Source organism: Triticum aestivum, chromosome 4B (assembly GCF_018294505.1).
Source record: "Triticum aestivum cultivar Chinese Spring chromosome 4B, IWGSC CS RefSeq v2.1, whole genome shotgun sequence".
In the NCBI taxonomy this organism is placed as follows: domain Eukaryota; kingdom Viridiplantae; phylum Streptophyta; class Magnoliopsida; order Poales; family Poaceae; genus Triticum; species Triticum aestivum.
This window is the reverse complement of record NC_057804.1, coordinates 376650474-376722562: the sequence shown is the minus strand read 5'-3', so window position 1 is coordinate 376722562 and position 72089 is coordinate 376650474. Positions and strand designations below refer to the sequence as shown.

The 72089-nt window shown below is 45.7% G+C and overlaps 2 protein-coding genes across 3 annotated transcripts; one reads left to right on the top strand and one right to left on the bottom strand.

Annotated features, from left to right (window-relative positions):
* The first annotated feature begins 49668 nt into the window (after positions 1-49668).
* On the top strand, positions 49669-53265 carry LOC123092236 (uncharacterized). 2 transcript variants are annotated; one of them, XM_044513938.1, is made up of 3 exons: positions 49669-50000; positions 50105-50343; positions 52895-53265. In XM_044513938.1, the coding sequence occupies exons 1-3, from the start codon at positions 49785-49787 to the stop codon at positions 53085-53087; spliced, it is 648 nt and encodes a 215-aa protein (XP_044369873.1). In that variant the 5' UTR covers positions 49669-49784; the 3' UTR covers positions 53088-53265. The 2 variants fall into 2 exon arrangements, with proteins under 2 accessions (XP_044369873.1, XP_044369874.1); XM_044513939.1 differs by having other exon boundaries at positions 49672-50000; positions 50108-50343.
* A 766-nt stretch (positions 53266-54031) lies between these two features.
* On the bottom strand, positions 54032-56027 carry LOC123092237 (probable calcium-binding protein CML27). The gene is made up of 2 exons (XM_044513941.1): positions 55333-56027; positions 54032-54365 (listed from the first exon to the last, which is right to left on the bottom strand). The coding sequence occupies exon 1, from the start codon at positions 55951-55953 to the stop codon at positions 55384-55386; it is 570 nt and encodes a 189-aa protein (XP_044369876.1). The 5' UTR covers positions 55954-56027; the 3' UTR covers positions 54032-54365; positions 55333-55383.
* Between the last annotated feature and the right edge of the window lie 16062 nt (positions 56028-72089).

The window sequence follows — 72089 nt, the reverse complement described above, 5'->3', positions numbered from 1 at the left end:
TCTTTCCAATAAGTCCCATTTGAAATCAATAGTCTTCGGGATATAGGAACCAGCACAGGATGTATCGAGCAGGTTGCGATTATCAAGAGAAAGTCGAGCATAAAAGTTCTGAATAATCATTTCCTGAGAGAGCTCATGATTGAGGCATGAATACAACATTGACTTAAGCCTCCCCCAAGGTTGAGCCATGCTTTCTCCTTAGCGAGGCCAGAAATTATATATGTAATTACGATCACGATGAACAAGATGCATAGGATAGAACTTCTGGTGAAATTCCAACTTCAATCGCTTATAATTCCAAGATCTCGTATCATCACATAGCCTATACCATGTCATTGCATCTCCCTTCAAAGATAAAGGGAAGACCTTCCTTTTGACAACATCATCGGGAATACCTGCAAGCTTAAATAATCCACAAACTTCATCCACAAAGATAAGGTGTAAGTCGGGATGCAATGTTCCGTCTCCTGCAAAAGAATTAGCTAGCAGTTTTTCTATCATACCCGAAGGAATCTCAAAGTGAATATTTTCATAAAGTTCAGTAGGTTGAGGAGCATCTCTTTGATCTTCTGGTTGGGGTGAAGATACCCCAAACAAGCCCCTCAAAGGATTAGTTTCCATAGTGACAAGTAACAGAAAATTTCAGCACACTATATAAATGTTTCCTTACCAAGTTCCACTCACCAAGAGCGCTACGCTCCCCAGCAACGGCGCCAGAAAAGAGTCTTGATGACCCACAAGTATAGGGAATCTATCGTAGTCCTATCGATAAGTAAGAGTGTCGAACCCAACGAGGAGCAGAAGGAAATGATAAGCGGTTTTCAGTAAGGTTTTCTCTGCAAGCACTGAAATAGTAGGTGATAGATAGTTTTGTGATAAGATAAATAGTAACGAGCAAAAAGTAAATAGAGTAAATAAAGTGCAGCAAGGTGGACCAATCCTTTATGTAGCAAAGGATAAGCCTGGACAAATTCTAATAATGAAGAAGGAGCTCCCGAGGACACATTGGGAATTATCGTCAAGCTAGTTTTCATCACGTTCAGAAGATTCTCGTTCGGTACTTTGATAATTTGATATGTGGGTGGACCGGTACTTGGGTACTGTCCTAACTTGGAAAAGCATCCCACTTATGATTAAACCCTATTGCAAGCATCCGCAACTACAAAAGAAGGTATTAAGGTAAACCTAACCACAACATTAAGCATATGGATCCATATCAACCCCTAACGAAGCAACGCATAAACTAGGGTTTAAGCTTCTGTCACTCTAGCAACCCATCATCTACTTATTACTTCCCTATGCCTTCCTCTAGGCCCAAATAATGGTGAAGTGTCATGTATTCGACGTTCACATAACACCACTAGAGGAAAGACAACATACATCTCATCAAAATATCGAACGAATACCAAATTCACATGACTACTAATAGCAAGACTTCACCCATGTCCTCAGGAACAAACGTAACTACTCACAAAGCATATTCATATTCATAATCAGAGGAGTAATAATATGCATAAAGGATCTGAACATATGATCTTCCACCAAGTAAGCCAAATAGCATCAACTACAAGGAGTAATCAACACTACTAGCAACCCACAGGTACCAATTTGTGGTTTTGATACAAGATTGGATACAAGAGATGAACTAGGGTTTTGAGAGGAGATGGTGTTGGTGAATATGTTGATGGAGATTGACCCCCTCCCAATGAGAGGATCATTGGTGATGACGTTGGCGATGATTTCCCCCTCCCGGAGGGAAGTGTCCCCGGTAGAACAGCTCCGCCAGAGCCCTAGATTGATTCCTCCATGGTTCCGCCTCGTGGCGGCGGAGTTTCATCCCGTAAGCTTGCCCACGATTTTTTCCCTGTCTCCTAGACAGGGTGTGGGCCCCCTGGCCTATTTCTTTTTCTCATAAATTCTTATTAATTCCAAAAAGTTGTTTCGTGGAGTCTGAGGACTTTTGGAGTTGTGCAGAATAGGTTTCCAACGTTTGCTCCTTTTCCAGCCAGAATTCCAGCTGCTCGCATTCCCCCTCCTCATGATAAACCTTGTAAAATAAGAGAGAATAGCCATAAGTATTGAGATATAATGTGTAATAACAGCCCATAATGCAATAAATATTGATATAAAAGCATGATGCAAAATGGACGTATCATCCCTCCCCGCCAGATCCACATCCCCTGCTCCAGAATGTCACAGCCAAAGCTCCACCATGTATCCTGAAAGCACAAGTGCTCCCTGGGTGATTTTGGTAATTAATGTCAACATATCTCTTGTTGGACTAATACTTTTATCTAGTATATTTCAGATAAGTCCAACAGTGGAGTGGCATGGACAAGAGGATGTGGAACCCCTTCAAGAAGCAAAGGACAAAGGATTGGCTCAAGCTCAAAGCTCAGGACTCTACATTTTCTGTTTTAGTGATCCAAGATCACATTGAGTCCATAGGAAAGCCAATACTATTAAAAGGGGAAGAGGTGTTTCTTAATGGCTTGCTTGCTCAAAGTGCTTAGTGATATGCTCCAAAAACCCTCAACCACTCTCTCATATCCACATATGTCCCAAACAAAAAGTCAAACTCGGCCCCATCGAAACTTTCTATCCGGCGCCACCGAGTTCACTTGACATAGCCACTGCTAGAAACCCTAATCAATTCGGTCTCACCGAGATGGGCTTGCAAACTCTCTATTGCCTATTGCAATAATCTTGATCTCACCGAGATATGCAATTGGTCCCACCGAGTTTTCTTGACCAACTCTCTGTTTTGCTTATTACCCAAATCGGTCCCACCGAGTTTGTGTAATCGGTCAAACTGAGATGAGGTTTTACCCTAACCCTAGCACATCGTTCTCACCGAGTTGATCATGTTGGTCCCACCGAAATGCCTAACGGTCACATTATGAACTGAATCGGTCTGACCGAGTTTTCTGATTCGGTCCCACTGAGTTTGGTAAATTGTGTGTAACAGTTAGATTTTGTGTGGAGGCTATATATACCCCTCCACCCACACTTCATTCGTGGAGAAAGCCATCAGAACATGCCTACACTTTTAGCATTCATTTTGTGAGAGAGAACCACATACTCATGTGTTGAGACCAAGATAGTCCAGTCCAAACACATAAATCTTGATATCTAGCCTTCCCCAAGTTGCTTTCCACTCAAACCATCTTTCCACCAAATCCAAATCTGTGAGAGAGAGTTGAGTGTTGGGGAGACTATCATTTGAAGCACAAGAGCAAGGAGTTCATCATCAACACACCATCTATTACCTTTTGGAGAGTGGTGTCTCCTAGATTGGTTAGGTGTCACATGGGAGCCTCCGTCAAGATTGTGGAGTTGAACCAAGGAGTTTGTAGGGGAAAGGAGATCGCCTACTTCATGAAGATCTACCCTAGTGAGGCAAGTCCTTCGTGGGCGATAGCCATGGTGGGATAGATGCTACGTCTTGAGCTTCCGTTGGTTTTCCTCGAAGAGGAGAGGGTGATGCAGCAATAGTAGCGTAAGTATTTCCCTAAGTTTTTGAGAACCAAGGTATCAATCCAGTAGGAGGCTCCTCAAAAGTCCCACGCACCTACACAAATAAACTGAGAACTCGCAACCAACGCAATAAAGGGGTTGTCAATCCCTTCACGGCCACTTGCGAAAGTGAGATCTAAAAAAGATAGAAAGATAAGGTAAATATATTTTTGGTATTTTATAATATAGATGCAAAAAGTAAAGATGCAAATAAAAGTTGATTGGAAGCAAATATGATAAGAGATAGACCCGGGGGCCATAGGTTTCACTAGTGACTTCTCTCAAGATAGCATAAGTATTACGGTGGGTGAACAAATTACTGTCGAGCAATTGATAGAAAAGCAAATAATTATGAGATTATCTAGGCATGATCATGTATATAGGCATCACGTCCGCAACAAGTAGACCGACTCCTGCCTACATCTACTACTATTACTCCACACATCGACCGACTCCTGCCTGCATCTAGAGTATTAAGTTCATAAGAATAGAATAACGCATTAAGCAAGATGACATGATGTAGAGGGATAAACTCAAGCAATATGATATAAACCCCATCTTGTTATCCTCGATGGCAATAATACAATATGTGCCTTGCAACCCTTTCTGTCACTGGGTAAGGACACCGCAAGATTGAACCCAAAGCTAAGCACTTCTCCCATGGCAAGAAAGATCAATCTAGTAGGCCAAACCAAACTGATAATTCGAAGAGACTTGCAAAGATAACTTCATCATACATAAAAGAATTCAGAGAAGATTCAAATATTATTCATAGATAAACTTGGTCATAAACCCACAATTCATCGGATCTCGACAAACACACCGCAAAAAGAGATTACACCGAATAGATCTCCACAAGAGAGGGGGAGAACATTGTATTGAGATCCAAAAAGAGAGAAGAAGCCATCTAGCTAATAACTATGGACCCATAGGTCTGTGATAAACTACTCACAACTCATCGGAGGGGCAAGGATGTTGATGTAGAAGCCCTTCGTGGTCGATCCCCCCTCCGGCAGAGTGCCGACGAAGGCTCCAAGATGAGATCTCACGGATACAGAAGGTTACGGTGGTGGAAATTGTGTTTCGTCTCCTCCCTGGATGTTTTCGAGGTACATAGGCTTATATAGAAGGAAGAAGTACGCCGGTGGACGCCCGAGGGGCCCACGAGACAGGGGGCGCGCCCTATGGGGGGGCGTGCCCTCCAATCTCGTGGGAGCCTCGGCTGCTTCTTGACTTGCACTCCAAGTTCTCTGGATCACGTTCGTTCCAAAAATCATGCTCCTGAAGGTTTCATTCCGTTTGGACTCTGTTTGATATTCCTTTTCTTCGAAATACTGAAATAGGCAAAAAAAACAGCAATATGGGCTGGGCCTCCGGTTAGTAGGTTAGTCCCAAAAATGATATAAATGTGTCAAATAAAGCCCATAAACATCCAAAAGGGGTTATATAATAGCATGGAACAATCAAAAATTATAGATACGTTGGAGACGTATCAATAGACAAGGTTGCTTCTTCGTGGACCCTTCGTGGGTGGAGCCCTCCATGGACTCGCGCAGCCATTACCCTTCGTGGGTTGAAGTCTCCATCAATGTGGATGTACGATGGCACCACCTATCAGAACCACGGACAAAAAATCTCCGTGTCTCCAATTGCGTTTGCACACTCCAATTCCTTCCCTTTACATTCTTGCAATTTGCATGCTTTACTTCCCGCTGCTCATATACTCTTGTCATGCTTGCTTGATATGTATTGTGAATGTTTAAACATGTGCTAAAACCCTAACTCAACTTGAAGAAATTAAAAACTGCTACTTTTCTTGCTAAGAGTCTATTCACCCCCCTCTAGACACCTCTTCTCGATCCTTTCAATTGGTATCAGAGCTTTGGTCTCCATTGCTTTGGGTTAATGACCATTGGAGGAAGATGGATGAGTCTATGTTGGGGAGTCTTAGACATAGATAGGGACAGAGCCAGGATTCGGACATGAGGGGGGCGAACGCGATAACAATCATTCAAGACACACAGTGCAAGAATATAGTCACAAAAGTTGCGTTGATAAAAATCTTAGCAATTCCTGTGGTTATGTTCATATGATGTACATCCATTTGTATCAACTTCTTATACTTCTAGTGGTGTCACAATATACTGATCATCAGTTTGCACAGTAACTAGATTGGAGTTGAGTTATCATCTGCAACCGGTTAACTTCTGATGGAATTTCAGATCCAACAATAGGAGCATCCCAAGTTGGAAACATCAGATTTGTAAAATGAATATATTTCTGTTGCCTTTATCGATCTTACCTTGATTTAAAGAGAGTTATTTTTATCTCTAATGTCATTGCTAATCTAAATAATAAATTTGACCACCAGTAAATTGCATTATGCAATTGTTCTAATTTTCCAATTCACGGGCATCTAGTACTGATATATTGTACTTTGTAGCCTGCATTAGTATATTGATGTGTGTACCTTAAACATTGAGTTAGAGTGCCAAGGTCATGCGATGAAGCACGCAAGCAGCCGTGATCGCTGCTTCGATGGAGTGAACTAGTCGTGCACATCATTAGTATTTACCGTGCCATCATGTTCATCACATGGTGCGAACTTAAATCAATTGGCCTTAAAAAGGTCCCAATTAATTTCTTCCTCTTCATCTATAAAGACATGAGTAAACAGTCAAATATTTTCTGATCAATTTCTATCAGTTTTAGGGTACAAATTAAAACAGATCATAAACTATAAATCTAGAAGTTAACAGTTAAGACTAACCGCAGATCCGTGAATCGTGGTCGTGCTTGCGCTGAACTGGAGGTTGAGGAAATCGCTTGTTTCAGCCGTAGCTGGTTGACGCCATCATGGCGGTGAGTAGCTGAGCAACGTCTCTAGATCGATCTACAGCGCGCCGGCCCCTAGCGAAGACGACCGAGCAATGAAGATGAACAGAATAGCGAGCAGGCTGCTAGGCTTGATCGGATCGTATATCAAAGACTAGGCCTGTAGCACTTTTTCAGGGAAGACTAGGCTTGATTTTGTTTGTTTGGGGCTGTTGTGACTAGCAAGTAATGCCTACTGTATAATGGGCTTGAGTTAGCCACGAAGGCCTGCCTAGTCAGGGGGGCAAAAACGTTACCACGCTTTGTTTTAAAGTGATTCGTTCCTAAAAATAATATCGCTATTAGGGAGTTAGCAATTTGTTAGGGGGGGTCTAGCCCCCCCTCGTCCCCCCTTGAATCCGTCCCTGGACATAGAGTGCCTATACTTGATGGGGAGTTTTCTCATGAGTGGAAAAGTGAGATGCTTGAGATTTTCAATGAATATCATTTGAGCAAGTACATTACTACTCATTGTGCTCGCCTTGTTGATCCTTTGCATCCCACACCCGATGAGGATCTTGACATGATTCGCAATCTTAGAACTATCAATCTTATCATTAGAGGATTGCCTAAAAAAATTATTGCTAGCTTACCTGCTCTAGATTGTGCTTACACCATATGGAGATTTCTTGAGGAACGATTTCCAAATTATTCCTTGAAAAATCTAGATGAAATTCTCCATAAGTCCATTACCTTGAATAGGATGAATATTAGTGATCCTAAGTTTGATGATTGCCTGTTTGAGCTTCGTGATATTATGCGTGCCAAAGGAGATGTTGGAATTGTTAGCAATATCCTTTCCGAAGTCATTAGAATTCATAGAGATGAACATTGTTACGATCATACTTCTAATGAATCACCTTCTCTAGGAATTGATCCATCACATGATGATGTTGAACATGGATACTATGATGAGGACGATGATAGTGACTTTGGTCTTGATGAGTCTATGAGACACTTTGGTCTTATGGCTAATCTTCACGGCTACATGGCTGGAGGAATGGAATGGGTCCTTGATAGTGGATGTACCGATCACATCACTGGAGACAAGGATATGTTTCGTGAGCTTGCTGAAAATGACGACCCTCGAAAGTATGTCACTTTTGGTGATAACTCAAAGGGTAAGGTGGTTGGCCTCGGTAAGGTGGCCATCTCACATGATAGCTCCATACAAAATGTCATGCTCGTTGAATCTCTTGGATATAATTTACTTTCAGTATCTAGACTTGCTGATTTCAGTTTCAATGTCCTATTTACTGAAGTAGATTGCCAAGTGTTTCGAAGAGACAATCATAAAATGGTCTTTACCGATATTCGTAGAGGTGATCTTTACATTGTCGATTTCACTAAAAAGGCTCAACCTAGAACTTGCTTAATTGCTAAATCTTCTAAAGGCTGGTTGTGGCATATAAGGTTAGGTCATGTGGGCATGCGAAATCTTGATAAGCTTATTAAAGGTGATCATATCCTTGGAGTAAAAGATGTTATATTTGACAAGGATAGACTTTGTAGTGCTTGTCAAGCAGGAAAATAGGTTGGAGGAAGCCACCCCGTGAAGAACATCATGACCACGACAAGACCGCTCGAGCTACTTCATATGGATCTCTTTGGTCCCAACACTTACAAGAGTCTCGGTGGTAACTCGTTCGGTTTAGTCATAGTCGATGATTTTTCAAGATTTACGTGGGTGTTCTTTCTTGATGATAAATTGCAGGTCCAAAAGATCTTCAAGAACTTCGCTAGGAAGGCCCAAAATCAATTTGAAGTGAAGATCAAGAAGGTTTGCAGCGACAACGGAACGGAGTTCAAAACGCAAATGTGGATACCTTTCTTGACGAAAAAGGGATTTCACATGAGTTCTCGGCTATGTACACGCCTCAACAAAATGAGAGGAAGAACCGGACTCTTATTGAGATGGAAAGAACGATGCTTGATGAGTACAAGACACCAAAACACTTTTGGGCGGAAGCGGTTGAGACAGCTTGTCATGCAACACATTGCTTGTATCTTCACAAGCTACTCAGCAAGATGGCATACGAGCTCCTCACAGGTAACAAACCCCAAGTTGGATACTTTCAAGTATTCGGCTCAAAGTGCTACATTCTTGATAAGCATCGTCGCTCTAAATTTTCTCCCAAATCTCATGAAGGTTTCCTACTTGGTTATGGCTCAAACTCTCATACTTACCGTGTCTACAACAATTTCACCTGAAAGGTTGAAGAGATGGTAGATGTGAAGTTCGATGAATCTAACGGCTCACAAGTAGAGCAATTGCCAATTGATGTAGGAGACAAAGACCCCTTAGAAGCAATCCAAGACTTGCCTATTGGTAGGATACATCCAATAGAGGTGAAGGAGAGTACCTCGTACGTCCAAGTGGAAGCTTCTACCTCATGACAAGGTGAACCAGGAGTTGACACGGAAGCATCCACAAGTGGGACACACTAAGATGAAGAAAACGAGGAAGTACATCAAGATGAACCTCAACAACCTCCTTCTCCACCACGACAAGGGAACGACAACGTCAACAATGAAGAATGCCAAGAAGAAGAGCAAGATGATGAAGAAGATGTTCCACCCTGAACAAAACAAAATCTCTCACGAGTTAGAGCAAGAGTCTCAAGAGATCATCCCGTCGAGAAAATCTACAATGATATACAAACCGGGAGAATCACTCGCTCTAAAACTCGTTTGGCTAATTTTTGTGAACATTATTCATTCATCTCTTGCATTGAACCCATGAAGGTTGAAGAAGCATTGGAAGATCCGGATTGGATAAATGCCATGCATGAAGAGCTACACAACTTTGAGAGAAACCAAGTATGGACATTGGTCGAGAAGCCCGACAACAACCACAACATCATCGATACCAAATGGGTGTTTCGCAACAAGCAAGATGAAGATGGACAAGTAGTTCGCAACAAAGCACGTCTCGTCGCCCAAGGCTACACTCAAGTCGAAGGTATGGACTATGGTAAGACATATGCCCCCGTTGCTTGACTTGAGTCCATACGCATCTTACTTGCCTATGATAATCACCATGATATCACCTTGTACCAAATGGACATTAAAAGTGCTTTTCTAAATGGTGAAATTGAGGAGGAAGTTTATGTTAAGCAACCTCACGGCTTTGTTAACAAGAAACCCGATCATGTTTACAAACTTCACAAAGCTCTTTATGGTCTTAAACAAGCTCCTAGAGCATGGTATAAATGCTTGACCAAGTTCCTTGTTGAAAAAGGCTTTGAGATTGGAAAAATTGATTCTACTCTTTTCACTAAAAGGGTTAATGGAGAATTATGTGACAAATTTATGTTGATGATATTATATTTGGTTCAACTAACCCTCATTTTAGTGAGAAGTTTGGAAAGCTAATGACGGAGAAGTTTGAGATGCCTATGATGAGTGAACTCAAATTCTTTCTTGGTTTGCAAATCAAGCAAACTAAGGAAGGTACCTTTGTCTCTCAAACAAAGTACACCAAGGACTTATTCAAGAAGTTCAATATGCAAGAATGCAACGGTATGAATACACCCATGCCTACTAGTGGACATCTTGATTTGACTAAAGATGGTGAATCCATTGATCAAAAAGTTTACCGCTCTATGATTGGTTCATTGTTATATCTATGTGCCTCTCATCCCGATATTATGCTTAGTGTGTGCATGCACGATATCAAGTGGCCCCCAAAGAATGTCATCTTAAGGCTGTGAAAAGGATAGTGAGATACTTAATACATACACCAAATTTTGGCATTTGGTATCCTAAGAGGTCTCCTTTTGATCTTGTTGGCTACTCTGACTCGGACTATGCCGGAGACAAGGTTGATAGAAAGTCCACTTCAGGTACTTGTCAATCTCTTGGTAGATCTCTTGTGTCTTGGTCCTCCAAGATACAAAACTTGGTATCCTTATCCACCGCCGAAGCGGAATACATTGTCGCCGGTTCATGTTGTGCTCAATTACTTTGGATGACCCAAACTCTTAAAGATTATGGAATATATGTGAAACATGTTCCATTGCTTTGTGACAATGAGAGTGCTATTAAGATTGCTCACAATCCCATGCAACACTCTCTAACTAAGCATATTGAAGTTCGTCATCATTTCATTCGAGATCACGTTGCTAAAGGTGATATTGATCTTAAACATGTTTGTACTGATAAGCAATTGGCGGATATATTCACCAAACCGCTTGATGAGAAAGTATTTGGCCAGTTGAGAGGATAATTGAACATCATTGATGCTTCAAACTTGGAGTAGGAACTCCTTTTTAATACATGCAAGGCATGAGCCTTTTACTAATCCTTGATATTTCTCTTATGATGATAATCATATGTCTTGGATATATTTGCACCCTTGCATGCTATCTAACCCTTGTAGGTACTTGGATGAATCCAACTCTACGAGATTGCAACTCACTCACATCTGGAGAAATATCTACATCACCAAGTCTCTACAATATGGTGGTTGAAGACAAGGAAGCATGAAACCTTTCAACATATCCTTTGACAATTTCTATATATCAAATTTCATTTGGTATCAAACTTCATGATTGTAATTTTGGAAACACAAGTGATATTCCTTGCAAAACTAACCCATGTAGGTAGATGAACTCAAATTCCAAGTGGTGCTCCCAACTCTTGATGAGCTACATCAACCTTGAGCCTCCTACACAAGTTCAACTACATGATCAAGATCAACACCATCACCCAAGGTATGTTATTCCATCTTAGAGAAGCTTTACTCCAAGTCATGGGTTAAAGCAGCTCAACAAGATGTGAATACTTCAAGATGCTTTAAACGAAAAATGGTAACCCCATTTTGAGATTAAACGATGAGTATGACCTTGATCAAGTGATCTCACTTGACTCCTAAGTCAATATACTCTAACATAGGTGACTTTGTCACCGACCAATTCTAGATGAAGTTCTCTAGTGTTTCTCTCTGCTCTTGCATTTGTCCCATGCATATTTGTTTCCCCTTTCAAAAAAACTTCATCTAGACTTCTTTTCATTTCTTTCCTTTTTGTTCTGCATTCCCTACATCCAATTCATTGCAAATCCTTTAGTTAATTCCTTGCAAATCTTTGTGAGATCTTATTTGCCTAGCGAGCTGAGGTGACTATTGCTCTTTCTCTGTGTTGAACTCCTTCACACCGGTTAGTCACTTTCGGTCAAACCGAACCCTTTCGGAGCAATCGAAGAACACAACTCGGTGTCACCGTTTTCACTGCAGAGAAGACAATTTGCAACTTGCACTCTGCACTTTTGTCCTAGCTCCACTCAATGATTCCTGTCCTCTACCAGTATCATATTCTATATGCTGCTTTGCTCTGTGACTCAAGGACCAAACCTATTTGAATCACAATCCAGAAGAACCCTTCTTGGAAACTGATGTCAAAGGGGGAGAGAGAGATCACATCAAAGCTTAATCACTTCAACAGGGGGAGAGAGATATTCACTTCAAAGAAAGAGAGAGCCCCAAATGCTTGGTATTCAAAGAGGAGAGAAGTCACATGTCTTTAGAGGGGAAAGACATGTTTGTGTTTGTTTGCTTGTTTGCATTTCCCCTAATTTTCTGTTCCCTATCTTCTCCCAGTATCCCATATAAGATTCAGGGGGAGCAAGACATCTAAGGAAGGAAATCTTCGAATTCATTGCATATCTTTACCTATTGGGGACATGTCTACACTCAAATGGAGTACCTAGTACTCACTCACTACATGTCATCCCAATCTTGGTACTCTTGTGGTTTGTTGTTCTTGCTCTGCTTAGTAGATGTTTCTGTGTTATCTAACCTTTTTTACTCAGGTTCATCTCTTCCAAAGCCAGATCTAGACCACAAGGTAAGTATATGCATCACACTCATGTGCATGAGGATCTCTTGCTGATGTACATATTGTTTGCAAGAAGGTCTCATGAGCATGAAGGTACATTTCCTATATTCACATCATTTGCTCTGATGCATATAGCCAAGATACATGTAACTCATTGCTTGCTCTATCATGATCATGCATTCACATGCTCTTATATTCATATTTACATGAATAAATACTTGTAGGGGGAGCCTATGCATGGTACATGTCCTTCCAAAGCTTTACCTGCCTTTCTCTATATCTTTTATCCAAATCTTTGATGTATGTTTTCATCAATTACCAAAAAGGGGGAGATTGAAAGCACAAGTGCTCCCTGGGTGATTTTGGTAATTAATGTCAACATATCTCTTGTTGGACTAATACTTTTATCTAGTATATTTCAGATAAGTCCAACAGTGGAGTGGCATGGATAAGAGGATGTGGAACCCCTTCAAGAAGCAAAGGACAAAGGATTGGCTCAAGCTCAAAGCTCAGGACTCTACATTTTCTATTTTAGTGATGCAAGATCACATTGAGTCCATAGGAAAGCCAATACTATTAAAAGGGGATGAGGTGTTGCTTAATGGCTTGCTTGCTCAAAGTGCTTAGTGATATGCTCCAAATACCCTCAACCACTTTCTCATATCCACATATGTCCCAAACCAAAAGTCAAACTCAGCCCCATCGAAACTTTCTATCTGGCGCCACGGAGTTCACTTGACATAGCCACTGCCAGAAACCCTAATCAATTCGTCTCGCCGATGGGATCTCGGTCTCACCGAGATGGGCTTGCAAACTCTCTGTTGCCTGTTGCAATAATCTCGGTCTCACCGAAATATGAAATCTGTCCCACTGAGTTTGCTTGACCAACTCTCTGTTTCTCTTATTACCCAAATCGGTCCCACCGAGTTTGTGTAATCGGTCAAACCGAGATGAGGTTTTACCCTAACCCTAGCACATCGGTCCCACCGAGTTGATCATGTCGGTCCCACCGAAATGCCTAACAGTCATATTATGAACTGAATCGGTCTGACCGAGTTTTCTGATTCGATCCCACCGAGTTTGGTAAATTGTGTGTAATGGTTAGATTTTGTGTGGAGGCTATATATACCCCTCCACCCACTCTTCATTCGTGGAGAAAGCCATCAGAATATGCCTACACTTCTAGCATTCATTTTGTGAGAGAGAACCACCTACTCATGTGTTGAGACCAAGATATTCCATTCCAGCCACATAAATCTTGATCTCTAGCCTTCCCCAAGTTGCTTTCCACTCAAATCATCTTTCCACAAAATCCAAATCTGTGAGAGAGATTTGAGTGTTGGGGAGACTATCATTTGAAGCACAAGAGCAAGGAGTTCATCATCAACACACCGTCCATTACCTTTTGGAGAGTGGTGTCTCCTAGATTGGTTAGGTGTCACTTGGGAGCCTTCGTCAAGATTGTGGAGTTGAACCAAGGAGTTTGTACGGGCAAGGAGATCGCCTACTTCGTGAAGATCTACCCTAGTGAGGCAAGTCCTTCGTGGGCGATGGCCATGGTGGGATAGACAAGGTTGATTCTTCATGGACCCTTCGTGGTTGGAGCCCTCCGTGGACTCGCGCAGCCGTTACCCTTCGTGGGTTGAAGTCTCCATCAACGTGGATGTATGATAGAACCACCTATCGGAACCACGGATAAAAAATCTCCGTGTCTCCAATTGCGTTTGCAGACTCCAATCCCTTCCCTTTACATTCTTGCAATTTGCATGCTTTACTTTCCGCTACTCATATACTCTTGTCATGCTTGCTTGATATGTATTGTGAATGTTTAAACATGTGCTAAAAGTCCACCTCAACTTGAAGAAATTAAAAACTGCTACTTTTCTTGCTAAGAGTCTATTCACCCCCCTCTAGACACCTCTTCTCGATCCTTTCATATCCCGGGGAGACCGACGAGTGTTCAGCCAAGAAGAGGTTTATCATGGCCTCTAGGCGGACGTTGGCGAGGTGGTCGCCGTTCGCCCTGACCTGTCAATCCCGGAGCAACACGTTGCCGCGGAAGCCGCCGAAGACGTTGACTACGTTGCAATGCCGAAGGCTTCATGTCAGTGGGCTAGCGTATTACTGTATCTCGAGAAAGCTAGCTACGACATCCAGCTCGTCCACACCGACGGCTTCACACGGGCCATGTCATAGGTTAAGTGGTCCATCCCCAACCCCTCTGGTTCAACCACCGTCGATCTCTTGGACGGTCGTGCTGCTGATCTCCTCTGCCAAGCGGTCAAGTATTTGCGAGCTTTATACGCCATCGAGCCCATTTTGTCATTTCTGAAGGATACGTTCTACGGCGGCGGCTTGGGATCCTCAATTGCCAAGTCAAATCTCATCGACCACGACCACGACCATGAGGAGGGCACCCATGAAGGTTCTTCCAAGGTGAAACATCCCATCTGTGACATCAGAGAGCGCACCATGGGTTTGTGCTCTTCTAATTGGAAGGATCCCGTCCATGAAATGTGAGGCAACATTCTATCAGCAAATCTTACTTTTTCTAGCTTGCCAACCTGTACACTTTGTTGTAGTAGCATTTTCCGTGCGGTGCTTTAACTGTGCCATGTTTAATTATTTCAGTTATGCAAAAATGTATTGTTCAATAAGTCTATGTGATGTTTAAGTATGAATTGTCCACTTTAGTTTCACGAATGGCTATATTTGGTTGTTTATAGTGAGTAGATGCCTTGTTTATCTGTATTTGGTTGTTAGGTTGGTTGGAGTGAGCATTTTTCTAGTTATCAAGAAGATGCCTTGTTTATCTGTATTTGGTTCTTAGTTTGGTTGCAGTGAGCATTTTTCCAGTTATCAAGCAGATGCCTTGTTTGTCTGTATTTGGTTGTTAGGTTGCTTTTTTGAGCATTTGTCCAGCTATCAAGCAGATGCCTTGTTTATCTGTATTTGGTTCTTAGATTGCTTTTTTTAGCATTTGTCCAGTTGTCAAGCAGATGCCTTGTTTATCTTTATCTGCTTGTTAGGTTGGTTGCAGTGAGCATTTGTCCAGTTTTCAAGCATATGCCATGTTTATCTGTATTTAGTTGTTAGGTTGGTTGCAGTGAGACTCTGTCCAGTTTTCAATGGCTATATTTGGTTGTTATACTAGTCATTTATGCCTTGTTTATTTCAGTCATTCACAATGTGTTGTTCATTATGTGCAAGTCGGAACTGTGCCGCTCGACTACATCAATACCAGTTTGAACAGCTATATTTGGTTCCAGTTATTCCTGGTGTAGTTAACACATGCCCTTTATTTTAGTTTTACACATTTATCCAGTGTGATGTTTAAACATTACCTACGTTCTATTCATTTTCAACAATACCAATTTGAATTGCAATATTTGATGGTTGTTAAGTCTGCTGTCGGTAACATTGCCTTCCATTTTATATCTGCTTTAACAGCATGCTGAAACCAACACATTCAAGCTATCATTTGGAGATGATATTGTTTACCTTTGCTATATTTGTTTGATGTTAAGATTGTTGTACTTATCATGCCTTTCCACTACTTATGCAGGACAACAACGGGGGTGGCCACCATTTTCCGCCGAGGTTAGCTTCATCCTTCGGCTTGTACTCCCCCCGTCGTTCCATAATGTAGTGCATATAGATCCAGGCCTGGACACTAGTTAGCTTCTAATATTGACTTGTTGCTTGTAGGTACATATGCCCTTGGCAAGGATCCACACATCGACCCTTTTTGCGTATGGGCAATGAGATATTGATGAACAAGCATCAAGTGAGGAAACTGATAAGGATTATTAGCAAAAAGATATGAATGGTGGCAAGCAAATTATTTGTTTATCCTCTATCCAACAGAACAGTGAGCTGTAGGATGGTAACTACAAACTCTGCAGCCTTCTCTTTTTACTGCCAGTAATGAGTTGTTAGACAACAATGTCTGAATCTTTTTTGTTCCCAGTGGTTCCCGAAGCAGTTCACTCAAGATTACCTCGCAAAGTACATGATTGGTGGACACACAATGAAGGTTAAAGTATTTCATCCAGACTACAATGAGCATCGAGAAGTCCTAATGAAGACAGTGAAGGATGGATGGGCAGCCATCACAAGGGGTTGGCCTAGAGTCGTGCACGCATTACGCATGGAGGAGGGCACAATATGGGCATTCTGCTTCACCTTCTCCAGCAACCAGAATGTCTTTCGCCTCTCTCTTTACAGTCTTTAGTACAACTGTGATTCATCATTCTTTACTTGGTGCTTCTGTAGTTCTTCAGTATATGTACCTGTGCATCGAATTATGGATTCGTGGTTGAACCTATATTTGTAATAAACATGGTTGGATATGAAATAAATGATTGCCTACTTTCAAATTCAAAACATGTGATTTTTAAATTAGGGATTAATTAGGGATTAGTTAGGGATTACACTGCACACGGTTTGCGAAAGCGAAACGTCTGCGATATACGTGGAGATCACAAACGTTTCTAGGATCCACTATGTGTACGATCAATCTCCACTGCACACATGACTTTCTCTTGAAAACTGATTGTGTTAGGCCACCTTGCACAAACGTTTACCACATAAAAACTATGTGTGATGGACAGCCTTTGCCACACAGTTTCTTCTACGCACCGTGTGTGATGCATTCAATAATGCAAGCGATAAATTATTAATATCGTGTGCAATGGCAACGCTATCACAAACGATTTAACGGGAAAAATTGTTTGTTATGTACATGTGAACAAAAACATTTTCCTTGGAGCGACTGTGTGGGATGTACATACGAACGGAAACATTTAGCGGGGACTGACTGTGTGGGATGTACTTGCGACTGAAACAATTTTGCCTGTATAATTGTATTTTTCTAGCTCTACTGTACGTATTTCCGTATTTGAGCGCTCGTCGGTCGCACACGACCTCATTTTGCCGAGTGTGTGTGCCCGGAGGGCATATCCCCGACGGATTCTGGGTCGTGTGGGAAGGACTCCCCCTATCGCCCACACTCACTTGGCGACGGTACCAAATGCCATCGCGGAAAGGGGTTGAAACCGTCTGTTTAGGACCGACGCGTACCAGTGTATGAATATGAATTTGTTTTGGTGTTATTCTAGTACGAACTCTAGGATAGATCGAACGGAAAAAATAGCTTTGTGTTATTTTAGCATGAACTCTTGAATAGATCGAACGAAAAGAATAGCTTTGAGATGGTTTCGTGCCCTGCAAACAATTCCTATCTTTTGTTCACCGCTAATAGGAACTCGGGAGTGATTCTTTAGCGCACTTTGAGGGATAATCATATGATCCAACTATGTTAGCATTATTGAGAGGTTGCACTAGCGAAAGTACGGACCCTAGGCCTCATTTTTAAGCATTGCAAAACCGTTTTTGTGCCCGTTTACTATTTGCTACCTTTCTATTTTTATATATACAGATTATAAAAATATATTTCTACCATCAATATTACACTTGTATCACCATCTCTTCGCCGAACTAATGCACCTATACAATTTGTCATTGTATTGGGTGTGTTGGGGACACAAGAGATTTCTTGCATTTGGTTGCAGGGTTGTTTGAGAGAGACCATCTTCATCCTACACCTCCCACGGATTGATAAACCTTAGGTTATCCACTTGAGGGAAAATTGCTACTGTCCTATAAAACTCTGCGCTTGGAGGCCCAACACGAGTCTACAAGAATAAAGTTGCATAGTAGACATCAACGGAGGACGAACGGTCAATCATCCACAGTGTTGGGGAACGTAGTAATTTCAAAAAAAAATCCTACGCACATGCAAGATCATGGTGATGCATAGCAATAAGAGGGGAGAGTGTGTCCACGTACCCTCGTAGATCAAAAGCGGAAGCGTTATGACAACGCGGTTGATGTAGTCGTACGTCTTCACGATCGACTGATCCTCAGTACCGAACGTACGGCACCTCCGTGTTCAGCACACGTTCAGCTCGGCGACGTCCCACGAACTCACGATCCAGTAGAGCTTCGAGGGAGAGCTTCGTCAGCACGACGGCGTGATGACGGTGTTGATGAAGTTACCGACGCAGGGCTTCGCCTAAGCACCGCTATGATATGACCGAGGTGGATCATGGTGGAGGGGGGCACCGCACACGGCTAAGAGAGATCAATGATCAACTTGTGTGTCTATGGGGTGCCCCCCTCCCCCGTATATAAAGGAGTTGAGGAGGGGGGAGGGCCGACCCTCCTAGGTGCGCCCCAAGGGGAGTCCTACTCCCACCAAGACTAGGATCCCCCCTTCCAAGTTGGAGTAGGAGAGGGAAGGAAAGGGAAGGAGGGAGGAAGGAAAGGGGGGCGCCCCCTTCCCAATTCGGGTGGGTTGGGCTTGGGGGGGACGCCCCCTCCTTTTCTCCTTTCCCCTCTTTTCCACTAAGGCCCAATAAGGCCCATATACCTCCCGGGGGGGTCCGGTAACCTCCTGGTGCTCCGGCATATTCCCGATCTCACCCGAAACCATTCCGATGTCCAAATATAGTCGTCCAATATATCGATCTTTATGTCTCGACCATTTCGAGACTCCTCATGATGTCCATGATCATATCCGGGACTCCAAACTACCTTCGATACATCAAAACACATAAAGTCATAATACCGATCATCACCGAACGTTAAGCGTGCGGACCCTACGGGTTCGAGAACTATGCAGACATGACCGAGACACGTCTCTGGTCAATAACCAATAGCGGAACCTGGATGCTCATATTGGTTCCTACATATTCTACGAAGATCTTTATCGGTCAAATCGCATAACAACATACGTTGTTCCCTTTGTCATCGGTATGTTACTTGCCCAAGATTCGATCGTCGGTATCTCAATACCTAGCTCAATCTCGTTACCGGCAAGTCACTTTACTTGTTCTGTAGTGCATCATCTTGTAACTAACTCATTAGTCACATTGCTTGCAAGGCTTATAGTGATGTGCATTACCGAGAGGTCCCAGAGATACCTCTCCGGCAATCGGAGTGACAAATCCTAATCTCGATCTATGCCAACTCAACAAACACCATCGGAGACACCTGTAGAGCACCTTTATAATCACCCAGTTACATTGTGACGTTTGGTAGCACACAAAGTGTTCCTCCGATATTCGGGAGTTGCATAATCTCATAGTCATAGGAACATGTATAAGTCATGGAGAAAGCAATAGCAGTAAACTAAACGATCAAGTGCTAAGCTAACGAAATGGGTCAAGTCAATCACATCATTCTCCTAATGATGTGAACCCGTTAATCAAATGACAACTCATGTCTGTGGCTAGGAAACTCAACCATCTTCGATCAACGAGCTAGTCAAGTAGAGGCATACTAGTGACACTATGTTTGTCTATGTATTCACACATGTATTATGTTTCAGGTTAATACAATTCTAGCATGAATAATAAAAATTTATCATGATATGAGGAAATAAATAATAGCTTTATTATTGCCTCTAGGGCATATTTCCTTTAGTCTCCCACTTGCACTAGAGTCAATAATCTAGATTGCATAGTGATGATTCTAACACCCATGGAGTCTTGGTGCTGATCATGTTTTGCTCGTGGAAGAGGCTTAGTCAATGGGTCTGCAACATTCAGACCCATATGTATCTTGCAAATCTCTATGTCTCCCACCTGGACTTGATCTGGGATGGAATTGAAGCGTCTCTTGGTGTGCTTGGTTCTCTTGTGAAATCTGGATTTCCTTTGCCAAGGCAATTGCACCAGTATTGTCACAAAATATTTTCAATGGACCCGATGCACTAGGTATGACACCTAGATCGGATATGAACTCCTTCATCCAGACTCCTTCATTTGCTGCTTCCGAAGCAGCTATGTACTCCGCTTCACATGTAGATCCCGCCACGACGCTTTGTTTAGAACTGCACCAACTGATAGCTCCACCGTTCAATATGAACACGTATCCGGTTTGCGATTTAGAATCGTCCGGATCAGTGTGAAAGCTAGCATCGGCGTAACCATTTACGACGAGCTCTTTGTCACCTCCATAAACAAGAAACATATCCTTGGTCCTTTTTAGGTATTTCAAGATGTTCTTGACCGCTGTCCAGTGCTTCACTCCTCGATTACTTTGGTACCTCCCTGCTAAACTAATAGCAAGGCACACATCAGGTCTGGTACACAACATTGCATACATGATAGAGCCTATGGCTGAAGCATAGGGAACACTTTTCATTTTCTCTCTATCTTCTGAAGTGGTCGGGCATTGAGTCCGACTCAACTTCACACCTTGTAACACAGGCAAGAACCCTTTCTTTGCATGATCCATTTTGAACTTTTTCAAAACTTTATCAAGGTATGTGCTTTGTGAAAGTCCAATTAAGCATCTTGATCTATCTCTATAGATCTTGACGCCCAATATATAAGCAGCTTCACCGAGGTCTTTCATTGAAAAACTCTTATTCAAGTATCCTTTTATTCTATCCAGAAATTCTATATCATTTCCAATCAACAATATGTCATCCACATATAATATTAGAAATGCTACAGAGCTCCCACTCACTTTCTTGTAAATACAGGCTTCTCCAAAAGTCTGTATAAAACCATATTCTTTGATCACACTATCAAAACGTTTATTCTAACTTTGAGAGGCTTGCACCAGTCCATAAATGGATCGCTGGAGGTTGCACACTTTGTTAGCACCCTTTGGGTCGACAAAACCTTCTGGTTGCATCATATACAACTCTTCTTCTAGAAATCCATTCAGGAATGCAGTTTTGACATCCATTTGCCAAATTTCATAATCATAAAATGCGGTAATTGCTAACATGATTCGCACAGACTTAAGCATCGCTACGGGTGAGAAAGTCTCATCGTAGCCAACCCCTTGAACTTGTCGAAAACCTTTCGCAGCAAGTCGAGCTTCGTAGACAGTAATATTACCGTTAGCGTCAGTCTTCTTCTTGAAGATCCATTTATTCTCTATGGCTTGCCGATCATCGGGCAAGTCAACCAAAGTCCACACTTTGTTCTCATACATGGATTCCATCTCAGATTTCATGGCTCTAGCCATTCTGCGGAATCTGGGCTCACCATCGCTTCTTCATAGTTCATAGGTTCGCCATGGTCAAGTAACATGACCTCTAGAACAGGATTACCATATCACTCTGGTGCGGATCTTACTCTGGTTGACTTATGAGGTTGGGCAGTAACTTGATCTGAAGTTTCATGATTAATATCATTAGCTTCCTCACTAATTGGTGTAGGTGTCACAGGAACCGGTTTCTGTGATGAACTACTTTCCAATAAGGGAGCAGGTACATTTACCTCATCAAGTTCTACTTTCCTCCCACTCACTTCTTTCGAGAGAAACTCCTTATCTAGAAAGGATCCATTCTTAGCAACAAATGTCTTGCCTTCGGATCTGTGATAGAAGGTGTACCCAATAGTTTCCTTTGGGTATCCTATGAAGACACATTTCTCCGATTTGGGTTCGAGCTTATTAGGTTGAAGCTTTTTCACATAAGCATCGCAGCCCCAAACTTTAAGAAACGACAACTTTGGTTTCTTGCCAAACCACAGTTCATAAGGCGTCGTCTCAATGGATTTCGATGGTGCCCTATTTAACGTGAATGCAGCTGTCTCTAAAGCATAACCCCAAAACGATAGCGGTAAATCAGTAAGAGACATCATAGATTGCACCATATCTAGTAAAGCACGATTACGATGTTCGGACACACCATTATGCTGTGGTGTTCTGGATGGCGTGAGTTGCGAGACTATTCCGTATTGTTTCAAATGTAGACCAAACTCGTAACTCAAATATTCTCCTCCATGATCAAATCATAGAAACTTTATTTTCTTGTTACGATGATTTTCTACTTCACTCTGAAATTCTTTGAACTTTTCAAATGGTTTAGACTTATGTTTCATTAAGTAGATATACCCATATCTGCTCAAATCATCTGTGAAGGTAAGAAAATTACGATACCCGCCGTGAGCCTCAATATTCATTGGACCACATACATCAGCATGTATGATTTCCAGCAAATCTGTTGCTCGCTCCATTGTTCCGGAGAATGGTGTTTTAGTCATCTTGCCCATGAGGCATGGTTCGCAAGTACCAAGTGATTCCAGAAGTCCATCAGTATGGAGTTTCTTCATGCGCTTTACACCAATATGACCCAAACGGCAGTGCCACAAATAAGTTGCACTATCATTATCAACTCTGCATCTTTTGGCTTCAACATTATGAATATGTGTATTACTACTATCGAGATTCAACAGAAATAGACCACTCTTCAAGGGTGCATGACCATAAAAGATATTACTCATATAAATAGAACAACCATTATTCTCAGATTTAAATGAATAACCATCTCGCATCAAACAAGATCCAGATATAATGTTCATGCTTAACTCTGGCACCAAATAACAATTATTCAGGTCTAAAACTAATCCCGAAGGTAGATGTAGAGGTAGCGTGCCAACGGCGATCACATTGACTTTGGAACCATTTCCCACGCACATCGTCACCTCGTCCTTAGCCAATCTTTGCTCAATCCCTAGTCCCTGTTTCGAGTTGCAAATATTAGCAACACAACCAGTATCAAATACTCAGGTGCTACTATGAGCTTTAGTAAGGTACACATCAATAACATGTATATCACATATACCTTTGTTCACCTTGCCATCCTTCTTATCCGCCAAATACTTGGGGCAGTTCCGCTTCCAGTGACCAGTCTATTTGCAATAGAAGCACTCAGTCTCAGGCTTAGGTTCAGACTTGGGTTTCTTCTCCTGAGCAACAACTTGTTTGCCGTTCTTCTTGAAGTTCCCCTTCTTCTTCCCTTTACCCTTTTTCTTGAAACTGGTGGTCTTGTTGACCATCAACACTTGATGCTCCTTCTTGATTTCTACCTCAACAGCCTTTAACATCGCGAAGATCTCGGGAATTGTCTTATCCATCCTTGCATGTTATAGTTCATCACAAAGATCTTGTAGCTTGGTGGTAGTGATTGAAGAATTTTGTCAATGACACTATCATCCGGAAGATTAACTCCCAGTTGAATCAAGTGGTTCTTATACCCAGACATTTTGAGTATATTTTCACTGACAGAACTATTCTCCTCCATCTTGTAGCTATAGAACTTATTGGAGACTTCATATCTCTCAATCCGGGCATTTGCTTGAAATATTAACTTCAAGTCCCGGAACATCTCATATGCTCCATGACGTTCAAAATGTTGTTAAAGTCCCAGTTCTAAGCCGTAAAGCATGGCGCACTGAACTATCGAGTAGTCATCAACTTTGCTCTGCCAGACATTCTTAACGTCATCAGTAGCATCTGTAGTAGGCCTGACACCCAACTGTGCTTCCAGGACATAATTCTTCTATTCAGCAATGAGGATAATCCTCAAGTTACGGACCCATTCTGTGTAATTGCTACCATCATCTTTCAACTTTGCTTTCTCAAGGAACGCATTAAAATTTAACGGAACAATAGCACGGGCCATCTATCTACAACAACATAGACAAGCAAAATACTATCAGGTACTAAGTTCATGATAAATTTAAGTTCAGTTAATCATATTACTTAAGAACTCCCACTTAGATAGACATCTCTCCAATCATCTAAGTGATCACGTGATCCAAATCAACTAAACCATAACCGATCATCACGTGAAATGGAGTAGTTTTCAATGGTGAACATCACTATGTTGATCATATCTACTATATGATTCACGTTCGACCTTTTGGTCTCAGTGTTCCGAGGCCATATTTGCATATGCTAGGCTCGTCAAGTTTAACCCGAGTATTCTGCGTGTGCAAAACTGTCTTGTACCCGTTGTATAAGAATGTTGAGCTTATCACACCCGATCATCATGTGGTGTCTCGGCACGACGAACTTTGGCAACGATGCATACTCAGGGAGAACACTTGTACCTCGAAATTTTTGTGGGAGATCATCTTATAATGCTACCGTCAATCAAAGTAGAATAAGATGTATAAAGGATAAACATCACATGCAATCAATATAAGTGATATGATATGGCCATCATCATCTTGTGCCTTTGATCTCCATCTTCAAAGCATCGTCATGATCACCATCATCACCGACGTGACACCTTGATCTCCATCGTAGCATTGTTGTCGTCTCGCCAACTATTGTTTCTACGACTATCGCTACCGCTTAGTGACAAAGTAAAAACAATTACAGGGCGATTGCATTGCATACAATAAAGCGACAACCATATGGCTCCTGCCGGTTGCCGATAACTCCGTTACAAAACATGATCATCTCATACAATAAATTTTTTCATCATGTCTTGACCATATCACATCACAACATGCCCTGCAAAAACAAGTTAGACGTCCTCTACTTTGTTGTTGCAAGTTTTACGTGGTTGCTACGGGCTGAGCAAGAACCGTTCTTACCTACGCATCAAAACCACAACGATATTTCGTCAAGTATGTGTTGTTTTAACCTTCAACAAGGACCGGGCGTAGCCACACTCGACTCAACTAAAGTTGGAGAAACTGACACCCGCCAGCCACCTGTGTGCGAAGAACGTCGGAAGAACCAGTCTCGCGTAAGCGTACGCATAATGTCGGTCCGGGCCGCTTCATCCAACAATACCGCCGAATCAAAGTATGACATGCTGGTAAGCAGTATGACTAGTATCGCCCACAACTCATTTGTGTTCTACTCGTGCATATAACATCTACGCATAAACCTGGCTCGGATGCCACTGTTGGGGAACATAGTAATTTCAAAAAAAAATCGTACGCACACGCAAGATCAGGGTGATGCATAGCAATGAGAGGGGGAGTGTGTCCACGTACCCTCATAGACCGAAAGCGGAAGCGTTATGACAACGCGGTTGATGTAGTCGTATGTCTTCATGATCGACCGATCCTCAGTACCGAACGTACGGCACCTCCGTTTTCAGCACACGTTCAGCTCGGCGATGTCCCGCGAACTCACGATCTAGTAGAGCTTCGAGGGAGAGCTTCGTCAGCATGACAGTGTGATGACGGTGTTGATGAAGTTACCGACGCAGGGCTTCGCCTAAGCACCGCTACGATATGACCGAGGTGGATTATGGTGGAGGGGGGCACCGGACACGACTAAGAGAGATCAATGATCAACTTGTCTATCTATGGGGTGCCCCCTCCCCCGTATATAAAGGAGTGGAGGAGGGGGAGGGCCGGCCCTCCTAGGCGCACCCCAAGGGGAGTCCTACTCCCACTGGGAGTAGGATTCCCCCCTTCCAAGTTGGAGTAGGAGAGGGAAGGAAAGGGAAGGAGGAAGGAAGGAAAGGGGGGCCGACCCCCTTCCCAATTCGGATTGTGCTTGGGGGGCGCTCCCTCCTTTGCTCCTTTCCCCTCTTTTCCACTGAGGCCCAATAAGGCCCATATACCTCCCGGGGGGTTCCGGTAACTTCCCGGTGCTCCGGTATATTCCCGATCTCAGCCGGAACCATTCCGATGTCCCAATATAGTCGTCCAATATATCGATCTTTATGTCTCGACCATTTTGAGGCTCCTCGTCATGTCAGTGATCATATCCGGGACTCCGAACTACCTTCGGTACATCAAAACACATAAACTCATAATATCGATTGTCACCGAACGTTAAGCGTGCGGACCCTACGGGTTTGAGAACTATGTAGACAAGACCGAGACACATCTCCGGTCAATAACCAATAGCGGAACCTGGATGCTCATATTGGTTCCTACATATTCTACGAATATCTTTATTGGTCAAACTGCATAACAACATACGTTGTTCCCTTTGTCATTGGTATGTTACTTGCCCGAGATTTGATCGTCGGTATCTCAATACCTAGCTCAATATCGTTACCGGCAAGTCTCTTTACTCGTTCCATAGTGCATCATCCCGTAACTAACTCATTAGTCACATTGCTTGCAAGGCTTATAGTGATGTGCATTACCGAGAGGTCCCAGAGATACCTCTCTGACAATCGGAGTGACAAATCCTAATCTCGATCTATGCCAACTCAACAAACACCATCGGAGACACCTGTAGAGCACCTTTATAATCACCCTGTTACGTTGTGACGTTTAGTAGCACACAAAGTGTTCCTCCGATATTCAGGAGTTGCATAATCTCATAGTCATAGGAACTTGTATAAGTCATGGAGAAAGCAATAGCAGTAAGCTAAACGATCAAGTGCTAAGCTAACGAAATGGGTCAAGTCAATGACATCATTCTCCTAATGATGTGACCCTGTTAATCAAATGACAACTCATGTCTATGGCTAGGAAACTCAACCATCTTCGATCAACAAGCTAGTCAAGTAGAGGCATACTAGTGACACTATGTTTGTCTATGTATTCACACATGTATTATGTTTCCGGTTAATACAATTCTAGCATGAATAATAAACATTTATCATGATATGAGGAAATAAATAATAACTTTATTATTACTTCTAGGGCATATTTCCTTCACACAGGCACTGGCCTAAAGTTGCAAAGACCTTCAACATGAATGAAGGATCAATATTCGCCTTCCGCTTCAGCAGTTTTCCAGATGAGATGCATCTGTCTATATACCGTCTATGATGCTAATTTCGAAAGGTTCTACATGTTGCATGTGAAACTTGGTGCTGGTGTAGTTGTGTAATGGGGTAGCTGAGTGCTAAAGCTATATCATGTTGTACTCTGATGTATTTCAATTATGAAATTCTGCTTCCTTAATACGGAAATGAAATATATCATGTGCTTAATATGAATGTCATGGATTATTAATAATAGGGCAATTACCCTGCTAATTGGGTTTTGCTATTGCAAACGATTATTGAAAAATACTGTGGGCGGTGACCTCAGGCAACGCACACAGTTTCTAGGAATAGACCGTGTTGGATCAATGAACAATCACACACGACATTCTCTTGAAAACTGTTTGCGTTAGTGTGATGCCCCCGATTCAACCGTACACTAATCATACACGCAAACGTGTACGATCAAGATCAGGGACTCACGGGAAGATACCACAACACAACTCTAAAATAAAATAAGTCATACAAGCATCATAATACAAGCCAGGGGCCTCGAGGGCTCGAATACAAATGCTCGATCATAAACGAGTCAGCGGAAGCAACAATATCTGAGTACAGACATAAGTTAAACAAGTTGCCATAAGATGGCTAGCACAAACTGGGATACAGATCGAAAGAGGCGTAGGCCTCCTGCCTGGGATCCTCCTAAACTACTCCTGGTCGTCGTCAGCAGCCTGCACGTAGTAGTAGGCACCTCTAGTGTAGTAGGAATCGTCATCGACGGTGGCGTCTGGCTCCAGGGCTCCAGCATCTGGTTGCAACAACCAGGTAGAAGGGAAAGGGGGAAAGAGGGAGAAAAGCAACCGTGAGTACTCATCCAAAGTACTCGCAAGCAAGGAGCTACACTACATATGCATGGATATATGTGTAAAGGCCATATCAGTGGACTGAACTACAGAATGCCAGAATAAGAGGGGGATAGCTAATCCTGTCGAAGACTATGCTTCGGGCAGCCTCCATCTTGCAGCATGTAGAAGAGAGTAGACTGAAGTCCTCCAAGTAGCATCTCCAAGTAGCATCGCATAGCATAATCCTACCCGGCGATCCTCCCCTCATTGCCCTGTGGAAAAGCGATCACCAGGTTGTCTGTGGAACTTGTCTGGGTGTGTTTTATTAAGTATCCGGTTCTAGTTGTCATAAGGTCAAGGTACAACTCCAAGTCATCCTGTTACCGAAGATCACGGCTATTCGAATAGATTAACTTCCCTGCAGGGGTGCACAACATAACCCAACACGCTCGATCCCATTTGGCCGGACACACTTTCCTGGGTCATGCCCGGCCTCGAAAGATCAACACGTCGCAGCCCCACCTAGGCACAACAGAGAGGTCAGCACGCCGGTCTAAATCCTATGCGCGCAGGGGTCTGGGCCCATCGCCCATTGCACACCTGCACGTTGCATACGTGGCCGGTGAGCAGACCTAGCAACCTCCATTACAAAGGAAGTTGCGTTAACGCAGTCCAACCCGGCGCGCGCCGCTTAGTCGCTGACGTCGAGAAGGCTTCGGCTGATACCACGATGTCGAGTGCCCATAACTTTCCCGCGTAGTTGGTTAGTGCGTATAGGCCAGTGGCCAGACTCAGATCAAATACCAAGATCTCGTTAAGCGTGTTAAGTATTCGCGAACGTCGAACAGGGCCAGGCCCACCTCTCTCCTAGGCGGTCTCAACCTGCCCTGCCGCTCCGCCTCAAAGTAACAGTTGGGAGTCGTCGGGAACCCAGGCCCACCTCTACCGGGATGGAGCCACCTGTCCTTCCAGCCCCCACATCGGAATCACTTGCGGGTACTCAATGAGCTGACCCGACTTTAGTCACCATCTATATAGTATGTATATATGTATAGTATATACCCGTGATCACCTCCCAAGTGATCATGGCCCGATAGTGTAGCAAGGCAGACCGACAAGAATGTAGGGCCACAGATGATAAACTAGCATCCTATACTAAGCATTTAGGATTGCGGGTAAGGTATCAATGACTGTAGCAACAATGACAGGCTATGCAACAGAATAGGATTAATCGAAACAGTAACATGCTACACTACTCTAATGCAAGCAGTATAGAGAAGAATAGGCGATATCTGGTGATCAAGGAGGGGGGCTTGCCTGATTGCTTTGGCAAGGAGGGGTCGTCAACTCCGTAGTCGAACTGGGGGGTCGTCGGCAGTCTCGGGGTCTACCGGAAAGAAGTAACGGAGGGGGAACACAATAAATAACTGAGCAGTGAAAGTATCACAAAGCGTAGCATGGTAATACGCGGTGCTAGAGGTGACCTAACGCAGTAGGAGGTGATACCGGTGAAGGGGGGAAACATCCGGGAAAGTATCCCCGGTGTTTCACGTTTTCAGACAGATGAACCGGAGGGGAAAAGTTGCGAGTTCGATAGGTTAGGGGGGTGTGGCGGACGAACAGGTTGCTTATCCGAAATCTTCTCGTCGTGCTGAGCAACTTTCATGTTGAAAATAATTTAATCCGAGTTACGGATTAAAAGATATGATTTTCTAAAGATTTTAATAATTTCTGGAATTTAATTAATTATTTAATTTAATTCGAAAATGTATTTATGACATCAGCATGATGTCATGCTGACGTCAGCAGTCAACAGGGTTGACTGGTCAACCTGACCAGTGGGTCCCACTGGTCAGTGACACATTTTAATTAGACATATTAATTAACCTAATTAGTACTAATTAGGGGGGCACTGTCATTGAATAATTAATTAGCTAATTGACTAACCAGGTTAATTAGATAACTAATGTTTAATTAGTTTAAATAGTTGTTTAGTTTAGTTAACCAAAATTAATTAAGTTAATTAGTTCTTTAATTAATTAATTAATTAATTAATTTTATTTTTATTTTTATCGCTTTTTTTAATACGTTCTGGGGTTGGGACCCCACATGTCATAGGCCCTAGGGGCCTTAGCGGGCACGGGCGTTGGCAGCCCGAACGGGCGCTGGCCCTCGTGGGGGTCACTCGACTGGTTGCGGGGCTGCGGGCGGGTGGCTCACCGGAGCACAGCCACGAGCGGCACCGGCGGGCGGCGGCAGGTCGGCGAACGGCGGCGATGCTGGGCAGCGCACCGGGGGGCTGCGGACGAGGCCAAGGGAGCAGGGGCGTGGGCGCACGGTGGCGGCGGCGGGGCTCGGCCCCGACCGAAGTCCAGGGAGCGAGCAGAACGCCAGAGTGCGCTGGGTGAGCGCATGCTGCCCAGAGCGTGAGCTCCGGCACGCGGGCGCGTGTGCGCACGGTGGCGCACCGAGAGAGGCACGGACGACGCGGGGACAGGGGAAGGAGGAGGGCGGAGGTCGTGGCCTCACCGGGATTTGTAGGGACGGGGCAGTGGGGCTCGTGGAGGGGGTCGGGGACGACGACGACGCATGGGAAGCAGGCCGTCGGGGACGTCCGGCGAGGTCGTCCTCCAGGGGATGGCGATGCGGCGTCGACGAGGTGGAGCCGGGGACGGCGAGCAGCGTCGGGGCGCGTCGGGGCAGTTGGAGTGCGGCGACGGGGTGGGACGCCGGCGTCGGGGCGCGGTCGTCGGCCCGATCCCGATCCAGAACTGGATCGGGGGGAGGGGAGAGAGCGAGTGGGGTGCGGGTGAGTGGGGACGTGGGCTAGGGTTCGGTCGCCCAGGGGGTTATGGGGGAGTGTGGGGGCGGCCTGGGCCGGCCTGGCTAGCAGCTGGGCCGACTGGCCCAGTGGGGGGGGTCTCTTTCTCTTTTTTTTTCTAGTTTTGTTTTTTTATTCTTTTCTGTTTTATTTTAGTTGCACTTTATTTTTGGTTTAGTAAAATATAAAAATAGCTCCAAAAATAGTGTGTCAAAATAATCCAGTGTTCTAAGAAGTTTTACCTCAGAATAAAAATTAGTTTAGTATTTGGTAAAATATATTAGGAGTATAACTAATTGTTTTGATGTTGTTTTAATCACTTTAGGGTATTTAAATATTTTATAAAGATGTTGTTACTCCACCAATAATATCTATGATTTATTTGTCATATTAAGAACATTTTAGTTTTGACTTTTGAAAACTTTAATTGTTTGACTTGATTTTAAATTTGAATTTGAATCGTTTTTGAACCATCGCGAGATTAACAACAGTAACCGAGGTGACGTGGCATCATTACCGTGGAATTACTGTAGCCTAAATATCCGGGCGTCACAATTCTCCTCCACTACAAGAAATCTCGTCCCGAGATTTAAGCGGTGGAGTAAGGGGGGAAGGTGTTGGTAGCGGGGAAAAAAACCTAACGAGTCTTCTCGGTCTTGGTTGCCCTTTTGAGGAGGTTGATCCCTTTCGTTGATGTCTTCATTTCTCTGCTTCAATTCACCATGATCAGTTTGTCATCCTTTCTTTGGGATCTCCATCGTCCTACGAACGCGACCAAGGGGAAAAACTCCGGAAGAACGCATCTCCACAAAGCTGGGCATCTGACGGTGAACTCAATGAGAAATACACAAGGTACCCCATGAGTTGTATTTCAGTGAATTCGTTTAGTGCAATATATGATGGTACCAAAATTTCAAACGGGTAGGCAATCATTCGATGACTAGACAGAAGCTGGAATGGGGGGTTTGAACAACGAGAATAACATGGTGTCTGATTCCAGGATGAATAATGGTATAGCATTCAGCTCGCGAATCACATACGAAGCCAGGTGCAAATGATACATTAGAATCCGGGTTATAAAGAAGAGTCAAGTTTCGATCCAGTGGACCTGTGGGTTATGGGCCCACCATGTGGGTTGAAAATAGGAAGGGTGGTGACATCTTGCACAGCCGCGAAAGGGAGGCATGTCAGTAAATAGCTTGTCAGCTATGTTGGCAACAACGTTGGTACCAAGGACGAGGGACGAAGAGAACCATTTTCCTGCTCGTTGAACGAGGCGGACCAATAGGCAAGGTTCTCATCCATCGGTGGCTACCAGAATGTCATCAACAATAGTAACAGGATCTTACAGACAGAATGGTACAACAAGGTGCCTACCTAAACAGGGAATTATCTCTACTTAGTTAAGTCAAGAATGGAAAGGAAAACGTGATTATCAGATTAAACAGAATGATGGAAAGGAAAATTGTGATTACACACAATTATTAGGAGTATATCCTTCCCATGTACAAGCAGAATATGGCATACAGGGTAGGAGAGCAAGTACCCAACCATTCAGATAAGAGGCAACGAAGAATCAAGATGTTACCCATACAACGGTGTTTGGATAACTGACAAGAAACATTTAGCATCGCACCTCCAATGTTCTTGTTGAAGAGCGGGGTATCATAGTCATGCTTCAAGGTAGCCATGATATGGTGTTTCAATCAAGGGCCAGACTTTGGATACACAAATGATCCATCAGGAGCAACTTATAAAATAAGTCTTACAATTTCCTCCAGGAAGAATGGTTATCCTTGCAAAAGAAATTATTATGATAGGTCCTCCAGCCAGGGGGTGCTAGGCATGACATCATCTTACCGGGTCATCTAAGAACCATCATCATAACTCCTGGAAAGTTGTCCCAACCATCATATCTGACCGAGATTCAGATCCGATTGGTGTCATGATACCTCAGACTCAGGATGTCCGAGAAGAAAAGGTGCAACACAAATAGACGAAATGACATTGCAAGATTCTCGGGAAATGAACTATGGAAGTGAGTTCCGAAACAAGAGTTCATCATTAAAGCAAGAAGAGGATGATGAGGTGGCTGATGGACTCAATGATAATTCAACGAGGCATCCAAAAAGATGCATCTCCTCAATTATGTGGATAAGGAGATAGCATTTGTCAGATCAAATGATATAATGAAGCATGTTTGAGGAAAACATACACAATTAAACATTGGTTGAAAGGTGCGCCCAAAATATGGGTTGGGCTGCACGACCAATGTCAGAATGGTGATTCAATAATCAATAGTCTAAGAATGAATGATCGACCATTAACTTCAAAGCAATAGGGTTGCTAGATAGGCAGAATCCAAACAGCACCGTTCACTCGTTGGTACCCCGGTTGGGATCAACGCGAGGACCAAGAAAGAATGGTGATTATGAGAAGTAACACTATAGCAAGAATTCTTAAGAGGTGGAGCAATCCTCACAACATTCTTGACATCAAAGATGGTAATACTCCGCGGTAGAATCATAACATAAGTTGGATAACAAGGAACTCAAGGTACAACACAAAACAGGAACAATTTTTGTGTTGGAGGGAATGCAATAATGTTGTGGATGATAACCCAAACCATCGAGGGCAAAGGATGCTATTTCTCATCAAGAATTCGATAGATATCTTGGAAGACCTCAGAATGTTGATGATGATCACGACACATTTGTCGAGAGGTTTTGAGAAGATGTAACTGATCGGTGATGACATCAAGTCAACGGAAATGATGAAGCCAAAAGTCATTGGGACCATGGGTACGACACAAACTCAAAATCAAGCTTGCTGTTCAAGGACAAACGATATGACGAGGAAGATCGATTGTAAGATTAGCTCACCGTCGAAATTTGTGCTCCGAGAAGAAGGACCCGGTAGCACAGTTAAAAATTAGCACAATGATATAGCCGATCAGGCTAGGAATGACTTGAAGGATTATTAAACTCGTAAGCAATGAAAATTACTTAGAGTTATTGAATCGAAGTGCGGAATCGATTCACTTACCGGTGTTCTCGAGTGAAATAACTCAAAACCCGGGGGAAATCTGAAATCGGTGAGAAGCAATAATAGATGAAGACTCATAGGAAGCAACACAGTTCGTTGATATTCTCGAGATACTGGAGGGTATTGCTCGAAGGAAGATTGACATAGTGGTTGCGGAGATGTATTGATCCGCAGAAGACAAGTGTTTTCACTTGCTTGAGAAATGGGATCAAGTAGAAAATATGGTCGGAACCATGATTGCAAAGGATCAATTCACAGATACCAGATGATATTATATCAAGGCAATAGTTATTATTACAAGAAGCTTCCATGATAGGATCTACATCGTGTCCATGGGCATGAACACAAGTTCAAGGTCAACTCCCACTTCTTCAATGTATAACCTTCCCTTCACTTCTCGCCTTCAACGAAATTGTGTGTTGAAATTTTATCTGACATAACACTAGTAGAGTATGACCCGTAGTAGTTTCCAGGTTCACACAGTTTAGAGAAGGCATATGTCCAACCCATCGGGGCCTCTTAGGAACATATACCACAAACTTCAGGAGTAAATAACACAAGCTCGATAGCAGAGCATGGTTGACAAAGCATGGGATACAATTTACCAAAGGCGGTATACATCCTAGGAAAGGCTCAAGGTTATTGAATATGAAGGACATTGTCGGATAAAATCCAACAAAGGATCTGGGGTGAGTATCGGCACACAACCAGAGGAAGAAGCAAGGCAAATACATTGGATTATAGAAACAACTAAATAACTTAGAGCTCAATTGCTAAGGAATTATGATTTACAAAGTGAAGGATCAGAAGCAGACGCTCTGATTAAGGATGGATAAGCTGAATAGACTTAGGGGTACAACCGATGGCAATTGATTGGTCAAGAACCAGCTCATGTTCAAAAATGACGTCTGAGCCGGAAGGATGAATTCTAATTGTGACTGACGATTGCGAACATCCGCATCATAATGAATCAACGGTCTCAAAATGATAGTGCAAAGGATGTCAATGAATAATGCTAGGCATTTGGATTTATCCATAATGTAGGCAGGCAAGAATTTCTAGAGCCATAGGATGATGAGGATTTTCAAAAGAATGAATGGTATTTCGAAAACTTTTGTGAAATACCTGGATCAACTGGGGGTGAGCGGATACTCAATAGGTGCAAGAATTATCCGTAGGGGTATTCAGGTGGCTTAGAACTGCAAGGCAGTAGACACAAGGTATTCTCATATCAATAGAGAGCCAGATCAACTGGGGATAAAAGTAAGAACGACAGGTGTATGCATTTATCCATAGGGATATTTCGGTGGTAGGGAATTGCAAAAGCAACAGGCACAAAGTCTCAAGAGAAAATCAAAGTGTATCTTTGGAATCCTTCGGTGCACCAAGCAATCATCTGGAGTGAGGGGCTCTCTGGGAGAAGTAGTTACGAGAACCTAGTGTTAGAGTTAGAAAAAATCATTTAACCCGAATAGAGGAGACATTAGAGTCCTAGAGTATAGGTCGAGGAATAAAAGATCCTAATACCACCCAATTGACGATGTGGGCCCATGGGCCGCACAGCCAAGTTAGTAAAACAATTTTCAATGACTAGACTCAACTTCGACCAAGAAGTTGGAAAGGGGGATTCCTACAGGCAGTCGGCTCTGATACCAACTTGTGACGCCCCCAATTCAACCGTACACTAATCATACACGCAAACGTGTACGGTCAAGATCAGGGACTCACAGGAAGATATCACAACACAACTCTAAAATAAAATAAGTCATACAAGCATCATAATACAAGCCAGGGGCCTCGAGGGCTCGAATACAAATGCTCGATCATAGATGAGTCAGCGGAAGTAACAATATCTGAGTACAGACATAAGTTAAACAAGTTGCCATAAGATGGTGGCGTCTGGCTCCAGGGCTCCAGCATCTGGTTGCGACAACCAGGTAGAAGGGAAAGGGGGGAAAGAGGGAGAAAAGCAACCGTGAGTACTCATCCAAAGTACTCGCAAGCAAGGAGCTACACTACATATGCATGGATATATGTGTAAAGGCCATATCAGTGGACTGAACTACAGAATGCCAGAATAAGAGGGGGATAGCTAATCATGTCGAAGACTATGCTTCGGGCAGCCTCCGTCTTGCAGCATGTAGAAGAGAGTAGACTGAAGTCCTCCAAGTAGCATCTCCAAGTAGCATCGCATAGCATGATCCTACCCGGCGATCCTCCCCTCGTCGACCTGTGGAAAAGCGATCACCGGGTTGTCTGTGGAACTTGTCTGGGTGTGTTTTATTAAGTATCCGGTTCTAGTTGTCATAAGGTCAAGGTACAACTCCAAGTCGTCATGTTACCGAAGATCACGGCTATTCGAATAGATTAACTTCCATGCAGGGGTGCACCACATAACCCAACACGCTTGATCCCATTTGGCCGGACACACTTTCCTGGGTCATGCCCGACCTCGGAAGATCAACACGTTGCAGCCCCACCTAGGCACAACAGAGAGGTCAGCACGCCGGTCTAAATCCTATGCGCGCAGGGGTCTAGGCCCATCGCCCATTGCACACCTGCACGTTGCATACGCGGCCGGTAAGCAGACCTAGCAACCTCCATTACAAAGGAAGTTGCGTTAACGCAGTCCAACCCGCCGCGCGTCGCTCAGTCGCTGACGTCAAGAAGGCTTCGGCTGATACCACGACGTCGAGTGCCCATAACTTTCCCGCGTAGTTGGTTAGTGCGTATAGGCCAGTGGCCAGACTCAGATCAAATACCAAGATCTCGTTAAGCGTGTTAAGTATCCGCAAACGCCGAACAGGGCCAGGCCCACCTCTCTCCTAGGCGGTCTCAACCTGCTCTGTCGCTCCGCCTCAAAGTAACAGTCGGGAGCCATCGGGAACCCAGGCCCACCTCTACCGGGATGGAGCCACCTGTCCTTCCAGCCCCCACATCAAAATCACTTGCGGGTACTCAACGAGCTGACCCGACTTTAGTCACCATCTGTATAGTATGTATATATGTATAGTATATACCCGTGATCACCTCCCAAGTGATCACGGCCCGATAGTGTAGCAAGGCAGACCGACAAGAATGTAGGGCCACAGATGATAAACTAGCATCCTATACTAAGCATTTAGGATTGCGGGTAAGGTATCAATGACTGTAGCAACAATGACAGGCTATGCAACAGAATAGGATTAATCGAAACAGTAACATGCTACACTACTCTAATGCAAGCAGTATAGAGAAGAATAGGCGATATCTGGTGATCAAGGGGGGGGGGCTTGCCTGGTTGCTCTGGCAAGGAGGGGTCGTCAACTTCGTAGTCGAACTGGGGGGTCGTCGGCAGTCTCGGGGTCTACCGAAAAGAAGTAACGGAGGGGGAACACAATAAATAACTGAGCAATCAAAGTATCACAAAGCGTAGCATGGTAATACGCGGTGCTAGAGGTGACCTAACGCAGTAGGAGGTGATATCGGTGAAGGGGGGAAACATCCGGGAAAGTATCCCCGGTGTTTCATGTTTTCAGACAAATGAACCGGAGGGGGAAAGTTGCAAGTTCGATAGGTTAGGGGGGTGTGGCGGACGAACGGGTTGCGTATCCGAAATCTTCTCGTCGTGCTGAGCAACTTTCATGTTGAAAATGATTTAATCCGAGTTACGGATTAAAAGATATGATTTTCTAAAGATTTTAATAATTTCTGGAATTTAATTAATTATTTAATTTAATTCGAAAATGTATTTATGACATCAGCATGATGTCATGCTGACGTCAGCAGTCAACAGGGTTGACTGGTCAACCTGACCAGTGGGTCCCACTGGTCAGTGACACATTTTAATTAGACATATTAATTAACCTAATTAGTACTAATTAGGGGGGCACTGTCATTGAATAATTAATTAGCTAATTGACTAACCAGGTTAATTAGATAACTAATGTTTAATTAGTTTAAATAGTTGTTTAGTTTAGTTAACCAAAATTAATTAAGTTAATTAGTTCTTTAATTAATTAATTAATTAATTAATTTTATTTTTATTTTTATCGCTTTTTTTAATACGTTCTGGGGTTGGGACCCCACATGTCATAGGCCCTAGGGGCCTTAGCGGGCACGGGCGTTGGCAGCCCGAACGGGCGCTGGCCCTCGTGGGGGGCACTCGACTAGTTGCGGGGCTGCGGGCGGGTGGCTCGCCGGAGCACAGCCACGAGCGGCACCTGCGGGTGGCGGCAGGTCGGCGAACGGCGGCGATGCTGGGCAGCGCACCGGGGGGCTACGGACGAGGCCAAGGGAGCAGGGGCGTGGGCGCACGATGGTAGCGGCGGGGCTCGGCCCCGACCGAAGTCCAGGGAGCGAGCAGAACGCCAGAGTGCGCGGGGTGAGCGCATGCTGCCCAGAGCGTGAGCTCCGGCACGCGGGCGCGTGTGCGCACGGTGGCACACCGAGAGAGGCACGGACGACGCGGGGACAGGGGAAGGAGGAGGGCGGAGGCCGTGGCCTCACCGGGATTTGTAGGGACGGGGCAGCGGGGCTCGTGGAGGGGGTCGGGGACGACGACGACGCAGGGGAAGCAGGCTGTCGGGGACGTCCGACGAGGTCGTCCTCCAGGGGATGGCGATGCGGCGTCGACGAGGTGGAGCCGGGGACGGCGAGCAGCATCGGGGCGCGTCGGGGCAGTTGGAGTGCGGCGACGGGGTGGGACGCCGGCGTCGGGGCGCGGTCGTCGGCCCGATCCCGATCCAGAACTGGATCGGGGGGAGGGGAGAGAGCGAGTGGGGTGCGGGTGAGTGGGGACGTGGGCTAGGGTTCGGTCGCGCAGGAGGTTATGGGGGAGTGTGGGGGCGGCCTGGGCCGGCCTGGCTAGCAGCTGGGCCGACTGGCCGAGTGGGGGGGTCTCTTTCTCTTTTCTTTGCTAGTTTTGTTTTTTTTATTCTTTTCTGTTTTATTTTAGTTGCACTTTATTTTTGGTTTAGTAAAATATAAAATAGCTCCAAAAATAGTGTGTCAAAATAATCCAGTGTTCTAAGAAGTTTTACCTCAGAATAAAAAATAGTTTAGTATTTGGTAAAATATATTAGGAGTATAACTAATTGTTTTGATGTTGTTTTAATCACTTTAGGGTATTTAAATATTTTATAAAGATGTTGTTACTCCACCAATAATATCCATGATTTATTTGTCACATTAAGAACATTTTAGTTTTGACTTTTGAAAACTTTAATTGTTTGACTTGATTTTAAATTTGAATTTGAATCGTTTTTGAACCATCGCGAGATTAACAACAGTAACCGAGGTGACGTGGCATCATTAGCGTGGAATTACTGTAGCCTAAATATCCGGGCGTCACAGTTAGGCCACCTTGCGCAAACTTTTACCACATAGAAACAGTGTGTGATGGACAGCCTTTGTTACATAGTTTCTTCTACGGGTCGTGTGTGGTGCATTCAATAACGCAAATGATAAAATCGTTAATATCGTCTGCAATGGCAACGCTATCACAAACGATTTAACGGGAAAAATTGTGTGTGATGTACCTGTGAACGGAAACATTTTCCTTGGAGCGACTGTGTGGGATGTACATAGAATGAAAACGTTTAGCGGGGACTGCCTGTGTGGGATGTACTTGCGACCGGAAACAATTTCACCTGTATAATTGTAATTTTTTTAGCTCTACTGTGCGTATTTCCATATTTGAGCGCTCGTCGGTCGCACACGACCTCATTTTGCCGAACGTGTGTGCCAGGAGGGCATATCCCCGACGGTTTCTGGGTCGTGTGGGTAGGACCCCCCTATTGCCCACACTCACTAGGCGATGGTTCCAAGTGTCGTCGCGGAAAGGGATTAAAAACCGTTTGTATAGAACTGACGCGTACCAGTGACATGGGATCTTGTGGTATGGGAAGTAATTATCAATTTTGCCTTGTGTACTAACCCATACAATGTGTTTTCTATATCTACATGGGTCAGGTGATTCTCATGGGCTTGCATCAAGAGAAATATTCCAAGTGCCCATGAGAGTATCACATCAAGTGATGATGGTCATGGTTGAAAAGGGCAAGCTCAAGATATGTATCCCGAAGGATTACATGCTTGTAGCTTGTGGATGATCACATGATGGACATGTGAAGATAGAATGCAATGAAATGATCCTCGCATGGCTTATCGTGGAGCTATTTGAAGTCTTCACCAGATGTCGTGATCAAGGTTATGCTTCAATATTAAGCCAAGAATAAATGTCAACATCAAGCTCAAGTAGAATGCTCAAGTTAAAGTATTAGTTCCTTTGGTTGTAGTTGCATGGATCAACGACCATCGAAAAAGATATATGCCCAATAATGGATTTCCAAAGGCTATCTAGTGTAGCTTTCTTATGAGTTCTTTAGTTATAGGGATCCCGCACTATTAAGAGGAGATCAAAGGGTTTCGTGTTGTACTTTCTCAAGTCATTATCTCCTACACACAATTCCACTCCGATCATATACATATATATCTTTATCCAAAGCCATAACAGTTCCCCAAATTCTATGATCTAACCTTTGCATATTTTGTATCCTCCATTTTGGTTTATCTTGGGTGGTTCTCTATGTGAGGACCTAGAGTTTTAATAGCTTCAAAACGAGCCAAAAATCATCAAAGTCGGAGTCCGAGTGAGAAAGTTATGCATGTTTTACTATCGGGGTGCCTGCAGTTTTTTTCATAGCCAGATGTCCGGGACTTGGCCGAATGTCCAGTCTCCCAGGACTCGCCGGATGTTAGGGCTCCCGGGACTCGCCGGATGTCCGGACCCCGGTCAGAAATCTGGCTTGGGGGGTCCAATAGCCGGGCCACTTGGACCAGATGTCCGGGCCCTGTACATTGACCCTGTTTTTCTGTGTTCATGTGCACAATTCAAAGCCTCCGGTTGTCCGGCGCTTGCCCGGATGACTGGCACGACACGGCCACGTACTAAAAAACGACTAGTTTTCTAGGCTTGCTATATATACCCCTCTACCACTCTGATAGAAGGTTGACCACTTCATCCAAAAGAACCATAGAACACCCAAGTGGCTCCCTCTCACTTCTCCTACACCAAATCTTAGATCCCGAAGAGTTTAGTTAGAGTTCTTGAGTGATTTTCCAATCAAAAGATATATCCACTCCCTCTCCCTCTTGTGACCAACGAAATGCGTGATTTGAGCAAGTATTGAGCATTTCCCCCTTGATCTTGTTACTCTTGGAGGTTGGAGACTCCTAGGCAGCAGAAGTGCTCCAACGAGGAATCAACTCGCGATTTGCCCCTGCAAAGTTTGCGATGGTTTGGAGGATGCCTCAAGGTCTACCACTAGTGGTTGAGAAACGCCTTCATGGCGCGTGATTTGAGCAAGTCTTGATCATTTCCCCCTTGATCTTGTTACTCTTGGAGGTTGGAGACTCCTAGGCAGCATGAGTGCTCCAACGAGGAATCAACTCGTGATTTGCCACTGCAAAGTTTGCGATGGTTTGGAGGCTGCCTCAAGGTCTACCACTAGTGGTTGAGAAACGCCTTCATGGCGTTGTCTCAAAGGGAGAATAGGGTGAGCCTTCGTGGCATTGGTGTGCCTTCGTGGTAACATCCACCTCTCTAACGACGACTAGCTTCCCTCCAAGGAAGTGAACATCAGGATACATCCTCGTCTTCGTGTCTTCGATTATCTCTAACCCTAGCCACCACTTGTGGTTTACTTTGGTCTCTTGAGCTTACATTTACTATATATTGTTGTCCTCCCTATATCATGTTGGCTAGTTCCCTCATAGAGATTATTTAGGCCCACACTTTATATTCCTCACTTCATACTTGCTCTATTGATATATCTTGTGATTAGTGTGAATTGCTAACTTGTGGCATACACTTCCATATCTTGTGATATGTTAGTGTAACTTACTTGTGCTTGTTAGTATCATTGTTATGCTCATCTTGTTTAGATTACGTTCTTGGTGCACTTAGCTGAGCCTAGTATATTTAGAATTTATGCTTGAAAAGTATTTACTTGGTTTATTTCTAGATTAGGATAAAGCAAATCTTTAGAAGTTTTTAAAACGCCTATTCACCCCCTCTAGGCGACATCGTGGTCCTTTCAACCGCTCCAACGAAGACGTACCTCCCCTGAAGGGAGGGTACTTCGGTAACACATCGTCCTCTTCACCGACTCCACTTGTGGTTATTTCTATCCTTTACTTTGTGCAAGCTGTATTGTGTTTGTATCTTGTGCTTGCTTGTGAACTTGTTATTGTGTTTTTCATATAGGTTGTCCACCTAGTTGCATATCTAAACAACCTAGTTTATTATCAAGCCTGATTTGTTAAAAAGAGCTAAAATTTGTAGTTGCCTATTTACCCCCCCCCCCCATTCAACCATATCGATCCTTCATAAGATAATGAAGATAATGAGGTTATAAAAACAAATCTTTGGATTTTAATCTAGTTGAATTCTTACAAAGGGTTTCTTGAACTTAGTGGGAAGATATAAGGAATGAACCTGTTATTGATAAGGATAGTCCGGATGTCATACAAAATAAAAAAACTCAAGAAAGCGAGAAAATATTCAAAAGGATTGGTGAGGAATTTAAGAGGCCAGATCCTGAAAAATAATAAAGATATGATTGATGAGCTAAAGACTCTGAAACCCTGGAATAAATTCAGCCCTTCATTAATGAACAGATTGCGAAGCCTCGTTGTAATTGTGCAAATATCTATACTAGTGCAGATATATACTCCCTCAGTCCGAAAATACTTGTCATCAAAATGGATAAGAAAGGATGTATCTAGAACTAAAATACGTCTAGATACATCTTCTTTTATCTATTTTGATGACAAGTATTTCCGGACGGAGGGAGTACATACATGCCCTGTTCAAGAATTCATCCGATTTACCAGTTAACTTACCGATTAGTCCCTACTCATAGGGTCACCGAGTAGCCTATAAACCGATAAATCGTCCGATTAATTGATTAAATGGCCAATTAACTTGCTGATTAGCCGATTAATCTCCTACTCACCAGCCAACCGAGCAGCTACCAGTTAATGATTTCCTCAACAATGCATACATGTGCAAATATCCATATCCATACACCAAGTTTTCTATACGTTGAACGGATACATACATGTGCAAATAAATGCATAGCCACAAATATCCATACAAGTGTACATAGATACACACATTTGCAAATATTGTTACTAGTGTCATGCCAAATTTGCTACAAACCCTAACCCATACCTAAATAAAACCAAAAGACCAACTATATGTACCAAATCCCTAACTATACCATACAATCCTTAACCATACTCAACAAATACAAGTGCAAGCATCAATGAATTTTGAAAAAAAGTGGATGAGCTAGGGTTTTTCAAAATTGGGTCAATGTGATTTTAACCAATAAAAAGAGGGGAAAGAGAGGAGAATAACTGGAGGATTGGAAGGGGAAGAAGATCCATCCCCCCTCCTATCCATATCTTTTAGCCACCGATTTGGTAGGGTGGGGGAGAAGGGGAGAGGGCGGCGGTTGTGAGAAGACAAACGGGAGAGAAAGAAATAGAGTTGGTCTGATTTAGCTGTGAGGCGTCGTGCTCGGCCCTAGCCGTTTTCTCCAGTGAGGGGGCATGACACCCCGGGTCAAGTCGCCATGTTTCTCGGGATGGCGACCCCGCGTGGGGCGTAATGCTCGGGCCAGGGTGCCCCAACATGGCAGGTCAGCGCTGACGCATGGGGCCCCCGCGTGGGGCATCATGTTCCATTGGTTGGAGCCAGGCCGCGCCAACGTGGCAGGTCAGTGCTGGCGGTGCGGAGCTTAGTGGAGATCAACCTGGACCCCCCCCCCCAGCCCAGGAGATATGTTCATATTATGATCAGTAAATTGCCCATAGATTCGCAGAAATCAAGCCTAAACATGATATTGGTTACCCCCCAGCCCAGGAGATATGTTCATATTATGATCAGTAAATTGCCCATAGATTCGCAGAAATCAAGCCTAAACATGATGTTGGTTACCTCCCCCCCCCCCCCAGCCCAGGAGATATGTTCATATTATGATCAGTAAATTGCCCATAGATTCGCAGAAATCAAGCCTAAACATGATGTTGGTTACCCCCCCCAGCCCAGGAGATATGTTCATATTATGATCAGTAAATTGCCCATAGATTCGCAGAAATCAAGCCTAAACATGATGTTGGTTACCCCCCCCCCCCCCCCAGCCCAGGAGATATGTTCATATTATGATCAGTAAATTGCCCATAGATTCGCAGAAATCAAGCTTAAACATGATGTTGGTTACCCCCCCCCCCATTTGCCCCTCCTAAAATGTGTTCGAAGCTCCGGCACTGAGCACTGGCACATCACGCACCAAGGCCGGACGTCATGAAAATGGGTCATTTTATGAAATATTTTCAAAACGGATTTATTATGTGCTAAACTTTTCAAAAATAGTCATTTTTGTCGGTTTTTACGTATCCCCCCTCCCCATGCGATCACATTAGATCGGAGCTTGATCGGGTTCAGCTATCACAAGATAATAACGGAACAAAAAAAGGAGCGTCTTGGAGCTGTTTCAGTTTTTGGTTGTTTTTCACGGATTTGATGAACTGTGTTGCCCGAACTCCATCCCATGACAGCATGTTCTAGATGGGGCGGGTAAAAATAAAATAAAAGCTGTTTTCGAAAAAAAAAACGTCGCTGCCATGATTCGTGGGTCTCCGGAAAGGACGGGTGACGCCGCTGCCAGCTTGGTAGTAACGGTATACGACGCGTCACTCAGGGCATGTACAATGGTTTTATCTTAAGGGTGCCACGTAGAATAAATGATGAGGTGGAGGGGAGAGAAATCATAAGAGAAGGTTTGTCTTCTCTTATTTAAGAGAAGACGAGAGATGATCTCTTAGCACAATTTGTCTCACCATATTTTTAGGAACAGTTAATTATTAAAGATAAGGCTAAAAGATGACCCCTTGTAGACATATTTTTTTGTCATATCTAATTTACATGCAAAACTTAAGATAAAACTATCTTATCAACCATTGTACATGCCCTCGAGGAGGGTACGCACGTTTCGCCCCCACCTGCTGCACCCGGTCTCCGCCACACCGTAGCTACTGTGCACGCCCCGGCCCACGTGCCGGGCGCCAGTTTCCTTCCCAACCACGCCCACCTCGCAACGCACGGCCCCATGTGCCTGCCGCCCAACCGCACCCCAGGGGCGGGTACCGTAGGGAGGGGTTGGCTTTGCAAAAAGTCTCCGTCGGTCCTGGCTCGTGAAATTCTTTCTTTCTTTCTGGATGTAAATAAATGTTGGTCCGTGCGGTCTCACCTGCCTTGTCTGTGGTACCACGGCGATTGCGTGGGTTAACTTCCCTGACCCCGCTTCAAACGTGAGTACTCACGTACGGTACTACCGATGTTAACGTTGCCCGGCTGGATTAGTATCGTCTGCCAGCACAAAATCAACACTCCACGAACCGGCCGCAGTTAACCCCGAGCTGGGGCCGAGGAGGTTGTTGGGTGTGCAGCGTACATCACTCTCGACGGCGTCATGCCCGGCCCGTGACGTTTTCTTAGGCTAGGCGCACTAAAACGGACTTTGTGGCATTCCACCTCGACCGATTGATGGTCACAGACCGTGACTCGCTGGATCACGATAGGACACCTTGCCAACAACGCTGCTAGAGAAGAACCTGCAGGCAGCCATAGGATTAGGAAATGAAATCCACCGTCAGGACGACTCGGGCGTGAAGTGGGCAGGTCGTGCGCAGCGCGCGGCCGCACATGCCATGTTTCGCTCTTTGTTTACACGCATCCACCGCAGGGTGGGGTTTTTTATCTGGAACCCAACAGGTGTCGTTTCCGTTGGCAGATGAATCTTTCTTCAGACCTTTTATTTTTTGAGCGAATATCTTTACTTGAGACTGCTCGTGCCCTCCAGCTCCAGGGTCGGTTTTATTTGTTGTTTGTTATTTCTTCCATACAATATGGTGCAGTGGTCCTGCGCTTCCATGGCCCCCGGCTACTAGATAGACGCTCTTGTCTTGCCTAGCCTAGGCTTAAATATATTCCGTCCATCAAATTTAAGAATCGCATCTCATACGACTGTCCACGCAACATGCACGTGCCCTCCCTCAAAAGAAACAAGGGAATTGGGTGTGGATCACTCGGACTCAGAGACTTATTTCCCCCTCCAATTTTTCAGCTAACGGTGTCAAATACGTACTACTGTACGTAGCACGCGGAAAGACTCTTCTGCCCACCTCAATTTTAAACCAACCCATCTCTTTCTCTTCTTCTCACACATACGAGTAGGACACACATACGACTAGGACCTCAATTTCTTCACGGTGGCATGGCGCGGCGGAGTTTCAGCGATGGGCGCGTATGGATGGACACGTGCAGGATGGTGACATTGTCTGACGCCATGATGGCGTTGACGATAGGCTTGTCAAGGTTGGTGCGTCAGTACCTGCTCTGCAGATGGATCAACGGTTGGAGATGGCGGCGGCCTATGAGTGCGCCAAACCGGTGTGTTACCCAATTCTGGCATTGTGCCTTGGTTGGGGCATCCAACATTAGATGTTAGGATTTGGTGCGATGTCTGTTTGGTATTAGGTTTGGACATTTTCGGCATTCCTTCATCAAGGGGATATGAGTAGCGACATGTGTGTTGCCAAGAGGTGGCTTCAGGCATACTGACATATAATTTTGTAAAGTCTTTGTGAATAATTAATAAAATGACTGCATTCATCGCCCAGATGCAGAAGCCGGGGTATATCCTTCTTTTTCGAAAAAAAACCGTGCTCCGCTCCAGTCCATCGGCCGCTCGGCGTCCCGACGCGAGGCCATGGAGTCGCAGCTGCACTGCAGGACAATTTGTGTGGCTATTGCACGGACGCGCATAGCAGAAGTACAACGCGGGCCAGCTGAGCGGCGCCCCAGGCACCAGTCACACGGGGAAGATGGATTCGAGCGAGGCTCTAGGGCTTGGTTCGGGCGCGCGGCAGAGCGGGATCCAGCTGGCCGGCAAACGAGTTGCAGCGGTGATGACGCCCACGACCTGGTAGGCTCCTACCGAGGGAGCTCGTGGCGAAGGCGGCTCCTCGACCAAGCTCGAGCGACGGCGTGTGCGACCGTGGCCCTCAGCTCGGCATGGTGGAGCCTGCTGCCCCGGCCTTTGACCCGGCTCCTCCTGACGGCATCGCGTCGCGAGGTGCCATGTCCGGGCCAGAGCTATCTCTTGACGATTTTGCAGAAAAGATCTCTACATGAGGGCATGGCCAATTCATAGCCTCAGGGTAATGTCTCACATACCATGTAGGATCGGATGACAGAAAAAGTAGGTTTGGATAGGGAAGCATGATCCTCTGCAGGAGGCGGATGCTTGAAGAGAAAAAAAATGGTTTGGTGAATAAAGTTGAAAAAGTTGAAGTACAGAGTAGGGATGCATGTGTAGTGAGAGTTACTTTCTATTCTTTGATGAGGCCCACAGTAACAATTTGCATTGGGAAGGAAAAAAAATTAAAATGCCTCAAATTACTATTTATCATTAGGCATCTGTATCCATATGTCGCTATTATACATGCCTTGGCTGACCTGTTGGTTGCTGCCACCCGGAAAGCAGAAAGCAAACACGTACTACGTCTGCAGCATCGAGCGTGCACCGAGCCACCACTCACCCTTGGACGGTGGTTGCAGTTGTGACCTGCCACGGGACGCGTAGGCGATAAGAAAGCAGCTCGTTTGCCCGCTGCACGCGAGGCCAGCGCAATCCTTCGCCATGAGAGCGCCTACGCACTACGTATCCGTCCTAGCACTAAATCTGGATGACCAGATGCTGCTGCGTTGCGTGTGATAGGTGAATGGATGATGCACCGACACAACCTGGCTTAGTTACATGCGGCCGTGTACTAGCGTTAGCGTGCAAGGGAAATTTACACTCAGAGCATCGGCAAATCAGAATACCGTGATACCCAGCGTTGTCCCGAAGCAACTCATGCGGCCGGAAACCCAACCGCTAGCGCACCCACTCGCTTCACATTTTGTGTGTGTGGTGTGTCAGTTTGTGCGCGCGATTTGCTGAGAACATAACATCGGACTATGGAAATTGGGTCGCATGGATTCAGGATAGTCAAGACCTGATCGTCGATGGTGAGCATTGCCGCGTCCGTCTACTTGAACATCAAAAATGATAGGAATACTCGTAAATATATGAGCACATGAAATATACTCTCTCCATTTATAAATATATAAATCTTCTTAGAGATTTCAATGCGAACTGCATGTGTATGTATATAGACATATTTTAGGGTGTAGATTCACTCATTTTGCTTCTTATGTAGTCTATATTAAAATCTCTAAAAAAAGACTTATATTTAGGAATGGTGGGAGTATTAAATTTGCATAAACACAATCATGCATTAGTCGGTAATAACCGAGGAAATCTCATATGTGATTGTTATAAGCAAGGTTCACACATAAAAAAATCGCTTGGTTTGACAATGTACACAACAATGCGCGTGGTGAATACAACTAGTCGATACTACCAAGACGGATAGTAAACAGTAGATTGCATACATCCTGCATTAATGAAATCCTTACACGCCTCTACCAATGGGCCGCCATGTTTGAAAACAAAGAAAAAGTAGCCAAGCCTGATGCACCTAGCCATTTCTTCTGGAGTGCATCACATTCATGGGACAAGATACTATCTACCACCAAAAAAAATGCGTGGTGATATAGCAATCGGACATTTTTGTTTTGTTTTGTTTTGTTAATTAGCAGCCTGGTTTTCATTATTTTTTCTCATTATTTTTTGTCTCTTTAATTTATAATAAATTCAAAATCATTTGGGAATACAAAGCAAAAATATATTCAGGAATTCATAAATATTTATAAATTTGCTTTTTTCCTAAATTCAAAAATTATTCACAAATGCAAAAATATATTCAGGAATTCAAAAATTGTTCATGGATTTGAAAAATGTTCACAAACTCACAATATGTCCATGAATTCAAAAAATCTCCATAGATTTTCTAAACTTTTCACGCATTCAAAAATATTCTTCGAAACAAAAAAGTTCACGAATTAAAAAAATGAGTGTTTGAAAAATGCCTGTGAATTCAGAAAATGTTCACGAATTCAAAAAAATGTCCGTGAATTCAAAAGTTGGTCACGAATTTTTTTTCATGAATTTAAGGAAATGCTCGTGAATTGAAAGAAATATTCACGAATTAAAAAAGTGTTCGTGAATTCAAAAAACTTTTGTGAATCAAAAAAATGTTCATGGATTCTAAACAGTGTTCATGAATTTGAAAAATGTTTGCAAATAAAAAAAGTTCACGAATTCAAAAAAAATTCACGAATAAAAAATGTTCACAAATTGGAAAATAATATTTCTGAATAAAAATGTTCACTGATCTGTAAATATGTTATTGAATTTGACAAATGTTTGATATACAAAAACGTTGATAATTATAAAAATTATTCTCTAATATAAAAAATGTTAAGGAATTTTAAAAAAATCATAAATTATAAAAACATCATTAATTAAAATTTAAAAGTAGAAGAATCAAAAATGGAGAAAGAAAAACAAAAAAATAATAGAAAAGGGACGAAAATGAAAAAACAAAGGAAATAAGAGAGTAAAAAACTTATTGAAAACTAGAAAACCCAGGGAACAAACAGTTTTCGTCCCTGGAATGTTACAAGAAATGTTGGCCCTTTTATCTCAATTTGGCCGCGCCTCCTAGTTTAGCAGGAACCTAACCGCGCCTCATTGGCTAGCAGCGCTATACACCACCCAACGGATCCGGGATCGATCCCTCGATGCCTCCCTTTTCACCTGTCTCTCTAGTTGAAGTGAACATTGGTTGGCCGTCCCATATGTGCGATCGTTTGCCCACTAGATGTTAATGAAGAACGTAGAACTCTTGAAGATCCGAGGTCCCCTATCTCCCAGCTCCAGAATGGCAGCCGGAGGCGAGGGGACCAAAATTTCTCCAGCTGCGGCTGTTGCTGCTGCAGTCCTTCATGTGGAAACCCTACACCAGAGACAAGGGACTTTTTATTTATATTTAGACAAACCAGAGACAGGGGATTTTTTTTTTTTTAGAAACCGAGTGACAGGGGACTGTGAGATCCGGAACTCAGTCAGCCAGGAAAAGAAGTAGTACATGCCGAAGATCCTAGTCGACAAGCCCACATCGCCGTACTCCGGCCCATATTTCACCCCTGAAGTTCACTGGCAAAGCGCGAAGTAGAGGCGTTCCCCCAGTTGCTGTCCAGATAAGGCTCTCTGCTCCGTACCATCTTCTTCCGTTCCTCTATCCTCTACGATTCAGTTCAGTTAGACCCCACCGAGCCAATGGTGGCTCCGGCGACGCTGTCCCTCCGCCCCTGCGCGACCCTCGCGCCGTCCAGGGCTGCGCTCCCCCGCGCCCGCGCCCACGCCCACGCCGGGTCCGCCCCCGCTAGTCGTCCAGCCCTCTCCGTCTCCTGCCCGCCGACGCGCTTCGAGAGCCTCCGCCGCGCCGCCACCGCCGTATCCGACCGGCAAGGCTCCGCGGAGCCTTCCGAGAAAGTAAGCATCGGCGCACGCTTCCCGTGTTTCGCATTTCGCGGCACCGGGCAAGTGGAGTTTTCTTCTCAGTTTTGAGACGACGTGGTGGTGTTTTCTGTGCGCTGCAGGAGGGGAAGTCGCGGACCTACTACTTCCTGGTGGCGAACGCCAAGTTCATGCTGGACGACGAAGAACACTTCCAGGAGCAGCTCCAGGAGAAGCTGCGGCTCTACGAGGAGCGCAGCAAGGAGCAGGACTTCTGGCTTGTGATCGAGCCCAAATTTCTAGACAGGTTCCCCAACGTCGCCAAGCGGCTCAAGCGCCCCGCCGTCGCGCTCGTCTCCACCGACCGCAACTGGATCAGGTAAGTCAGCTGTCTCTTCAGGCATCGTTGCAAGCTCGAGCAATGCTAATTAGCAGAGTCCCCCATGGATATTAAAACGCCAATGCATGCAGTCCTTGCAGTACTCGCTTCTGTAATTATCTGGCTATAAGCCCCTTCAATTGAAATTCAGCTGGGGAAATTCTCCCTCTCGCTGAACATTACAACAACAACAACAACTAAGCCTTTAGTTCAAACAAATTGGGATAGGCTAGGGCTGAAACCCGTAAGATCTCGAAACCACCTCATGGTTCTGGCACGTGGATAGCTAACTTCCACGCGCCCCTGAACATTACAATAAATAAATCGCGGTAATACTTGCGAGTTGTGACTAGTAAGTGCTTACTTCATTTATAGTGCCTGCCCAATGCTATGCCATTGGCAACATGTCATGCAGTGCAAGCTGGTATGCTTCCTGTTGCAAATGGCAAAACCGTGCATCGGTGCAGTCTTGTATCTTCAATTTGCACCGGATGCCTACTTGATGGCTACCCATAATAATGTGCTTGCTATCAGCAAAGGCGGCCTGTCGGCTGGGTGCGCGGTGGTCAAAGATAGCCCCAGCCTCACCCCCGCGTCGATCCCACACCGGGCGACTCGGGCGGGCCGCTACCCTAGCCGCCGCCGAGCCCTGATCTACTCCCTCCTCTCCTCCCGTCGCCGCCGCGTGACGCCGCCGGGCTAAGCCCGGGGCAGATGGCGGTGGCCTGGGTCTCTCCTTCTCTCCCGCGGCCTGGGGTGGGGCGGGGCCCCTGGCGTGTGGAGGCGCGGCTTGTCGGGTCCTGCGGCAGGACCCCTGGCGTGTGGAGGCGCGGCTTGTCGGGTCCTGCAGCGGGACCCCGGCGTGTGGAGGCGCGGCTTGTCGGGTCCTGCGGCGGGGCGGCCGGCCTTGCCTCGCGGCGGTGGTGGGTGGCTCTGCGGCTGGCCGGATTTCGGGTTGGCGGCGGCGGCATGGAGGGCATGGTGGATGGATCGACTGTGCGTGTGGTCTGGCCTCCGGTCAGATCTGATCTGGCCGGTGTGGCCTGCTCCATGCGTGGCGGCGGTGATCGGTGGCGGTCCCGTGCACACGAGGCTAGATGGAGGTTCCCCGAGCGGATCCGGGTGAAAACCCTACTCTTGGCTCATTGCCAAGGCCGGCGATGGCGGCGTTTTCTGCGTCGTCCCCTTCTTGAAGGTATCGTCGTGGAGAAGCTCTAGACCCCTATCCGCCACCTCCGTGGGAAACCTTAGATAGGTCGATTGGATGACGGCGGCGCTCTTGTGCCGTATCCCTCTTGGGGCATCATTCTTGGAGGTATGCATAGGCTAGAGGGACCAGTGGACGGCATTTGCGGTGGAGCGGTGTTCCATGTTACGCATCGGCGACGCGGAGTCTTGGCGGCATGGCGCGGCAGGGCCTTGGCGACGAATGTGTGATGGTGGACGCACGTAGGGAGGAGGTGTTGTCTGGCGCCGTGGTGGCGTCGACAACAGACCTGGCAAGGTCGATGCGTCCGTATCTGCTCTGAAGATGGATCGATGGAAGACGGCGGCGACGACCTATGAGAGTGCCTTGGACCGGTTTGTGCCCCAGACCTGGTATGTGGCTTGGTTGGGGCCTCCGGCTTTAGATGTTAGGCTTGGGTGAGAGGTTTGGGTATTCGGCTCACACTTTCTGCACCCCTTCATCAATGGATAGGAGTAGCGACAGATATTGCCAAGATCCCAGCTGCAGAGGCCGGGGGTCATCCTCCTTTTCAAAATAAAATAAAATCAGCAAAGGCATGCACTTCAAAATTGTATGTAGGTTGTTGACGAAAGAGGTGTGACAAAAGAAAAACACTAGTTTGGTTCACATTCATGCAGTGCCCTTCCAGGAAAGTTTAGATATAAGAATTGACATGTGTAGATATGCCACGAGTTAAGTTTGATCACATGGTGATGATTTGAGGGCCAATCTTACATGGAAGCTCTAGTCCAGGACATGTATTTCAATAAGTCACATTTACAAATTTTCATCAGGATCTTGTTTCAATGCAAAAGTGCAATTCTTATAAAATGAAGCCTATGGCTGTACTTTTTGAAGTTGTGCCATATCCTGTTCTGATTTTGTTTTTCGGTGTCATGAATCATGAATGTGTTTTTTAGTACAGTACTTTGTATATTTTCTTGTTTTTAGTCACCCCCGTTCAATAATTGGGCACAATCTGGATACGAGTTGCTTGCATTCCTGAACATATTGATTAGACCGCGAAGCGAGGAAAAAGAAACTGAATAAAATTAGAGAAACTTATCTGACCATTGAATTCTTAAACATGATGCCACTGCCAGATGCTGACTGTGTGGATCCCATTGTTTTGTTGATGTGTGATGTCGTGCTGGCATGGTGTGTGCTTTGTCAAACCGTTTTTTTTTTTTGCTTCTATACATATAAAGTTGTAGCTAATATGTTTTGTCTCCGTCTCTCATTTTAAAAAGCACTCATTTTAAAAAGCATACGTGCAGTAATAAATCCTCAATAATCTCATGTTATCTCCTTTTTTGCTCTCAGATTCATGAAACTAAGGCTGGACCGGGTCTTAGCGGAGCAATTCGATGCAGAGACACTTGAAGAAGCATTGGCTTCTAACCCCGCAGAGTTGAAATTCGATAAGCCTGAGAAATGGACAGCTCCATACCCCAAATACGAGTCTGGATGGTGGGAGGCCTTCTTACCTCCAAAGTCCAGCAACGGCACGGCTTAGAGATGAACTCCAGGCCGCGTGGTGTAAGATTTCTTCCATGTAAGTGATGATTGTAAGTTTTGGTTTATGCTATTGTGTATGTAGTCCGTGAGTTTATGAGAGTAGAGTTAGCTACATTAGTTGCAGAGATTGCTCTACTTTTCGATAATACCAAATAAGTGATGATGTTTTAAAGTCATGGTTATGTTATGGTTGTTAGTATTATATTTCTTCAAGGATATTCATTCCTGATTCATGTATGTTTTCATTCAAGGAGCCGCCAGTCTATGAGGCCCTAAATTATATCTGACCCGACATGTGAATCAATAATACACACATCACCTGCGGAAAAAGAAAAATGTACACATGTTTTTACTTTCCAGTCTAGCAGCAACAACAATGATGAAAACAAAGCGGCAATGCCAATCATAGCACGCAACGCAAGACCTTAAATATATTGTGTAGTCACAACGGCCTGTTGTCCCATTAGTGCGATACCACTACTATAGCCATATAGGTTGTATATAACAGACTGAAAATGTTGTCAACATTTAGCAATTTAGAAATAGCCATGGAATGTTGAGCTAAGGCCCTGTTTGGTTTATAAGTCCTATGACTTTTTTTAGTCCCAACTAAAAAGTCGCTAGTCCCTAAAAAGTCCTTACATGTTTGGTTCCTGGGACTAAACATGAACTAAAAGACCCCAAAAAACTCTCCCTCAGGGTCTTCTTTCATAAATCTCAAATGACCACTTTAAGTCCCTCCTGTTTAGTTTAGATGGGACTAAAAGGGACTTTTTTAAGTCCCTGTAAACAAACACCCCCTAACTTGTGATTTGTTTGACATTGATAATTGGGCCTTTCTTTGTTGATCCAGACACCCCATAATTAGTTGATTTTCTAAACTTGTGAAAAAAAATTCAAGTGCTCAAATGAATTCTCGCCAAAAGCTACAATCACAGGAAATTAACAAATATGCCAATATATTAGGGAAGTCAAATACATTCTACAATCTTGACAAGAGATTAAGAGATTATCGGACTATAAGACACAGACATCAGACGCACAGTACCTACACGGTAAGACGAACGAAGGATAAAACTTTAGTAGAACAGATTAGGACACGCGAGAATTGCAAGCCAGGAGCTGCATTCTGAGCTTCTAACAAACACACCAACTCCCTAGCACTGAAAAACCAACGCAATTACACAACCCTAAAGACTGACTTTCACTTTTAAGGTCTGAAGCGATCTACGGATCTTGTGGTTGTTCGTCGTTCCGATCCTCCCATGCTTAGAACCTGCACAACCAAAGGAACACATTGCTTGATGGCTTGCGACAAACTTAACTCAAAGCAAGACGCGTAATGAAGTGCTTAGGTCTATAACTCTATTGAAGTGCAGACCATGTGGATACAAGTTGCTTTCAACAACTGGTAGGTCCTCTCAGAAAGGAAAATTCATCTGGTTGGTATAACAACCCCTGTGTGCTTAGCACTAGTACCATACTATTCTTCTTTTTGACGAGAAACAGTACTGTCTACTGAATATATCTACATTTTTGTTTGTTTGTTTTTGTGCTAGTTTGCACTACCATACTAATCGCAGAGAAAAATTCCTCATGTGAATCCTATATAGTACTCCCTCCGTTCTTAAATATAAGTCTTTGTAAAGATTCTAACCAGTGACTACATATGGAGCAAAATTAGTGAATATACACTCTAAAATATGTCTACATACATTCTTATGTTGTTGTCCATTTGAAATGTTTAAAAAGACTTATATTTAGAAACGGAGGGAGTATCTTGCATGCTGTCTCACTGGGATTAATAATTAATAAATAAGTCCTAGTGTTTTTCAGAAGGAACATGTATCAAATTTCTTGCCAAAGGAGAACCATAGAGAAAAACATTCATGAACATATTTGCTTCACTGGCCAAATAAATTTATAGTATTCATCAAATGAGCAAATGTAGTACCGTACGTCAACGCGCAATGGCAGTAACAGGTTAGGCAGGAGCAGGAAAGCCGCACGAAACTGAGGAGAGAATATTTTTAGGGGAGGCTGGTCAAGGTCTTTGATAGTACAGTTTCCGAATTAACAAGAACTTGTAAAATAAATGAAGGAACTAATTACTGCTTGCTGTGATGTGACCATGGTTGTCAAGCAAAATCCTGAAGACCTACCGCCAGATCGAGTCAACGGTGGAAAGCTCGATCATGAAAAAAAAAACACCCTAAACAAAAATGTCTAGGAATGATACATACTCATATGAGAAACAGGAGAGGGACGAGAGGAAGAGGCCGGGCGCGCCGCCTTCAAGCTCCCCACACGGTGATCCCCTGCATCATGCACTTGAACTCGCCGAAGTCGACCTGGCCGTCGCGGTCGCGGTCGACGTTGCAGATCATCTCCTGCACCGCCGCCAGGTTCCGCGCCTCCGCCAGGCCCAGCTTCTTGAGCACGGCCTGCAGCTCGGACGCCGAGATGAACCCGTCGCCGTTCTCGTCGAAGACCCGGAACGCCTCCTTCATGTCCTCGTCCTCGCCCTCGCCTTCCTTGCCGGGCTCCTCCTCGGTGATGGGGCCAAAGAGCGCGTCGCCGAGAGCGCGGTGGAGGCCCTCGAAGTCCTCGAAGCCGAGCCCGGCGGCGCCAGCAGGGATGTAGGCGCCGACGGTGGCCTCCAGGCTGGCGCGGTCGGCGCCGAGGCCGAGGGTGTCGAGCGCGGCCGCCATCTCGTCGAGGGTGATCTCGCCGTCGCCGTTGCGGTCGAAGAGGTCGAAAACGCGGCGCAGGCGCAGGGCATTGAGGCTGCCGTTGCGGAGGCGGAACGACGGCGAGGGCTTCTTGGACAAGGACGGCTTAAGGGGAGCGGGAGCGGTGTCCATTGCTTTGAGTTCGCCGGTGACGCTGTGTCTTTCTCTCTGTTCTTTCTGCTTTATATATAGGCTTTGAGAATGGTTTCCGGAGCGCTTAAAACGTTGGGGAGCCATGGTTTTATAGAGGAGCCTTAAAAAACGGAAATGTTAACGCCCATACATTTGGGCGTTCACCACCCCGACCACACGCAAGCATCTTTGTTGGCAACTGTGCGCACGAATCTTGGAACAAACAGGCCGGTTTTCGGCGCTACGTAGGACGAGTCTCGTGTGCGGTGTGCGAGTCAGATCACCCGCACGTTGGTTGCCATCCCGTGGTCAGCGGTTGCCACTTAGAGGCGTGCGGTGGAACTGCCATGCGCCCGCACGCCACGCTCCGACCGCGGTTGACGCCAAACACGTCGCACACCCCTCCACCCTCTTCCTCACGGTTCCATTTACTCACCCGCGGCGCAATTACTGGCACAACCCACTCGCACTTCAAATCATTGGAGGAGAAGGCGAAGGCGGAGGCGGAGCAAGCCGTCGATGGTGCTCGCCGGAACGGAGCGGCTTCGCCGGAACGCGTGCGGGTTGAAGGTAATGCTCGCTACATCTCTCGGAACCCCTTCCTGCATTTCCCCCCTTCCATCCCTGTTCGATTCCTAGATCGATTCGTAGAGATTCTGGCGATTCGGCGGTGCGTCGGCGTTCCCGCCGGCGCCGAAGTTGTCTGCTAGCCGTTTTTGTTGGCACTGGATAGTTTCGTCGCCGCCGCGGCGGCGGCATCGTCGGTGTGGTTATGCCTGTTCGGAGGCACGCACTAGTCTTGCGTATGGATTTGGGAGGTGTCCCCCGGTTTGTTTGATGCCCATTGGTTCGAATTTGTGTTTGCAGTCAGTTCGTGCGAGAATTTTGAGGGTGAATTTGAAGTCAAAATAGTTGTCATTGAAACCTAGATCTAGTTAGTTTGGTTTTGAAACTGTAGTATGAGGCGAACTTGGTAGATTGGTTAACTATCATGATTAAAGCCTATAAAGAGACGGAAATAACCCCTCGAAGTACTACTATTATATTAAACGAGAAAATGACACATCTCTGTAATAGAGTACTACTAGTACTCGATAATGATGATGTTGTGGACTACATCTCGTAAATGAGAGATTTTTCATCATCAATATAAAATAGAAACCTGCATAAAGCTAGACTACAGGTCCGTAATTTCTACTCCCTTCGTAAACTAATATAAAAGCGTTTAGATCACTATTTTAATAATATAAGTGCTCTTATATTAGTTTACAGAGGGAGTACTCCTCTTAGAAGATTATTGAGAGTGCCTATCTTCGAAGATTATTCGAACCCTACTGTAACATTGTTTGACCAGCTCCCGATCTCCCATGTGTCGACGACTGTCCAATAACCCGTCCTCCTCGAAACAGGAAAGTACCCGCTCCCTGGCTTCACCGGACGAAAAGAATAATTAGGAACCGGATTATGCACCGATGAGGTGAACCTGTGCCCTCAGAAAAAAACTCGTTATTAGCGCAAAAAAAGGAAGAGCCACCGGCCGTCTGACAACAAGAAGTACTAGCATTTTGCACAACCTACGTACGCTGTTTGATTCAACAACGCGGCCACTTCTCCCCTCCAGCAGCCACGGCATTTCGTTCTCTGGTCAACGCTCGGCGGCATGGCTTCTCGTGGAAAGCACGACTACGTACAATGTTGGGCAGGGACGAATCTGAAAGTTTTTTTTTTCGAAACGGAGAATCTGAAAGTTTGATCAGTACGCAAAGGCGGTTCTGGATCGTCAAGCGAACGCCAAGTCGTTGCCTAATTTCAGCGGCCAACACCGGCAGAATTCCAACTGGGATCAACAGGAACTTTCACACAAACAGCAGCAATAATGGCCCAGAAGAAAAGCTCATATAGGAACATCCGATAGACCAAAGTATTAAGGGCATCTTCAACACCTATCTGCAAATTTTCTCCTGCATCCATCCGTAAAAAGACAGAACAAATAGTTCAATTAAAAATGGTACTCGTCCAACTCCATAACCTAAACTAAAAGATCGCCGACGCCTCTTCCCTATCTTCGGCCATGAGCCCCGAAAAATGAAGTTTCGTCTTCTCCGGCTCCGCCTTCGGGGCCTTGGGAAGTGAAGATGTCCGCCTCCATGTTGCCGCCAAGCGGCTAATCGGTCACCGATGTTGAGCCCACCAAGATGGGCATCGACGGAAGGGGAGGAGCAGTGGCCTTCTTGGGACCCGAGCGCCGACGACCTACCGTGCACTACTCTTCCTCGCTGTCGGCGGAGCCCGTGGATGTGTCGGCTTCGTGGTCCTGGTGGTGTGGCGCAGCCTCGGCGGAGCCGGTGTTGTCGTCCTCGTAGTCGGTTTCACCGAACACCTCGTTCGTCGCCTCGTCGCACTCCTTGTAGGTGGTACCGCCAACGGGCCAGATGGATCTCGCGGGCGGAGCGGTAGGAGTCGAGCAGCGCCGCCTGCTCCACTGGGTCCGCGTACGGCGCGATCACCATGCCGGCAGCGAGCTGCTCCTCCACATGTAGGTGCTCCTGGAGGAGTTGGTGGTTGTAGGCGGCATCGACCTATGCCTCCCGGAACCGCTCCTTCCGCACCATGTCCATGTAATAGGCAACGGGCCTTGACGATGGTCATGGTGCAATGCACCGGCGATGGTGGCGCCGGCTCGTCTTTGGCTGCGTCCTCCATTGGGACGTCGCCGTCTTCCGGTTGTTTGCCGGCCTGCCAGCCAACAACAATGGCGGCCATCTCGTTCTTCTGCTCCGGCGTCAGCCCGTCCCAGAGAGCTTTGGCGTGGGAGGAATCCATGATGGGGGTGGTGCGGAGAGGGATCGGAGGCGAATGACTGCGGCTATGGCTCGGGCAACAATTTATATAGCAATGATGGGCGGCAGAAGGATAGACGGGTGGAGCCGGAGTAGCGTCTTGGCAACGGGCATGTCATTAATATGGGCGACAGACGGACGGAGGCGTGTCGTTTGAACGCAGAGCAGTCATGTGCACTGGGAAGCGGAGCGGGCGGCGCTCACTCGGCCGGTGCCAGTGAGCAGTCGCGTCCCCTGACGAGGACATGTACCTAGGGTAGGGTCCTAGACCTGACCTACATGCCCAACCCAAGGACACTGCACAAGAGGCCAAGGCCTACAAAGATAGAAGAAGATACCGACCGGAATCATCACATGATGCAATCCACTCGACGATAGATCCACTCGGATACCCAATTCCACTCGACCGTCGTTATTCACTCGGAAGACAAGGATTTACTCGAAGGACAGAAGTCCTAGAGTCACCTCTGAATGGCAACGACCGAGCATTCACTCCCTAGCCTTAAAGTTCACTAAATGTGTGCGTTACCAGTAACGTTTGTGTCATTATTCTCTCATTGAACCCTTGTGTAACTGAGGACGACAAGGGGTCGGCGCACTCTATATAATCCACCCCTTCCCTCAAGCACAAGGGTTCGCACCCCCTGTAACTCAACACTCCAATATACAGAGCCTCCGTGGCACCGAGATGTAGGGTTGTTACCTCCGCCGAGAGGGGCCTGAACTCGTAAAACCGAGTGTACAACCTCGCCGTAGCTAGGACTCTACCCTCTACTATGTACCCCTTATCTTTACTGTCAGATTTGTTCCCACGACAGTTGGCACCCACCGTGGGGCAGGCATCTAAGCAACTTCCGGTGAGGTTGCAATCTTCGATCTTCGTCAACATGGTTTCCGGCGGTGGATTGTCCTTGGGTCGCGAGATTCGTCCTGACGCGCTCACTTTTATCACCAACGATTCGGCCTGGCTCCAAGAGGCCCCCTCGACGTCAAGGCACTCCCCACTCGCGGGGCGGCGCACTTCCGCTGGAGTGCCTGCGACGTCCTCCTGCAGTAGCCGTCGACTCAGTATCGATCGGTTCCCGCGACTTCTTCGCTTCCCGCTGCCCGTTACCGCAAGTGATCCGGTCGCTCGTGGCTCTAGAGGTGGGTGAAGCACGATGTGGCCCGTTAGTCGGCCACTCCTCAAATCACGACAATCGAGCCCGATGAATATCTCTATGGATTGTTCGATCTGTCGACTGGTCACTCGGATACTCTCTTCGAGTGTGAAAGCAATGACCCCGCGGCGGAAGTCCTCATGGTTGGTCTCCAGCGCAACCCGCCAGGATTTCCCCATGGCAAGGGCGGTGGCGGCGGTCCGTCGCGCGACAACAATGAGTACTATCCTCAAGCCCTCACTGCAGAGCAGAGGAAAGAGCTACATCATAAAAATGATCAAGCTCTCCAGACCCCCATCGTTGGGGAGACCCCCGAGGCTCAGGCCTTGGAGGCTGCGCCTGTAGCCACTTTGGCTGAGCGTGCGCGCATGGAGAATCTTCAGCAAACAGTCGACGACTGCGCCCGGAGACAATTTCCAAGTTCCAGTCAACGTTAGCGGCAATTGTTCCCGACTGAACCTCAGGATGAGTGTCAGGTATACCGTACTCCAATCCAAAATGTTGCAGCAGCTGCTCATATCGCAGATTCGATCCAGTCGTCCCGTTCCGAGGCTGGTAGAGGCTTATAGCAGATTCGGGCACTGCTCAGGGCGGCCGGAGAACAGAACTCAGCTGTGTCCTAGTCGTGTAATAGGATTCATAGTAGATCTGTCATGGCAGACACAGTTCAGTCGACACACAACCCAAGATCGCCTCTGCGGCGTGAAGATCGTGGTTATCGCCAGGACCAGTACCTGGGTCGAGGCCATGGGTAGTTTGACCCTCGATACCGCCGTGATAACCGCCATCGAGTGCCCACGCCCTCTCTGAGGGGTGATTCGTACGCGCCCCGGGGATATGATGATAGGCGCCCGTACGGCGACGAGCGGAGGATTCCAATCGACCCCCGAGAGCCTGGGTTTGATGCAAGGTCAGTCCTCGTACGAGGCCTGGTTGACAAAGACAGAGCTAACAGAGAAGGTTTGGACAGAGATCACCCGAGTGGGAGCAGAGCATTCATCTTTGGGCCCGAGTGTTTCAGCAGAGACATTCAAGCTGCTGAGATTCCTCCCAACTTCAAATTGGCTGCAGGAGTGAGCAAGTTTACTGGTGAGTTAAAGCCGGACACATGGTTAGAGGATTACCGAGTGGCAGTGCAAATTGGTGGAGGCAATGAAGAAGTGGCCATGAAGCACTTGCCCTTGATGCTTGAAGGCTCGGCCGGGGCCTGGTTGAATCAGTTGGCTCCCACTAGCATATACTGTTGGGAAGACTTGACCCGAGTGTTGATCAAGACATTTGAAGGCACTTGCATGCGCCCCGCTGGGTTGTCTGAGTTGCAACATTGTGTCCAAAAGCCGAATGAAACTTTGAGAGATTACATCTAGCGTTGGACTACACTTCACCATTTGGTGGAGAATGTTTCAGAGTACCCAGCAGTCTGCGCTTTCAAGGAGGCGTATGGTACAGAGAGCTCACACTGAAATTTGCTCGCTCTGGGGCCATGACTCTGAATCCGATGATGGAGATAGCCACTCAGTATGCGAATGGCGAAGAAGAAGATCGACTCCGTAATGGAAAAGGGAAGACAGTCGACCCCGACGCTGGGGGCGGAAATCCCAGTAGGAAGCAAAAATGCAAGGCTGAAGCCACATGTCAGGCTGAAGCTGCAGTGCTGAATACCCAAGGAAAGTTCAAGGGAAAGCCCAAGGGGCCATGGATACCCAAGAAGATCAAGGACCAGTCGGGCCAGGACGTCCTGGATTTACCGTGTGCCATTCACACGAAGAAAGATGAAGAGGGCAACTTGATTTTGCCCAAACACACCACTCGACTGTGCAGATTCCTTATTCAGCAGTTCCGTGAGGGTCAGCAGAGTGAGAAAGGCTCTGATAAGGATGAAGATGAAGAAAAAGCAGATGATTACCCGAATATCAATGCAACCCTGGTGATTTTTGCTGATGTTGAGAGCAAAAGTCGACTGAAAGTCATCAACAGAGAGGTGAACATGGTTGCTCCAACAACTACAACATTCCTCAAGTGGTCAAAGACTCCTATCACCTTTGACCAATCAGATCACCCAGCTCACGTTGCTACCCCCGGGCGGCAGGCTTTGGTGTTCGACCCAGTCGTTGGAGGCACTCGACTGTGTAAAATTCTCATGGATGGTGGTGGTGGTTTGAACATTTTGTATGCTAAAACCCTTCAGGGGATGGGCATTCCAATGTCCCGACTCAGTGAAAGCAACATGCAGTTCCACGGAGTCATCCCAGGAAAGAAGGTGAAATCACTCGGGCAGATTGCTTTGGATATGGTTTTCGGTGATTCAAAGAATTTTCGCAAAGAAAAGATGATGTTTGAAGTGGTAGATTTTCACAGTGCCTATCATGCTATTCTGGGCAGGTCGGCATACGCTCGTTTCATGGCCCATCCATGTTATGTGTATCTCAAACTGAAGATGCCCGGACCCAAAGGTATGATGACGGTCACTGCGAATAGATAGAGAGGATAGGAAAGCCTCCAAAAGGGTTCCAAGATCGCTGACGAGCAAATGGCAGTGGTGGAACTAGAAGAGTACAAGAAGAATGTTGATCCGAGTGATTTTCTTCGTTCCAAGAAGCCTGCTTCCAAGTCCACATTTCAGTCGACTGGCGAGACGAAACTAGTTCACATTCACCCAGAAGATCCACAGCTGCTCCGACCCACATCTCAACGACACTCGACAGCAAATAGGAAGCCCGTTCATCCAGTTCCTCAGTGAGAACTGGGACATCTTCGCATGGAAACCATCAGACATGCCAGGTGTACCTAGGGGACTGGCTGAGCACCGTTTGCATGTCGACTCCAAAGCCAAACCTGTCAAAGAGCATCTCCGTCAGTCTGCCGCGGAGAAGAGGAAGGCGATTGGCGAGGAAGTGGCTCGGCTCTTGGCAGCTGAGTTCATACGCGAGATATACCACTCCGAGTGGCTCGCCAACATCATCATGGTACCTAAGAAGGATAATTTACTCTGCATGTGCATTGGCTTCAAGCATATCAATCGGGTCTGCCCAAAGGATCATTTTCCGCTCCCTCGCATCAATCAAATAGTCGACTCGACTGCGGGATGTGAGCATTTGTCTTTTCTTGATGCGTATTACTGATACCATCAAATCTGACTGTATGGACTGGATGAAATAAAAATGGCCTTCATCACCCCGTTCGGGTGTTTTTGCTATGTCACCATGCCATTCGGTCTCAAAAACGCTGGTGCCAGATTCATGCGCATGATTCAGAAGTGCCTGCTCACTCAGATCAGTCGGAATGTGGGGGCGTATATGGATGATATTGTGGTTAAGTCACGCATAGGTTCCAACCTACCGACTAACCTTGCTGAAACCTTTGCCAATCTGAGAAGGTACGACATTAAGTTGAATCCGTCCAAGTGCACATTCGGAGCTCCCGGAGGAAAGTTACTCGGTTTTCTCATTTCCAAACGAGGGATAGATGCCAATCTCGAGAAGATCGATGCAATTCTCTGAATGAAACACCATGTGCGTGTGCATGATGTTTAGAAGCTCACAGGTTGTCTCGCTGAACTGAGTCGGTTCATTTCTTGTCTCGGTGAAAAGGCACTGCCTCTTTACCGACTGATCAAAAAGTCTGACACGTCTGAGTGGACTCCCGAAGCCGAAGCAGCATTTGTGGAACTCAAAGCCCTGCTCTCCACCCAGTCGGTTTGCTTGCTGCTCCGAACAGCAAAGAGCCTTTGCTCTTATACATCGCAACCATTGGTCAGGTTGTCAGCACAGTGCTCATAATGGGGCGAGAATAAGAAGGCAAAGCCTATAAAGTTCAATGTCCAGTGTACTGTATCTCTGAAGTCTTGACTCCATCCAAGCAGAGGTATCCACATTACCAGAAGCTTGTTTATGGAATTTACTTGACTGCGAAGAAAGTTGCACATTATTTCCAAGACCACTCAGTTTGAGTCATCAGTGATGCTCCATTGTCTGAGATCATGAACAATCGATATGCAACTGGTCAAGTGGCTAAGTGGGCAATTGAACTTCTCCCTCTGGATATCAAGTTTGAAGCAAAGAAGGCGATCCAATCTCAAGCGCTCGCATATTTCTTGCCCGAGTGGATTGAACAGCAATAGCCGACTCAAGTTCGCTCGGAACACTAGACTATATTCTTCGATGGGTCTAAGATGCTGAATGGTTCTGGTGCCGGAGTGGTCCTGGTGTCCCCAAGAGGTGATAAACTCAGTTATGTCCTCCAGATTCACTTTGATTCCTCCAATAACGAAGTTGAGTATGAAGCAATCCTCTACAGGTTGTGTATGGCTATCTCACTTGGCGTTCGTCGCCAGATGGTCTACGGTGACTCAGATTTGGTGGTCAATCGGGTGATGAAGGAGTGGGATGTTAGAAACCCTACCATGACTGGATACTGCAACGCAGTGAGGAAGTTGGAGAAAAAGTTCGAGGGTTTGGAACTTCACCACATTCCCTGAATCAAGAATCAAGCAGCTAATGATCTGGCAAAAATAGGTTCCACTCGAAAACCTATCCCCAACAATGTGTTTCTTGAGCATCTCCACTCCCTGTCAGTGCAAGAGGATCCTTTTACTGAAGAACCTCCCCAAGCAATAAGTCCTACCAATCCGACTGAAATTGAGGTACCAACGGTTATCGATCTGGTTATGGAGATCCTGGTGATCACCCCCGACTGGACAGTACCATACATTGCATATCTACTCAGGCAGGAGCTTCCACAAGACGAGGTGGAAGCACGTCAGATTGTCCACAGATCCAAGGCTTTCATGGTGATTAATTGGCAGCTCTACAGAGAGAGTGTTACTGGCGTGGCTCAATGATGTATTTCTCCAGAAGTGGGTCGATTGATTTTTGGATGAGATCCACTTGGGGATCTATGGTCACCATGCAACTTCTCGGACCAATGTGGCCAAAGCATACCGAGCCAGATTCTACTGGGCACGGGCCAATGAAGCTGCAAAGGAAATCATTCATAAGTGTGAAGGCTGCCAGTTTTATGCAAACATGTCTCATAAGCCTGCATCTTCCTTGAAAACTATTCCACTCGTCTGGCCGTTTGCCGTGTGGGGATTGGATATGATTGGGCCGCTTAGGACCGACAGAAGTAGTTTCACTCATCTACTTGTAGCATTCGACAAGTTTACCAAGTGATGTCCACTATGCAACTTTATCCTAGTAGACATTGTTGGGCCTCCAAGTGCAGAGTTTTGTAGGACAGTAGCAAATTTCCCTCAAGTGGATGACCTAAGGTTTTATCAATCCGTGGGAGGCGTAGGATGAAGATGGTCTCTCTCAAACAACCCTGCAACCAAATAACAAAGAGTCTCTTGTGTCCCCAACACACCCAATACAATGGTAAATTGTATAGGTGCACTAGTTCGGCGAAAAGATGGTGATACAAGTGCAATATGGATGGTAGATATATGTTTTTGTAATCTGAAAATATAAAAACAGCAAGGTAGCAAGTAACAAAAGTGAGCGAAAAGGGTATTGCAATGCTTTTAAACAAGGCCCAGGGTTCATACTTGTGACGCCCCCGATTCAATCATACACTAATCATGCACGCAAATGTGTACGATCAAGATCAGGGACTCATGGAAAGATATCACAACACAACTCTACAAATAAAATAAGCCATACAAGCATCATAATACAAGCCAGGGCCCTCGAGGGCTCGAATACAAGTGCTCGATCATAGACGAGTCAGCGGAAGCAACAATATCTGAGTACATACATAAGTTAAACAAATTTGCCTTAAGAAGGATAGCACAAACTGGGATACAGATCGAAAGAGGCGCAGGCCTCCTGCCTGGGATCCTCCTAACTACTCCTGGTCGTCGTCAGCGGGCTGCACGTAGTAGTAGGCACCTCCGGTGTAGTAGGAGTCGTCGTCGACGGTGGCGTCTGGCTCCAGGGCTCCAGCATCTGGTTGCGACAACCAGGTAGAAGGGAAAGAGGAAAAGAGGGAGAAAAGCAACCGTGAGTACTCATCCAAAGTACTCGCAAGTAAGGAGCTACACTACATATGCATGGGTATATGTGTAAAGGGCCATATCGGTGGACTGAACTGCAGAATGCCAGAATAAAAGGGGGATAGCTAATCCTATTGAAGACTACGCTTCTGGCAGCCTCCGCCTTGCAGCATGTAGAAGAGGGTAGGTTGAAGTCCTCCAAGTAACATCACATAGCAATAATCCTACCCGGCGATCCCCTCCTCGTATCCCTGAGAGAGAGCGACCACCAGTTGTATCTGGCACTTGGAAGGGTGTGTTTTATTAAGTATCCGGTTCTAGTTGTCATAAGGTCAAGGTACAACTCCAAGTCGTCCTGTTACCGAAGATCACGGCTTTTCGAATAGATTAACTTCCTTGCAGGGGTGCACCAACTTACCCAACACGCTCGATCCCATTTGGCCGGACACACTTTCCTGGGTCATGCCCGGCCTCGGAAGATCAACACGTCGCAGCCCCACCTAGACACAACAGAGAGGTCAGCACGCCGGTCTAAACCTAAGCGCACAGGGGTCTGGGCCCATCGCCCATAGCACACCTGCACGTTGCGAGGGCGGCCGAAAGCAGAACTAGCCCCCTTAATACAAGAGCAGGCTTACGTTCCAATCCGGCACGCGCCGCTCCGTCGCTGACGTCTGAAGTGCTTCGGCTGATACCACGACGCTGGGATACCCATAACTACTCCCACATAGATGGTTAGTGCGTATAGGCTCATAGCCAACTCAGATCAAATACCAAGATCTCGTTAAGCGTGTTAAATATCCGCGAACGCCAAACAGGGCCAGGCCCACCTCTCTCCTAGGTGGTCTCAACCTGCCCTGTCGCTCCGCCACAAAGTAACAGTCGGGGGCCGTCGGGAACCCAGGCCCACCTCTACCGGGATGGAGCCACCTGTCCTTTCAGCCCCCTCATCAGAATCACTTGCGAGTACTCATCGAGCTGGCCCGACTTTAGTCACCATCTGTATAGTATGTATGTATGTATAGTATATACCCGTGATCACCTCCCGAGTGATCACGGCCCAATAGTATAGCAAGGCAGACTGACAAGAATGTAGGGCCAATGATGATAAACTAGCATCCTATACTAAGTATTTAGGATTGCAGGTAAGGTATCAACAAATGTAGCAACAATGTCAGGCTATGCATCAGAATAGGATTAACGGAAAGCAGTAACATGCTACACTACTCTAATGCAAGGAGTATAGAGGAGAATAGGCGATATCTGGTGATCAAGGGGGGGCTTGCCTGGTTGCTCTGGCAAGAGAGAGGGGTCGTCAACTCCGTAGTCGAACTGGGCAGCAGCAGGGTCGGTCTCGTAGTCTACCGGAGAGAAAAAGGGGGGGAAGAAACAATGAATACCATGTAAATAGATGCATATCGATGCATGACAAGACAAGTAACGATGCTAGGCGGGCCCTAACGTAGTATGAGGTGATGCCGGTTAAGGGGGGAAACATCCGGGAAAATATCCCCGGTGTTTCGTGTTTTTGGGCAGAGGAGCCGGAGGGGGAAAGTTGCGGGTTCGATAGGTTAGGGGTGTGCGGCGGACGAACGGACTGCGTATCCGGATTCGTCTCGTCGTTCTGAGCAACTTTCATGTACAAAGTTTTTTTCATCCGAGCTACGGTTTATTTTATATGATTATTCGAAGTTTAAAAGATTTTCTGAAATTTCAGGATTTTTATTTTAATTCGAAATTAAAACAGCAAAATACTTTTGTCACCTAGTGTTACTCCAGCCTATGAGTATGACAGTGGGGCCATGGGGTTGGGTTGACCCAGTCAAAGGTTGAATAGTCAAAGAGTGAATAGTGTAAGCGGGTTCCACGTGTCATTGACTATGGTCATTTAGACTTTAATTAAATTATATTAACTAATAGTGGGGCCTACTGTCATTGGCTAGTAGTTAAACTAACTAGTGGTTAGCCCCCAAAGCTAATTTGCAAGGGCCGGCCAGTGGTGGCTGTGCACGCACAAAGCACAAAGCTTGTGCTCGGCCATGGCCTCAGCCAAGGCCATTAGTAGCAGCAGCTAGCGGCTTGGAGCATCAGCTAGTAGCGGCAGCAGGAGGAAGCAGCAGCATCTAGGAGCAGCAGCGACGGCAAGCACCAACGAAGGAAGCAGAGTAGCAGCAGCAAGGTAGCAACAGCCAGCGGCAGTAGCACAAGAGTAGCAGGTACAGGTAGCGGGCGGACGCGCGAGCGTGGGCAGGCACAGGGGCGCGTCCAGGAGCAGGTGGGTGAGGCCACGCGCAGGCCGGTGCACGCGGAGGCATGGTAGGGCACAGCCGGACGCGGCCATGGACGCGAGGGCGCACAGGCAGGGGCTCGGCGACACGAGCAGGGGCGTCGCGAGGGATGCGGACGAAGCCGCGCATCGAGCTAAGGTGACTGGGGGCATGGGGATGCACAGGGTCAACGGCAGTGGCGAATGCTCGCGATGGTGGCGGCTCGGACATGACGAGCCTGAGAAAAATGTCCACGGATCGACCAAACGGAGGTGGTAGGCGGCATCTACGCAGCTCCTAGAGCACGCACGCATCCACAGACGAGGCTAAGTGGCACGGCAGCGACGTGCTCGTCCGCCATGGCGGACGGCGGCGTCGGCCTCGAGCAGGGGAACTGGCTACAGCGCACGGGGCAACTAGGAGAGGGGAAAAAAGGTGTGGGGCTCACAGTGAGGCACACGGTGGCGGGCGATGGGCTTAGGAGCGCAGGAGGGCGGCGAATCGGGGCGACGGAGTTCGTCGGTGTCGGGGAGGAAGTCAAAGGCGATCCAGCGACGGAGGGCTCCCCAGCTCGCGTTCCTGGGCGTAGAGGAAGTAGCGGACGGCGGCGCGTCTTCTGAGCAGGGTCTCGAGGCCTGCGGAGGACGGTGGCCGCGGCTCCTACGGCGGCGAGGCCCTGACTGCACTCGGCGAGGTGAGGCAGGCGGAGCGAGCGAGGTGGAGAGGGGGAGGAGCGAGTGGGAGGGGAGGCGTCCCGAGGCGCGCTCGTGGCGGCCTTATCCCCTCCGCGGCGCGCTGTAGCGACGAGGCCGGCGAGGTGGTTCGGTGGGAACGGGCGGCCGACTCTGGTCTGGGGAACAGGAGGAGGAGAGAGTTGACCGGGGAGTAGGAGTGGGCCACTAGGCCAGCTCGGGTGGGCCGAGGCCTAGAGGGCAGGAGGCTTTCTTATTTTTATTTTTTGTTGTTTTTCTTTTCTAATTTGCATTTCTCTTTAGTAGTAAAAATATTTATCTAAAGCTAATATTTAGCACACAAATACTAGGTAATAATTTAAAGCAACACACAAATTCTCAAATTAATTTAGAACAATTTAAATATTTGCCGTTTTTTAAAAGCATTCAAATAATTGTTTTTTGCTACTTTTGTATTCATTTAGAGTTCTTAAACATTTCCAAAAAAAAGTGGGTTCTTCACCATAATTGCCTATGCATTATCTGGCACCTCTAGAACATTTAAGTTTTAAAGTTTGAAAACTTTTACCGTTTTGACATTATTTTAAATTTGAAATTTGAACTGGTTTTCGGACTAATGCGAGATTAGCAACAGTAGTCGAAGTAACAGTAATCGAAGTAACGTGGCATCATTAGCCGAGAATTACTGTAGCTTAATTATCCGGGCGTCACAATTCTCCTCCACTACTAGAAATCTCATCCCGAGATTTTAAGCGGTGGAGTAAGGGGGGAAAAGTGTTGGTAGCGAAAACCTAACGAGTCTTCTCGGTCTTGGCTGCCCTTTCGAAGAGGTTGATCCCTTTCGTTGATGTCTTCATTTCTCTGCTTCAAGTCACCATGATCAAGTCGCCATCCTTTCTTCGGGATCTCCATCATCCTACGAACGCGATCAAGGGGAAAAACTCCGGAAGAACGCATCTCCACAAAGTTGGGCATCTGACGGTGAACTCAATGGAAAATACACGAGGTACCCCATGAGTTGTATTTCAGTGAACTCGTTGAGTGCAATATACGATGGTACCAAAGTTTCAAACTGGTATGCAATCATTTGATGACTATATAGAAGCCGGAATGGGGCCTTGATCAACGAGAATAATATGGTGTTTGATACCAGGATGAAACATGGTAGAATTTAGCTCGTGCATTACACACGAAGTCAAGTGCCAAGAATACCTTAGAATCAGGGTTGTACAGGAGAGTCAGGTTTCGATCCCGTGGAACTATGGGTTATGGGCCCACCATGTGGGTTAAGAGTAGGAAGGGCGATGACATCTTGCACAGAAAGCAAGGCATGTCAGAGGATAGTCCGTTAGCTATGTTGGCAACAATGTCAGTACGAAGGACGGGGATGAAGAGAAACATTCTTTTGCTCATTGTAAGGAGGTGGACCAATAGGCAAGGTTCTCGTTCACCGACTGTTAATGGAATGACATCAACAATAGTAACAGGGTTATACTTGATAGGGTTGTACACCAAGGTGTTTACCTAAGCAGGGAATTACCACTACTTAGATAAGTCAGAGTACAAGAAAGGCTAAACAAAAAAATGGAAAGCAAAATGTGTTTAGACACATATTCCAGGGGTATATCCTTCCCAAGGACAAGCAGAGCACGATATCCATGACAGGATATGCAGTAGAAAACCCTTTAGGTAAGGGCAGAGGAATTCCACGACATTACCCATACAACGGTGTTTCGATAATCGAGCAAGAAACATTTAGAATTGGGCTTCAAGATGTTTTCTTGAAAATCGGAGTACCACATACATGCTTCAAGATATCATTGACATGGTCTTCAAGCAAAGATCAGACTTTGGATACACAAAGGATCCATCAGGAACAACTTATAGAATAAGTCTTACAATTTCCTCACGGAAGAATGACTAACCTTGCCAAAAAGGAAACTATAATAGTAGGTCCTCCGGCCAGGTGTGCTAGGCATGACATCACCTTACCGGGTCATATAAAGACCAACATTATAACTCTTGGAATTATGTTCCAACCATCATATCTGACTGAGATTCAGATCTGATTGGTGACAGGATACCTCAGACCCAGGATGCCTCAGAAGAAAAGGTGCAACACAAAATGACGAGATGACATCAAAGATTCTCGGGAAAAGAACTATGGAAGCGAGTTCCAAAACAAGGGTTCATCATTAAATCAAGAAGAGGATGAGGAGGTGGCTGATGGACTCAGCGATTTATTCAACGAGGTATCCAAGAAGATGGATCTCCACAATTATGTGGATAAGGAGATAACATTTGTCAGATCAAATGATACAAGGAAGTATGCCCGAGGAAGACATACACAATTAAACATTGGTTGAAAGGTGCGCCCAAAATATGGGTTGGGTTGCACGACCAATGTCAGAATGATGATTCAATAATCAATAGTCTAAGAATGAACGACCGCCCATTAACTTCAAAGCAATAGGGTTGCTAGAAGTGCAGAATCCAAATAGCATCGTTCACTTGTTGGTACCCCGCTTGGGATCGACACGAGGACCCAAGAAAGAATGGTGATGGTGAGAAGTATCACCATACCAAGAATTCTTAAGAGGTGGTGAAATTCTCACAACATTGATGACATAAGAGATGTTAATGTTCCAAGGTAAGGGAGAACAATTGCTGGATAGCAAGGAACTCAAGGTATAACATCAAACACGAATAAGCTTGTGTTGGCAGGAAGGCAATAAAGTGGTCGATGATAACGCAGATCATCGAGGGCAAGGATGGTATTCTCATCATGAACTCATTTGATATCCTGGAAGAGCTCATGAGGTTGATGATGATCACGACACACTTGTCGAGAGATTTCAAGATGTAATCGATCGGCGATAACCTCAAGTCAAATGAATGGTAAAGCAAAAGGTTATTGGAACCAAAGGTACGACACAAACTCGAAACCAAGCTTGTTGCCCAAGGCGAAATGATATGATGAGGAAGATCAACGTAAGCTTAGCTCATCCTCAAATAATTGTGCTACGGGAAGGACCAGGTAGCACAGTTAGAATCATCACGACAAGGATATAGCCAAACAGGCTAGGAATGACATGATCGGGTACAAACTCGTAAGTAAATAATATCAGTAGGAGTTGTTGAACCGTAATGTGGACTCGGTTCAATTCTCGGTGTTTTTGAGTGTT

Bases quoted from the DNA above. Each gene is read 5' to 3' on its own strand.
- LOC123092237 (XM_044513941.1), bottom strand. From the start codon at position 55,953: ATGGACACCGCTCCCGCTCCCCTTAAGCCGTCCTTGTCCAAGAAGCCC.
- LOC123092236 (XM_044513938.1), top strand. From the start codon at position 49,785: ATGGTGGCTCCGGCGACGCTGTCCCTCCGCCCCTGCGCGACCCTCGCG. The intron at 50,001-50,104 runs GTAAGCATCGGC...TTCTGTGCGCTG, and splicing joins CCGCGGAGCCTTCCGAGAAA to CAGGAGGGGAAGTCGCGGAC. The intron at 50,344-52,894 runs GTAAGTCAGCTG...TTTTGCTCTCAG, and splicing joins ACCGACCGCAACTGGATCAG to ATTCATGAAACTAAGGCTGG.